The sequence below is a fragment of the Lolium rigidum genome, chromosome 1 (assembly GCF_022539505.1).
Source record: "Lolium rigidum isolate FL_2022 chromosome 1, APGP_CSIRO_Lrig_0.1, whole genome shotgun sequence".
NCBI classification, from domain to species: Eukaryota; Viridiplantae; Streptophyta; class Magnoliopsida; order Poales; family Poaceae; genus Lolium; species Lolium rigidum.
In genome coordinates this window covers 307,273,466-307,343,349 of record NC_061508.1, presented here as the reverse complement: position 1 = coordinate 307,343,349, position 69,884 = coordinate 307,273,466, and the positions used below count along the sequence as shown (strand labels likewise).

General features: G+C 47.8%; 6 protein-coding genes across 7 annotated transcripts; 1 reads left to right on the top strand and 5 right to left on the bottom strand.

Annotated features, from left to right (window-relative positions):
- Window positions 1–17,911: 17,911 nt before the first annotated feature.
- LOC124684086 (protein CHLOROPLAST IMPORT APPARATUS 2-like) lies at window positions 17,912–21,117 on the bottom strand. Its single transcript, XM_047218487.1, has 3 exons — window positions 19,934–21,117; window positions 18,455–18,625; window positions 17,912–18,303 (listed from the first exon to the last, which is right to left on the bottom strand). The coding sequence occupies exons 1-3, from the start codon at window positions 21,062–21,064 to the stop codon at window positions 18,247–18,249; spliced, it is 1,359 nt and encodes a 452-aa protein (XP_047074443.1). The 5' UTR covers window positions 21,065–21,117; the 3' UTR covers window positions 17,912–18,246.
- A 6,630-nt stretch (window positions 21,118–27,747) lies between these two features.
- LOC124684085 (macrophage migration inhibitory factor homolog) lies at window positions 27,748–28,633 on the top strand. Of its 2 annotated transcripts, XM_047218486.1 has the most exons (4): window positions 27,748–27,932; window positions 28,038–28,238; window positions 28,336–28,381; window positions 28,464–28,633. In XM_047218486.1, the coding sequence occupies exons 1-3, from the start codon at window positions 27,822–27,824 to the stop codon at window positions 28,369–28,371; spliced, it is 348 nt and encodes a 115-aa protein (XP_047074442.1). In that variant the 5' UTR covers window positions 27,748–27,821; the 3' UTR covers window positions 28,372–28,381; window positions 28,464–28,633. The 2 variants fall into 2 exon arrangements, with proteins under 2 accessions (XP_047074442.1, XP_047074441.1); XM_047218485.1 differs by having other exon boundaries at window positions 27,761–27,932; window positions 28,336–28,633.
- A 272-nt stretch (window positions 28,634–28,905) lies between these two features.
- LOC124697396 (mitogen-activated protein kinase 4-like) lies at window positions 28,906–32,176 on the bottom strand. Its single transcript, XM_047229998.1, has 3 exons — window positions 32,046–32,176; window positions 30,988–31,413; window positions 28,906–29,954 (listed from the first exon to the last, which is right to left on the bottom strand). Exons 2-3 carry the CDS (start codon window positions 31,408–31,410, stop codon window positions 29,268–29,270), a joined length of 1,110 nt encoding a protein of 369 aa, XP_047085954.1. The 5' UTR covers window positions 31,411–31,413; window positions 32,046–32,176; the 3' UTR covers window positions 28,906–29,267.
- A 10,838-nt stretch (window positions 32,177–43,014) lies between these two features.
- On the bottom strand, window positions 43,015–44,793 carry LOC124684084 (mitogen-activated protein kinase 4-like). Its single transcript, XM_047218484.1, has 2 exons — window positions 44,371–44,793; window positions 43,015–43,728 (listed from the first exon to the last, which is right to left on the bottom strand). Exons 1-2 carry the CDS (start codon window positions 44,791–44,793, stop codon window positions 43,036–43,038), a joined length of 1,116 nt encoding a protein of 371 aa, XP_047074440.1. The 3' UTR covers window positions 43,015–43,035.
- A 5,829-nt stretch (window positions 44,794–50,622) lies between these two features.
- LOC124661096 (disease resistance protein PIK6-NP-like) lies at window positions 50,623–52,905 on the bottom strand. Its single transcript, XM_047198956.1, has one exon. It carries the CDS (start codon window positions 52,903–52,905, stop codon window positions 50,623–50,625), a length of 2,283 nt encoding a protein of 760 aa, XP_047054912.1.
- A 7,196-nt stretch (window positions 52,906–60,101) lies between these two features.
- Window positions 60,102–67,150, bottom strand: LOC124661085. The gene is made up of 4 exons (XM_047198946.1): window positions 66,110–67,150; window positions 61,547–62,140; window positions 60,707–61,285; window positions 60,102–60,590 (listed from the first exon to the last, which is right to left on the bottom strand). The coding sequence occupies exons 1-4, from the start codon at window positions 67,148–67,150 to the stop codon at window positions 60,102–60,104; spliced, it is 2,703 nt and encodes a 900-aa protein (XP_047054902.1).
- Window positions 67,151–69,884: the final 2,734 nt, after the last annotated feature.

Genomic DNA, 69,884 nt, shown 5'->3' with positions numbered 1-69,884 from the left:
GGGCAAGGTCTTCATCAATCTCAACAATGATGTCACCGAACCCAACATAGATCCGAGTACAAAATATCATCGATTTATGCTATCGAAGATCAAGAGGAAACATCGGAGGCCTTCGACGAGTTGGGAAATCCTTTTGTCGATCCCTCAGATCTAAGGAGAGGTATGGGCACTAAATACGTCGGGCCCACACCACGCGTCAGAGTCCAACTTCCACAGGCAGCCTGGGATAGAGCGGCAAAAGCCATAGATGGTTCAGAACCAATGACGACAACAGCTACAGCTCAAGAACTGCAAGCTTATCAATATATGCTCGCACGAACTGCCGAGAAATAGAAAAACAGACAGTCTGAGTTGAACGGGAGAAAGGAGGCAGCTACGCATCCAGGCGGGAGAAGGGCGGATCTAAGTGGACAATCTAGAGTTTCGGGTGATAGCCACAGGGAGGCTCGGAACAGAGGAAGATCAAGGTTACAACACATACCCGAAGCAGAAAGAGAGTTCTTGGTTCAAAATCTCGACATGTCTTTTATGTCGATAGATACAAGGGGAAATATTATCCCTAAGACACCAGAAGCTGGGTATATGGCGACACAAGCTTACATCCTCGCATCCAGGCCACCCCCGGAGATCCAAGGGAAACATTATACAACATGGCATTGGCAGGAGTTGGAGCTATGGGGACAGCGTTCGTAGCAACGCCTCCCGAAGGAGCAGCAGGGCAAAATAGTCCACGACCTGCGGCAGCAACGGCGGCAGCTCCCGAAGGACCAAGTGGAGCAAGAGACACGGGAGTACAAGCGAGGGTCGATAGAGCAAGGCAAAGCAGAAGAGATCATCGGCAGTCCCCGGAGCTTAATGATGAGGATATGTGCGGTCTACCGTGCTTCACGAGAAGAGTCCGAAAAACTCGAGTCCCCTCGGGATTCAAGTTACCCGATCACTTCAAAAAGTTCGACGGCCTGCAAGATCCGGAGGACTGGTTAATTGATTACCTCGAAACGGTGAAGCTAACTGGAGGAACTAGAGCAACCGCGATGCAAAGTATTCAGGTGCACTTAAGTGGAGCGGCACGATCTTGGATCAAAAAACTCCCGCCGGGATCCATCGACAACTCGGGAAAGTTTCGAGGACGTATTCGTCAAGAACTTCAGGTCCACATGCAAGAAGCCTGCATCGTTGGAAGAGCTGAGGGCGTGTCGACAAAAGCCAGATGAGTCAATGAGAAAATACATCCAAAGGTGGAACATCATAAAAAACTCGGCAGAAAATATATCCGACGAGAGAGCAATAGATGCGTTTGTCGCAGGAATCAGGCGCGGAGATTTTGTCGAGGACTTGGGAAGGACCAACCCAAAAACAGTATCCGCGTTGATGGAGATAGCAAATAGATGGGCAGACGGAGAAGACGCTGTCCACAATAAACGACACAGGTCGCCAGAGGAGGACCGTGGTCGAAATTATCAGACAAGGCGACGATTTCCTCGGCAGTATCCGAATTATGACGCCCCAGGGCAAATTTCGGCAGGATTTCGGTCAAATACAGGAGGAAGCAACAGAGACGATTATCAGAGAAGCAATGAGCAGCGAGGCGATAATAGGGACGACTCCCGCAACAGGCAAAATAGTGGGTCAAAGTTTCCACGACCTTTTGTGTCTCCCGAAGAAATGCTGAACGGACCGTGCCAGATGCACTTCTTCCTCGACAGCAATGGGAAAAGACAGTCAGGACACCTGCAGAAAGATTGTCGAAATTTTCAAGCAATGTTCGGATGTGCGTAAAACGCTCACGCACGAGCAGCACGGAGAAACCCTCGGGAGCCTAGGAGCGAAGTTCATCTACCGCCACCTCCCGCGATTACAGAAGGCAATCAACACCAGCTCGGAATAGCGGCAGCACTCGCACCACCACCCTATGTTGATCCTAACTCCAACGGAGCAGGTGTCGATGATTCGAAGGGAAGGCCATCTAATAGAGCTCAAAAAGTAATCTCACGACAGGTGTTTATGGCGAGAAAATGCCTCCACCAACGATTGAGTACCTTAATTGGTCGGGACAAGATATCGGTTTCACAATAGCGAGATCATCCGCGGCAAGTTCCTCGACCAGGGCAGTCAGCACTTATACTGCCAGCAGTTATCGCAGGATTTGACGTTTCTCGAGTATTCATAGATGGTGGCAGCAGCTTAAACCTTATATATGCAGATACATTGAGAAAGATGAACATATCCTTAGCAAACTTGAAGCCAACGGACACAAGGTTTCACGGCATCACACCAGAGAAACCAAGTTACCCATTGGGGAAGATCAACCTCGACGTTCGGCTTTGGAACCCGAGAAAATTATAGAATCGAGAACCGGAGTTCGAAGTCGTGGATTTTCCATCGCAGTACCACGCTTTGTCGGGACGACCAGCATACGCTAGATTTATGGCAGTACCACACTATACCTACCTGTTATGGAGATTGCCTGGACCCAAGGGACCAATCACGGTCAAAGGGAGTTTCGCCTTAGGCGATAAGTGCGACAAGGATTTCCATCGGTTATCGAAACCTTCGGGATGCAAGCTGAATACTTGGCGTCGAAAAGCATGACCGATTACGACGTACTGCCGGACGTCGGAAGGCCAAACAAAGAATCAACTTTCAACGCGAGAGAAAAATTCTAAGGAGGTGCAGATTCACCCGACGGATCCAAAAAAGACGACATCCATTGCAAACAACATGGATATCGCATAGGAAAGCGCGCTCGTCGAGTTCCTCCGTGAGAACTGGAAAATCTTCGCATGGTGTCCAGCTGACATGCCAGGAGTACCCGGGGAACTTGCCGAGCACCACCTAAATTTGGATCCAACAGCGAAACCAATCAGACAACCTTTGCGGCGTTTTTCGGAACCAAACCGCAAATCCATGCTATCCGAAATAAATCGACTAGAGGAAGCTGGTTTTATCAGAGAGATATCTACAGAAGCCACATGGGTAGCTAACCCAGTGATGGTGCCAAAGAAAAACACGACAGTCCTTCGCATGTGCGTCGACTTCACGTGTCTCAACAAACATTGCCCTAAGGATCACTTTCCCTCCCAAGGATCGATCAAATCATCGACTCCACGGCAGGTTGTGAACGTCTTTCCTTTTTGGATGCATACTGCGGTTATAACCAGATCAGATTAAAAGAAGAGGATGAAGCCAAAACAGCGTTTATTACACCTTACGGCGTGTTTTGTTACAAGACAATGCCCTTTGGTCTAAAAAATGCGGGAGCAACATATCAAAGGATGATGCAGAAGTGTTTAGCAACACAGATCGGGAAAAACGTGCAAGTGTACATTGATGATGTCGTCATAACATCAAAAAAGGGGACAACGCTGATCGAGGATCTCAAAGAAACTTTTGACAACCTCGACAAATTCTGCCTCAAGCCGAACCCGACGAAGTGTTCTTTTGGCGTCCCAGCAGGAGAACTTCTGGGGTTTCTAGTTTCAGCAAGAGGGATTGAAGCAAATCCCGACAAAATACAAGCCATAGTAACAATGAGGAAGCCAACGAAGTTGAAAGAAATACAACAGCTAACTGGGCGAGTCGCAGCTTTGAGCGGATTCGTCGCCGAGGTTAGGAGAAAAAGCGTTACCATTTTATGCGCCGATCAAACAAGGAGATAAATTCCAGTGGAACGAAGAAGCCGATAGAGCTTTCGAGGATCCGAAGCGAAAAATATCGACACCACCAATCCTGGTGGCTCCAAAGGAAAAAGAACCTCTCTTGCTGTATATTGCAGCCACACCCCAAGTGGTTAGCACGGTGTTAGTTGTCGAAAGAGAAGAAGAAGGGAAAATCCATGGAGTACAGCGACCAGTATACTTCGTGAGCGAAGTCTTGTCTCCCTCAAAACAAAGGTACCCTCGTACCAAAAGCTAGCATATGGAGTGTTCACGACAAAGCACGAAAATTGCGCCACTATTTTTCAGCACACCCGATCATAGTGGTCAATGAAGCTCCCTTGTCAAATATACTGAACAATCCAGAAGCTACGGGTCGTGTCTCCCTTTGGGGAATAGAACTTTCCCCTCGGGACATCACGTCGCAAATACTACCGGACTTCATCGCAGAGTGGATGGAGTTGCAAAATACAGGACCCCCAGATTTATCGAGAACCTGGACTATGAATTTTGATGGGTCCAAGAGACTAGAAGGGGCTGGCGCAGGAGTAGTACTCATATCACCTGAAGGCGACAAGCTGAAATACATCCTTCGGATGACGTTCCCTAACGCGTCTAACAATGAAGCAGAATATGAGGCTCTCATACACGGGATGAAGATGGCGAAAGCCCGTGAGCAACTCGATTAAAAATCTTTGGCGATTCACAGCTTGGTAGCTCAGCAAGTTATGAACCAATGTGACGCTAGTCAATGACAAGCATGATGGCATACAAGGAGGTGTACAATGAGCTCGAGAAGTTGTTCGATGGATGCGAAGTAAATCATATTAGTAGATTGAGCAACGACGAAGCCGACGTTCCGGCAAACATCGGGTCGCAGGTGCCTGGCAGTCCCGCCGGGTGTATTTTGGGAAGAGATAACAGAGAGATCCACTGAGTCGACAAAATCAAAAAAGAAGGAGAAGAAACCCTCGGGGGCTACCAAGGAGAAGCAAGAGGAAGAAGAAGAAGAGCAAGACCTGGTCATGGTAATACAGATACCATGGATGCAGCCATACATATCATATATACTCAAGAAAGAAATACCCGACGATCCAGTCGAGGCAAGGCGAGTAATTCGACGCTCCAAAGCTTTCACAGTGGTTAAGGGAGAATTATATAAGAGAAGTATCTCAGGCGTCTTGCAAAGGTGCGTCACACCCGAAGAAGGAAGAATAATTCTGAAGGATGTACACGAAGGAATATGTGGCCACCACGCAAGTAGTCGAGCTATCGCAGCCAAGGTTTTTCGGGCAGGATTCTACTGGTTAACAGCAATTGAGGATGCTAAGGACATAGTACGAACTTGCGATGCGTGTCAAAGGTTCGCCGCAAAACCTCACTCTCCGACGAGCGAGCTAGCACCAATACCTTTGTCGTGGCCCTTTGCACAATGGGGACTCGATATGGTGGGCAAGTTACACAAATCATGGCCGGGAGGAAAGGAGTACATGCTAGTAGGCATGTCGACAAATTTACAAAGTGGATAGAAGCGAAGCCGATAAATTCACCAGACGGAGCATCTCGCAGTAAAATTCATACAAGGCCTCGTCTTCAGGTTTGGAGTGCCCCACAAGCATCGTCACGGACAACGGCAAGCAACTTCACATCCAATGAATTCAAAGACTATTGCAAAGAGGTGGGTATCAAGCTGAATTTTGCGTCAGTTGCACATCCTCAAACCAATGGGCAAGTCGAGAAAGCCAATGGCATCATCTGCAATGGCATCAAGAAACGTCTGTTGGGACCTTTAGAAAAAGCTCGACATACCTGGCCTGAAGAATTACCAAGTGTGCTGTGGAGCATCCGAACAACACCAAATACGGCGACACAGGAAACCCCGTTTTTTCTGGTTCATGGCGCGGAGGCAGTACTTCCAATAGAAATAGAGCACGACTCCCCTAGAGTGACAGCATATGATGAAGAAGCTTCAAAGATAGCATTGGAAGACGATGTGGACGCACTCGACGAAGCTCGAGACGAAGTACTATCTCGCGTAACCAAATATCAACAGGACTTGAAGAATTACCACAGTCGACGTCTGCGGCCAAGATCTTTTCAGGTGGGCGACCTAGTTCTTCGGCTCACGCAAAAAGTCATGAAAAACTCGAGTCACCATGGCTTGGTCCTTACATCGTCACGGAAGTAATCGGAGGAGCATACAGGATAAAGGACAAGAAGACAGGGGTGGAGGAGCCAAACCCCTGGAACGTGGCGCAACTCAGGCGGTTCTACGCCTAGAGTCGAAATATAGTCCTTGTAAAACTTCAATGTACTCGAAACGCCCACGAGTTTTCGGACGCACTCTTTTCCTTTTCGGGGCACCGAGTGGGGCCGGGAAAGGTTTTTAATGAGGCGGGCTCGTGGTGCTACAATATAATAAAGATAGTGGAGATATACTTCTTATTTTTCGACACGCTCGGGGGCTCAAACGCCCAAGCCTCAAAATACATACAATATAGATTCACTGAAATATTTCGCCTTGGTACATTAATACCTCGCCAAATATAAAAAAATCGGGAGACAACAATCATAAATATAGTGTACACATCAAAAAACATAAGTGCCTTGGTTTAAAAACCTCGCCATGCAAACATAGAACTTCGACATCAACGATATTCAAAAATGGGCAATCTACCCAAAGAACAAACAAAGAGGTTTTATTCCAGCAGGAAAAATAGATTTCAAGGAAGGAAAAATAGTGTAATCTTCAGGCTCGGGGGCTTCAACAACATAGAGAACCTCAAGCAACACACAATGAGTTCCTTCGGAAATATGAGATACAAGGTGTCTAACATGATACAAGTCAATGAAATCCCAAGATAGTATCTACCGATAAACCCCTGGTTGTTTTGTGTTCAAGCATAAGAACCCTTGGTAAAGAATTCGGAGTCCATCCGAAGAAGTTCATCTATCATCGACTCGGCCACAGGAGCTACCATGGCATCGATTGAGTCAATATCATTCTTTCGACGCGTCTTCTTGGCAGTACAACCAGCAACAATCTTCGTCGGGTCCAACTTTGGGTAACAAATGTTTATCATAATCATGGCAAATCTCGCTCCAAAGAAGTGAGTTGAGCCCGCACAAAGTTATGGATGCGAGGAGCATCTCTGAATACTTCCAATAGTTCGGGAAGAGTTTTTGGAACCTCGTTTCGCGGAAACAGCATTCCTATAGACAAGGGTTAATGTCGACGTGCAAAAGCTGAGAAAATCGCGCACCCGGCAAGCACGATCTTGGAACCTAACAATTTGTTGGGTTCGTTCGAGAGTGGTCCGGAACAAACACCCATGATTAAGGGAGAGATTAACAAGAAGATTTGTCCTCTCATTTACTCTCTGATCTTCGGCAGCAGAATCAAGAACTGAGCCTGATAAAAGCGACAGAGCAAGAAATTGGAAGAAAGGCACAGCAAGATAAAGAAGAGGCATCAAAAGAAAGCAAAAACGTACCTAGCATATCTGTGCTAGCTTCTAGCATTAGCTCAAGCATACTATTTTCTCGGGTTGTGGCTCCCTTTGCTTCCAAGATACAGACAGCATCCCTAGCAGCCCACGGCTTCTTCGGCTTGGTGAAGAGCAAGTTTTTCTCCTTCAGAGGCTTTTCGAGATTGTTCCATCATGGCCAAAGTTTGTTTCTTCATAAACTGAAGTTGTTGTCGAAGTTCTTGCAAATCTTCCGACAAACGTCCGCTCGATGAACTCTCGAGGAAATTGTGGTCGACTAGTATTTTCTTCGAGAAGGAAGATGCAGTGAAGCAACGGCGTGAACAAGGAGGAGTCGAGTAGTTATCAAATATTAACCGGAAAAGAAAGGCCCAGGATCAATGAAAAGCACGAAGGGAAATTTCATTACTTGCTAGAAAATTTACATGGGTATTACAAAAGAAAGTTCTCCAGGAGGACTAAGTGAGTAATTGTCGCCAAAGCTAAAATGGCGACAAGAGCAAAAGAAATAGAAACAAGGAGGCATGCAACTAGACCTCCGGCCTCGAGGAGCTGGGAGTCGATGTTGGCTTAATCCCGAGATACGCCAAGATTTTCTTCGTATTGGGCTTGGCCGCCTTCATCAGGGACTTCCACCTCGACTGCTCTATCTGATCGGTGTCGCCAACCTTCATCCGAGCCGAGAGTCCGTCGGCTGTCGGCAACCGGAGCAACAAGTATTTTCAACAGCCACCTTCATATTTTCATGGCGCATCTTCAGCCCAAGATCTTCTGATGTATTGAAAAGCTTGGCAAGGTCAAGGAAAGTCGAAGGTTCCTCTTTCTTCGGGAAGAAGTAGGGGAACAACGCCGACAAAGCCCCACCGGCATTGGCCACGCCTTCACGAATTTCGCGTCCATGGAACTCTAGAAGAGAAAGTGCGTCAAGGAGAGGGTCATTGACAGGTTTCTCCAGATCAAAATCTTGGTTGGTTTGGGCTGCCACATAAGACAGAACGTTAGTCGAAAACCAAGAAACAAGAAGTACAAACAAAACAGAAGGGACAAGTGATATTACTCAGCGTACGTCGACTTTGCGAATTCAAACGCTTGATGATCCCTTGTTCTCGTGCAACCTGTGCAGATTTTTGCTCGTGCAAGGCAGATTCAGCATCTTTGAGCCTTTGCTGCAATTCTTCGACACTAGCAGCCTTTGCTTTGGCATCATCAGCTTCAGCTCTGGCTTCGCTAGCGGCAAGCTCAGCTTTCTTGCGAGCCGTTTCACTTTTCTCAAGATTCCGAGAAAGTGTCTCGGCACGTTCGTTAGCCTCTGCAAGTTTTTCTGTCGAGATGCGGAAAAGAAAAAGAAGAAAGATCAGAAATAGCGACAAGCAGTTGGCGTAAAATACCAAGGAAAAACAGCAAATGAAAAGTCGTACCTTCGGCTCGTCGGCATACTCGCGGTACCCAATAAATTGGGACCCGATGCGGATAAGATCCTTGATCATAGGCTGTCAAAGAAGAAGAAAAGAAGGGGAAAAAACTTCGGCATTACAAAAAGTAAGGGTCCATAAAAGCAAAATAGAGAAAAGATAGATCTCGATAAACTTACATCATCCAAGAGCTGCGACGAAGAGCTGCTCAATTGAGGAGGAGGCTCAACGATCATTTCAACCCTTGCCCTTTTTGGCGAAGGGACAAGGGGGCTCGATGGTGGAGTAGTGGTGACGACGTTTTGTTGGGGAGGCGATGTTTCATCTCCTTCAACTAACGTGTCTGAAACAAGCACGACACGTGACGTGCTGGTCCGAGGAGCTACGTCGATGAATCGGAACTTCTTCTTCCTCATCACTAGTGAACAAAAATCGACAGTACAAAAAGCAAGACAAGTTAAATCTTTCGAGTACATAAAAAGGGGAGGAGAGATAAAGTTGACTTACGAGCTGATGAGGGACTCAACATAAGGATCATAAGCTGTCCTCGGATGAGAAGGAACAACTTCTTCAGCCTTAGAAATGCCAGAATCCTCGGCTTCAGTCCTTTTCCTTTTGTTCTTTGGAGAAACAGCAGGAGGAAGGGATTCGGTCGATTCACTGGCCTCAGACTCAGCCTCTTTTTCATGAGAAGCCGCAGATTTGTGAGAACCCGCGACTTCACTTTCAGGAACATAAGAGCCTTGAGCATCTTCGGCAACTATACCCATTTCTTCGACTTCTCCATCCTCAGGAAGAGGAGGAAGGGAAGCCATAGTAGGGTGATCCTATAAAAAATAGCGACAAAGGGAAAAATAGCGAGATATTAATACAATGAGATGCAGGAAAAATTCGGAACAAGATAAAAATTCGAAGAAGACAAAATACCTCGGGAAGAGGATTGGTGGAGTTGTAGGGTGCCACGCGACAGGAGGAAGGAATAGGATCCTTCTTACTCAGCGAGGTAATTCTTCGGATAAGCTTCTCCAAGTCCTTCACAGAAAGATCACCGGAGAGCCTATTGGCGTCATTGGCACCCGGAGTATGTCCAAAGGGGATTTTTGCGAGCCCGAAGAGGCTGCACTCTAATTCTAAGAAAATAGGCTGTGATTTGGACACCGAGATAACTCTTTGCCTCGAGTATTTTGGAGCTGATGAATACGAGACATAAGAGCTTCTGTCGCCTTCTTCTCTTCTTCGGAAGCTTCGGCGTCCCAGGAGTGGCGACGTTGAATCTTCGCGTTTCCGTCGAAAGGAACTATGTTGTGTTCCACGGAGTTGGCGCTTTCTTCGTGTATATAGAGCCACCTCTTGCGCCATCCTTGGACGGAGTCGGGAAATTTGACGTCGAAATAATCGACATCGGTTCGGACACGAGATAACTACGCCACCTATGTTGTAGGTGGCGTTGTGCGCGCCATTGCGGCGAAGGCGAGAAAATGCGCTTCCAAAGAGCCCAATTGGGAGCGACTCCAAGGAAGCATTCACAAAGAGTGATAAAAATAGAAATATGGAGGATCGAATTAGGAGTCAGCTGGTGCAACTGAATCCCGTAAACAAAGAGCAGACCGCGGAGGAAATCATGGATTGGGGGAGAGAGGCCACGGATGAGATGATCAACAAAACTAACCCGATACTCCATTGGAGGTTTGGGATAGCTTTCTTCGCCGGGAAAGCGGATGGCGTCTTCCTTCTTCATAAGGCCAAGCCTTTTCATCAGGTTGGCGTCTTGATTGGAGATTTTAGATCTCTCCCACTCAAGATCTTCAGCAGCCATCGCGGACTCTGGAGTGCTGTGGCGAGTCAGGCGCGCGCGCGGTGGCATCAACGGCAATGGGCAGCGCGATGTATGCAAGTGCGGGAAATCAGAGAGAGTTGGGCGCAGGGAAAGTTTTGTGAAGAGGAACAGGTGAGCGGCGCAAGCGAGGGGATGAACGGAGGTTGAAGACAGGTTTATATAAGAATTGGGTGAAGCAGTGTGCCGTTGGATGAGGAGATCGTGTGGTGATAATAGATCTTCTAGACACAAGGGCAAAAAGTATTTTTATCGGGATAGGCGTTACAGTACGTGCGCCAGAAAAAGCGGAGGACGTGTGTCCCCCACTTGCACGACGTGTCAACATGGTAGAAATAATGGACCCACAAAACAGAAAAATCTCGGCAATTGATGGAGTTGAAGAAAATTTGCCAAGGGAAAATGTGTCGACAATACAAATAAAAGAAGAATGGCGACAGGATGACTTATTTGCATACTTCGGGAGCCTTTGGTCAGAAACAAGTTTTTGCCCAAATGCTCGGGGGCTACTTCGAATAAAGTACAGTTTCGACTATGGAAAATATAGAAAATGTTGAGCCTACAGTCAAGCACAAGTTCTTGGCTGTAGCCTCGGGGGCTACTCCCATCGGGAGCGCTGTTCGCGCACCCGAGAAATATAAAAAAAAAAAAAAAAAAGAGAGAAAAAGAAAGAGAAAAGAAGAAGGAGGAAAGAATATCAGGAGATAATGGCAATATAGCGACAAGGTGGACTAAAATGTTGAGCCTACAACCCAGCACAAGTTCTTGGCTGTAGCCTCGGGGGCTACTCCCATCGGGAACGCTGTTCGCGTGCCCGATGAAGTTAACAAAGGAAAAATAGAAAAAGCAAGAGAGTATATTTCGAGTTATAATTAACTCTACATATACTCCCATCGGGAGAGCAACATAAGTCATATTTGACTCGATAAAATGTGCCATTCCAACAGCCGGAAAAGCACTCGACAATATATTCTCGTAACGCCAAAGTTGCGATCAATTTCCGAATGCCGCAAATTTGCGAAGGTAAGACCCCGTAACTATTCTCGCTGGGCGTGGCATCGCCAAAGACTGCGCTCCGCTACTTTTATCCGTATCAACAGATGCGAAGAAAAATCCTAACGGACGCGTTAGGTACTCGATAAATTCGACCGGGACTCGACGGAATGGTAAGACCTTAAGCGGCACTCGTCGAAGTTTACACCAGTATCCCGAGATCATGTCCAGGGACGTGATTTTGAAGTAGGTTGTTGCGGATTGCCACTAGAGCAGTTAACTAGTACCTGATCCGTCAGATGAACTAGCCCCAACTACCAATATCCCTGTACAATATAGAATTTTATGAGAAAAAGTACGAAAGTTAGAGCTTTCGAGTAAAAATAAACAATGAGAGATTTTCCTTGATTCTATGATTCAAGCAAAATCTCGGGGGCTACCGACATAGGCATCCCAAATGGGCCTGCCGAATATAGTACCCGGGGTTTATTGAAGGCCCACTACCCGAAGAATAAGAAGACTCGAGAGCCCAAGATGTATTTAAGGAAAAGATAGAGTTGTAATAGGAAGTGTTATTTGTAATCTGGCGGGATGAGTTAGAAACCATCCCGGACTCCGTAATCCTTGTATAGCACGAATCCCTCGGCTCCACCTATATAAAGGGGGGTCGAGGGACGAGAAGATCATCGAATCATTGTCCGCAAACCCTAGTTTTCATATTCGTCGAGTACTTTTCGGCTGAAACCTTCGAGATCTACTTGCCCTCTACTTCTAACTAAACCCTAGCCTACAATCCATAGGCATTGACAAGTTAATCCCTTGTCAGAGGGTGCCGGGGAAGACGCCGACGCAGCTCGCGTCGCCATCACCTATTGGCCGATGCGCTCGCGGTAGATCTCGTGCCACGCCCGTGCCAACGGGTCCATCTTCTCCATGTCGGCAATCAAGATCTTAGATTCTTGAGACATGTTGGCCAACAAAAGCTGCGTCGCTTCGTTGGTGGCCTTCATGGCAGCGGCGTGAGCTTCCATCTTCGCTGCCTCCACCTTCTCCCTCTCCAACTAGATCTTCATGTCTTGCTTGTCGAGGATTGCCTTCCACACGACGGCGGCCCTATCCGCCGCTTCCTTGTTCTCCACCGAGAATGAGGTGATCATCTTCTCAAGGGAGGCGTCCATGGCTGCCAATACCGGCGCCACATTCCTCTCGGCCTTGTCCTTCTTGTTGACAATGGGGCGCCCGGTGGAGGCGCCGGCTGGATCAACCGGCCTATCTTCCCTGTCCTTCATTAGAGTGTGGAGGAGGTCATCCCATTTCTTGCAACCTTGTAGCTTGTTGAAGCAATGCATGAAGGGGAAGTCTTTGTCATCGTGGTTGAACTTGTACATGTCGAGGGAAGATGGATCATATAATAGATACAATATAATGCATTATGAACAAGATGGGCGTAGATCATACCCAATCCACCATCGTCTTGCCGCTCTCCTTCCGGTTCTTAATCTTCTCATAGTAGCCATGGAACTTGCTACACGCCGCCTTGATCATGTTCCAACGGTGGGAGAGGGCACCCTTGTTCCGGTTCATGTTGATGGTGACGTAGTCACCATAGTTCTTCTTCTCGTTGAAGTGTAAGGGTATTTTACCCTTATCCATTATTTTGGTAACAATGACACCGTTGCTAGAGTAATCGGACTAATACATGTCTATAAGATTATTATCAGGTATTAGCCAAATAGGCATAATGGTGTATCAATAGAACAAGAAGGTAAAGGGAGATCCCCCCCCCCACTTCGACAAAAATGAAGAAGGGTTGTTCTGCCTCTGGTCGGCCTGAGGCCCGGTTGGACCGGCCGTGGCGCCAGATGGCTCGGCGCCGACCGGCCCCTGGACCGGTGCCATCCGGGCACGATCCATTAACGAAGACATCTTCGTCCGGTGCTGGACCGGCGCACGGTCCGGTTTGGACCGGACGGTCCGCCTCACGCCTGGCCACGCTGGCCTGTGGACAGGCCTGCCCGGCACGCACCGGCTCCTGCTCCGGTGACATCCGAGGGCATGTACTGTAAGCCCTCGATCCGCCCCGGTCACTGCCCGGCGCCCAGTCCGGTTCCGACCGGATGGTCCGGCCTATGGCCCGGTTGGACCGGCCCCAGGCCCGGCTGTCCGACTCCCTCGACAAAAAGTTGAGCTGGATAAGTTGTCAACGGTCTGCAACGGCTGGATTTCAAGTGGACATATAAATACCCCTTCACCTAGCTCAGAACACTTAGGCACTACATTACAAACTGTTCTTGAGCTCTCTCTCTCATACTCCATTGATAGAAACACCAAAAGCCTCAGATCTCCCTCCTCCTCCACCCAAACTCAAATCCCTCCGGGGAAAGATAGAGGAGGTCTTGATCTATACTTCCACCGAGCCAAATCATGTTCCCCTTGTATTCATCGAGATACCTGCTCTCTAGGGTTCCTTTGAAACCCTAGGTGGGCAAAAGAAGTCTGAAAGCATCCGGGTTGTGGATTTGCTCCTGACAAGATTGTGAAGGTTTGGAGGCTACCTTAAAGTCTACCACAGGTGAGAAGAGCTATTCCTTCGTGGGATAGGCTCAGGAGAAGAAGGTGAGCCTTCATGGCGCTGGGGAATCCTTCGTGGGACCCCCACCTCTCCAAACGTGACGTACCTTCTTGCAAAGGAAGAGAACACGGGAATAAACCTTCGTCTCCGCGTGCTATTGGTTATTTCTAACCGAACTCTTACTTGTGATATATCTGTGTGTGAGAGCCTTCGTGCTCGAGTTAGTTGTATCATCAGATAGGGTGCCTCCTAGTTTGCATTAGGCTCATCTTTATATTCCGGAAAGCTTAATATTGCAAAGAAACAATTAAAATTTATAGAAACCTATTCACCCTCCCCCTCTAGGTTTACCATATCTGAACTTTCATGAAGGAATCACGGATGCGCATGTAGTACTTGCCTCCGGTTTGGTTGGCACTGGTGATGGGGCAAAAACTCACTTGCTTCCACGCCTCGATGAGACATTCATCCTCCAAAGACCTCCACCTCTGACCACGAGTGCCGTCGGAACGCCTGCGCGTCGTCGTCGTGGTCACGTCGGTGTCAGCGTCGATCAGCTCCTCCTGGAACTCCTCCTCACCTTCGTCCTCCTCCGCATCTTCTTCATACTCGTCGAAAGGGGGTTCATAGGCATGGGCGTGTATGAATCCGTTGAGGATCTCCTCCCCGGCAGCAATCTACGCAACAAGTTACCTACTTTCAGTCGGCGCCGGTGTCTACGATGCACATAACACATAAAAGGTAAGGAAACGCACCTCGTCCTCGCCCATGGACACGTCGGACGCGCTGCCGAACACCTGGTGGGTGCTCCTGCCCTCGTCGGGGAAGAGGTGGCGGGGAAGGCCGGTGTCGTCTGTCACGTGGCCCTCGGTGCGGCGCAGGTCAGGCGACGAGTTCAGGTCGGGGAAGCGAAAGGCGCCGTTGCCCCTTGATACGTCTCCGACGTATCGATAATTTCTTATGTTCCATGCCACATTATTGATGATATCTACATGTTTTATACACATTATATGTCGTATTTATGCATTTTCCGGCACTAACCTACTAACGAGATGCCGAAGAGCCGCTTGCTTGTTTTCTACTCGTTTTTGGTTTCGAAATCCTACAAAGGAAATATTCTCGGAATTGGACGAAATCAACGCCCGGGGTCCTATTTTTGCACGAAGCTTCCGGAAGACCGAGGGGAAAGGAAGTGGGGCCACGAGGCGCCGACACAACGAGGCGGCGCGGCCTGGCCCTTGGCCGCGCCGGCTCTGGCGTGTGGGGCCCTCGTGTGGCCCCCGCGTTGCCCTTCCGCCTACTTAAAGCCTTCGTCGCGAAACCCCCAGCACCGAGAGCCACGATACGGAAAACCTTACCGAGACGCCGCCGCGCAATCCCATCTCGGGGGATTCTGGAGATCACCACCGGCACCCTGCCGGAGAGGGGAATCATCTCCCGGAGGACTCTTCACCGCCATGGTCGCCTCCGGAGTGATGAGTGAGTAGTTCACCCCTAGACTATGGGTCCATAGCAGTAGCTAGATGGTCGTCTTCTCCTCATGTGCTTCATTGTCGGATCTTGTGAGCTGCCTAACATGATCAAGATCATCTATCTGTAATTCTATATGTTGTGTTTGTCGGGATCCGATGGATAGAGAATATTATGTTATGTTGATTATCAATCTATTACCTATGTGTTGTTTATGATCTTGCATGCTCTTCGTTATTAGTAGAGGCTCGGCCAAGTTTTTACTCTTAACTCCAAGAGGGAGTATTTATGCTCGATAGTGGATTCATGCCTCCATTAAATCCGGGACGAGTGACGGAAAGTTCTAAGATTGTGGATGTGCTTGTTGCCACTAGGGATAAAACATTGATGCTATGTCCGAGGATGTAGTTATTGATTACATTACGCACCATACTTAATGCAATTGTCTCGTTGTTTTGCAACTTAATACTGGAAGGGGTTCGGATGATAACTCTGAAGGTGGACTTTTTAGGCATAGATGCATGCTTGGATAGCGGTCTATGTACTTTGTCGTAATGCCCAATTAAATCTCACAGTATTCATCATATCATGTATGTGCATTGTCATGCTCTCTTTATTTGTCAATTGCCCGACTGTAATTTGTTCACCCAACATGCTATTTATCTTATGGGAGAGACACCTCTAGTGAACTGTGGACCCCGGTCCATTCTTTTATATCGAATACAAATCTGCTGTTATTGTTCTTTACTGTTCTTTAGAAACAATCATCATCCACACTATACATCTAATCCTTTGTTACAGCAAGCCGGTGAGATTGACAACCTCACTGTTTCGTTGGGGCAAAGTACTTTGGTTGTGTTGTGCAGGTTCCACGTTGGCGCCGGAATCCCTGGTGTTGCGCCGCACTACATCTCGCCGCCATCAACCTTCAACGTGCTTCTTGGCTCCTCCTGGTTCGATAAACCTTGGTTTCTTTCTGAGGGAAAACTTGCCGCTGTGCGTATCACACCTTCCTCTTGGGGTTCCCAACGGACGCGTGTTGTACGCGTATCACCCCTCGCCGCTGAATCCGGCATGAACGGCGTGTTGTGGTCAACGGTCATGTCGTTGTCCCCGTACTCGGGGGATTAGCGGGCGCGGCCGTCCATCTGCGGTAGCCGCATCTGCGAGATCGATATACGGTCCGCTATGTACCCCGCGTAGTAACCCGGCGACGACCGTGAGCTCGAGATGTTGTTGAGGCCGCCGCCCAAGGTGACGCCGCTTTCGCTGCTCGATAGCGGCGATGCGGCGCCTTCTGCGGTCGGCCGTTATGAAGGAGCGGCGTTCCATCTCCTTGTCCCACTCCTCCTGCGACATGTTCGCCGGCTTCTCTTTCGGCGCGACGATGCGCGGCTTTGGCGGCGCCTTCGTTGGAGCCTTTCTCTTCGGTGGCATGGTGGCGGCGAGGGTTTTTCGGGTTGGAGGCTGGATGGGAGATGGAGCGGCAGGCGGGAGAAATGAGCGGCGGAGGGGATGGGGTTTTGGTGGATAAGATGTATAATTTGGAGATGTGTGGCTGACAGGCGGCTTCCACACCCAAAAAATTCCAGTCTCGTGAGGCGTCGGCGCGCCCGATTCGCGCCCTTGGCCAAGGGGCCGGCAACGGGGTTGCCGGCGCTTCCATCTGTTCTCGGAAAACTGCCGGCGCTATTTATGGCGCGTCGGTGTAAGCCCATTTCGCTCCCGGCCCCCAAATCGCTATTGGGGCCGCTATGTGGCGCGCCGGTGAAGATGCTCTTATAGTGTGCTTTTCACAAAAGTTGGAAGGGAAAATCTATTGAGTTCAACCTCATGAAATTATTTCTATATTTCAGGCTTTCGGCAACAACTATGAGATATGCTAGGTTTTTTCCTCCATCTAATTGAAATCAATGTTGAGTCAAAGTTGTACATTATAATTTGGTTATAGAGAATCCAAAGACTTGCTTCTCAGGCCTTTAACTATTTCTTCTGAAATATATATTTGACTGTATACGTTCGTTAGGATCAGCTCTGCCAATTTCTTGGGTAGAAGATGACACCATTGTGGTACCCCAGACAAAAAAAAAATCTAGCTTCATCCATGATTAGATGATGTATATCCAAATCACAATTATCTTTTTATAATTTATCTAGATAAATTCGTTCTAAAGGACTTTTACATCCTTCGAACGATTTCAAAAGAAATTTATAGAATTATAATCCATAAGAATTATACTAGAGATCCATTGTGATAGAAAAACAAAGTGACCATGAAATTCGCTTGGATCGCTTTTATATAGACCTGATCACATAGGATACCTAGCAAAATGTGAGATTTGGTGAAAAACAAGCAAACAAACTTGTTTTCCCTTGAATTCTTGTGGAGCATCCAGACGACTTTCTTGGAGGAATCGACAGGCCCTTGCATCTCAATCCTAGTTTTTCCCTGAATCTCGAAGAACCCTGCGCAAACCAAAGGCCTCTAGAATCCGGAAAAGTCATCGTTCCCTTTTTTGTTTCTCTGTACATAATTTGACATAATATGATGAAAGCATAGTAACAGGAGCATTTCGTCATTATCTTAACACTCTACCACTGCTAATAAGTTTTTGGCTTATGGCATCCTTTACCCTAGCATCTGGACAGGGAAAGTTGGCAGCAACTATCTCATCCCCATGGCAACAAGCCACTCTAAAGGCATCTCTACCCTCTGCATGCTAACAAAAGCGCAGAACTGAAAAGACAGAAGCTCTCATTTGCTTTAGTTAGAGGGAGAGTGAAATCCAAAAAATGTCCATGGGTGCAAGACCGCCCTCCGCTAGCTCTCTTTCTTCACGGCATTCTGCAGAAGAGAAGCCTGGCTGGCAAACCTCCCCTGCAAGAACCAAAACAGAACATGAGAACAAGTTCTTCTTCAAGCTTTAGCAAAGTATACTTGGGAGCCTCAATATTTTGTGTTTGGGTTGGAATAGTGATCTTCAGCCTGGCAAATATACATCTGCTCAAGAATTAGTTTCCGTGCTTGCCTTGACCCGAGGGCGACACTCGGCGTTCACCTTCCGTGCTTGGTACCGGGTCTTATTTGAGAGGAGGGGAGTGCACTGCTTCTGCTTGTGCTGCATTTTTTTTATGCCTCCCTCCCGAATAGCACCAGCAGCACCATTCTCTAGAAAGAGTTCCATGGCGGAACTCTTAGCCTGTAACCAAAAGTTATACACTAATCAGTTAGATCATCCTTTGCTTAAGTAACAAGCCTACATATGAGACAAATAAATAAGATGTTTCTAATGTTATAGGATCATAATTATAGCTCACATGGTCATGAACACTTTCTAATGTAGTTTACGGCTGTGTAGAACATTTAGCCAGCAACAATAATTTCTATTACGAAACAAAGCAAGCGTCAAATCATCTAAATTTGATCAGCTTTCAGCAGATGAGATAAAAAGAAGTAGAAAAATATATTTGCCAGATGCTAAGGAAAATTACAGTGACAAAAGGTTTGATACTGGAATATAATATCTTACGGTAGAATTTTAAACATAAAATAATAATGAAAGCATAATATACAATTGACAGTTTAAAAATCATCTGAAAATTCTCAGTTTTGAGAGATGCAGCCCCAGAAAGTAGAAAACACATTTTCCAGTTTCGAAGGAAATTATCAGGAAGAAAAAGTTGAACACGGAATTTAATATCTTATGGTAGACATGTCTATCGATCCAAAAGCACCAGTTTGAGCCCAACCACTCTCTAACAAGAAGAAAGGCATGGGTTGCTTGGCTTCAGGTGTCTACTGGTTGTGGCACAGCTGGGGTAAGCTATCAATCAATGAAAAGGTTCAGCGTCAAGTGTCTACCGGTTGTGGCACAACTGAGGTAAGCTATCAATCAATGAAAGGATTCAGCTTACCTGTAATTGTTATAAAGCTCATTTGTGTCTTAAGTTTACTACTGTTAAGAATATGGCAATGAAATGGCACGAACAAGGTACCAAAAATAGTTGTTGGATGAACAGTCTGTCTTTGGTGCTCATGCTAGTGAAAAAGATCTATTCTTTTGCTGTACTTTCCTTACCCTGATTAAATTGATGTAAACATGAATTCATTATGCAAAGGATGTATTAATAATAATTTGTTGCAGCAAATGAGCCTGAAAATTCAGACTCACCAAACGAAGCATTTCCTGAAAATTATGGCTCAAGCAAGATATATATAAGACCAGAATAAGATATCAGAGTTAGGAATTACAATGGGTTATTGCTCGCTGAATTTTCCATGGAAAAAGAAACAATTGTGAAGGGTCACCGTTATGTAGATTAAAATTAGGTACTACAATAGGGATTATGTCGACTGAAAAATGTTTCGCTTCTTCCATCTACACACTGCAATGTTCAAAGTTTGAACATTCAGATATCACCGCCCTTTTCCTAGGCAATTAAGTTTCTGCTGGGCATATACATGAACTCCTTTTATCTAATAATGAAATGAAACTAGAGATTCATACCAGCCCATCAGTGGAGGACGATTCAGGTGCGTTGCCGTCAGCGAACACGGAGCCTCGGTCATACCACGCCTTGAGCACCTCCTCGGTGTTGAGGCTGAGGCCCAGCCCTGTCTTGGGCGCCTTGAGCGCTAAAATTCCGTCATCCCCGTAAACAGAGTCAGGGATCTCCTCCTCACATTTCATGCATGGCCCAACCGCAATGTCCTTGAGCGCCTTCTTCTTGGTCTTCTTCTTCTTCTTCTCCACCACCAGCGGCGGTGCCAGAGGCGCCGGGGTGATGTCCTTGAGCGGTATGGCGGGGCACATCCACCACTCGCTGTCATCGTCGTGCCGCTTGAGCGCCTGCTTGATGTTTGGCCGGGAGCGCTGGAACCCGAGCCCGAGCACCATCAGGCTCCTGATGAAGGGGTCCACGGCGGAGCTGGACAGGGCGGAGGCTGACATGCCTTCCATGGTTAGTTTGCCCATGATGCCGTCGATGCCCTCGGCGGCGGCGCCCTCGTCAACGCCGGTGAGGAGGAATGAATCGGCGTCGAAGCCGTCGTCGGAGTCGAAGTCGAGCTCCCCCGGCTCGTCCGCGGCGGCGCTGTCGGGGGTGCCGGGGGAGGGCGCAGGGTCGCGGAACTCCGTGAAGAAGGCGCTGCTGACGGCCGCCGGGGAGAGGCAGGTCTTGGAGAGGACGGGGCTCCGTGGGGAGGGCGGCGGCGGGGCGTCGCGGAGGAGGCATGCGGCGTTCCCGAGGACGGGGAACGGCGGGAGGAGGTCGGCGCAGGCGGCGTCGTCGGCGAGCGCGGACGCGAGGCCGAGGAGCCGCGTTGTGTGGCCGCCGCCGACGCCGCCGGGGGAGGCGGGGAAGACGGAGGGGTACATGGATGCGAGCAGCGCCGCCGCCTCGTTGTAGGTCTGGTTGGGGCGCTTCCGCGGCGTGCGCGCCCGCTTGAGGGAGAGCGAGGAGGTGGAGGAGTTGGAGTGGGAGGCCTCGGAGAGCGTGGAGGAGGCCGAGGAGTGCGAGGCCTGGCGCAGCGGCGCTCCCGGGGCCGCCGCTCCGGCGGCCGCCGCCGCCGCCGCCTTGACCATGTCCAGGTCCGGCAGGCGCAGGCCGCCGCCGGTGGGGATGCAGGAGGACGCCATCGATCGATCGGGACCAAAATCGCGACTTTTTCGGCCCGCTGCAGAAGATCGCGATTTGGGTTTGGTTGGATTAAAGCTGGGTGGATGGAAATCAATCTGGACCCGAGATCAAAGGGAAAGGAGTTGGAAATCGCCAAAGCGGAAGGGAACCCCCCAAACCCCCACCAAACCCCCCAAACGCCGCCGCCTCGTATGGCCCCAAGCAGAAACAGGGGAAAAAGGGCAAAGTCCAAAGGGCGCGTGGAAACCGAGGAATTTCTTGTCTCGAAAGAAAGCCGCCACCGAGACCGAGAGAAGAGGGAGAGGGAGCAGCGGTGCTGCCGCCGCCGACGCCGACGCCGACGCCTGGCAGACGGCGAGAGAAAACAAAGGCGGCCCCTTTGGGAAGGAGAAAAAAAGGCGATCACCACCGCACCGGCAGGGTTAAATACGAACCCGAGACGGCAGAGCACTGCGGCCGGCCGCGGCAGAGCAGGGCCTCACGGGTTCGCCACTAGGGGCCTCGGGGAACGCGCGCAGCTCATGAAAAGATAATCAAGAGCCCACACGCTCCCGCTGCCATTAGATTGATTTTGCTCTATCTGGATCCAGTCACAAGGAACAAGAGGAGCGGCACAAAATCTGCGCTGGATTGTTGCTCCAGCCTACAGGGAGGGGGGAGCCAAGAACGGGCCAGGGGTGGGCGGAGAGAACATAGCCATTGCTAGCACGGAGCACTGTTACTAGTCAAGAGCAGCTGCAGATTAATCATCATCGTGCTGGACTCAATCAGAGGATGTGTTAAGACGTGCGACAGGATTAGTCGCCGGCGGCAACAGGGCAGCTCGCTTGGATCCTAGCAGCATGGAATTCTAGCCGGTGATTCCTCGAAATTAAACTCTAATTAAACGGCATAAAAAAATAATGACAAGAAAAATGAGGTTAACTACTACCAGTCGCTCGGTGGGAGGAGGAAGAGACAGACAGCTGAGCTGAGGTCGGTTTCAGTTGTCACTGTCACTGGCTCACACTCTTCCGCTCTCGCGGGGCCCACACACGCGCGCCGCGACACTTCCCGTGCGAAGCAGCAGGCCACCACACCTCGCTAGGATAGCAAGCTCCTCTGCCCATGTATCATGTGAGGTTTTCGTGGAGCCTGTGTATGTGGGGACTGGACTGGAGCTACACTCTCGCGCGTACGTACACGTGTGGGCGCACCAACCGGTCGAGTCCAAGAAGACCGATGGGCCTCGCTGCTGCTCTCGCACGTACACGTGTGACCTAGTACTACCACGGGCATCAACCATTCAGATTAGGGTTTGGAGCCTTGGGTCGCGGCGTGAAATTGGCTTTATTACACCATTCCCGCAACTTTCTATTAATAAAACAATTTACATAGTGCGAACAAAACATGAAAATATAAGAAGGTCAAGGCCTCCTAAGCACTAGCCTACTTCTCGCCGTCTCTAGGCACCTGGGTCAGGCGACGAGGTCTGGGATCGTCCATGGCCAGTTGAAAACCGGCGGAGCAAATGTCGGGCGGCCGGTTGTGGAGGTGGAGGTGGAGCAGCCACTGGTGCCCACGAGGGCTGATCATGGACACATAGTCATTGACAATGAAATCATATCATTGAGTGAATGATATGATGGATATTCCCATATATAAGTATTGTAACGCGATCAAAGTCATATCAAGTTCAACGTTACGATATTTATGAAAGCGAAGTAACCTAATCCTTGGACCGTGAGATCATATCTAATCTTAACCTTATGATATTTATGAAAGCGAAGTTCAACTTTATGACTAGGTCATGAGGATAAAATCAAACGGAACAGGTTGAATAGCCTTGTCAGTAACCAGATCGAACTAGGTATGATGTTTTTTTTTATGATCAAGTTTCGGACGAGTGCTGGTATCGAAGTAACAAAGGGAATGTGATACAACATAATGGTTCAAATGACGATCACATCTTCGTAGAATCCACGAGGGGTCACTATTGTTCTCCAGAACACCCTGGTGATCATTGATCGAAGAGTGCCTTGATCATGTTTGCATCATTCTTGAACCGTAGGGAAACACACTTAAGTGTTAAATAAAACTTAAGATTATTTTAGATTCAAAGGAAACACCGGAGAATAGAGAAGAGAGAACCGAAAACGGTTCAGGGAGAATCTGAAGTTGTTTGGGAGGTGTCTCGGAGAAATGGCAATTAAAGAATATGTTTACTATGTTGATTAAATGAATTAATATATTAAAATATATTTAATTTGATGACATATGATTTTTATTTAATTAAAAGGGCATCCCTACCTTATTTGGCCCATATGGAAGGGGCCCATAAAAGAAAAGGAAAAGGGAAGACGGCGTTGCCTGCCAGTACTCCCATGTGCCCAGAATGCGGAGCGGGCCATTGATGGCCGCACCAATGAGCACTGGAAGTAGAACGCAGTAGAACGCTTCCAGGCAGGCTTGGGGCGGAAGTGGGAGGACACATGCGGTCCATGACGCATCCGCGCAGATGCATTTCCAGCCTAAATTTGGGTTTTGAATGGATATGTTTGCAAGCGTTGCTCTGTTTGCGTCAGGCACTAGATTAGGTTTTCCATGTCCTTGTGTCCATGTAGACCAAAATGAACCTCCTCGAAGTTTCTAGGTGTTCGAGATGCCCTAATAATGTCATCAACAGAGAACGACTTTGCTCGTTAGTAAGACTATGAGAGTGAATGTACATCGAGCAACCGGGAATCAAAATCTCTAGGCTGATTCGATAATTTAGCTTGCTAAAACGACTTTGCGTCTAGGTGCTGGAGATGCCCTAATAATGTCATCAATATCAGAAGTACTTACGAAGAACATCAAGCATTTGAATTTTGCTAGCTCTAGGTCGATCAAGAATTAAGTTAGTCGTAGATAAACTCTGAATTATTAGATTTGCTGAATTATTATATTTGTATACTGATTCGTGTACATAAGAATTACACGTGGTATGCAATTACACATATTTCCCCCCAATTACACAGATATTACACATGAAAATGGGTGACCGAGAAGTTAATTCTACATGGACTAAAACTAGCCATGTTTTGTCTTGATAAATTGGTCAAAACAGGGCTGCTTTTATGGTCTACCAGGAATCAACTCTGGCCATTTTTCGTCAGGGAAACGAATGTTCAGATGAGCTGAAAGATACTTCGTTGTGTACCACTATGAAAAGAAGCACAGGGTACGCACTGCGTTGCGTACTTGCTTAAGCTTCTACTATTGTTATTTTTGGTTGGAGCTAAATACACCAGCAGCCCCAATACTTGTACTTTAGGTGCAGTTTAGTCTCAATAGTTGTAAAATTGGGTTAGATAGTCCCAAAAGTTGTTCCAATGTGCAAAACCAGTCCTATTGATCTGTGGTGCGGACACGTGGCTTCGGACTTCTTTCAAAATGCCCCTGCATATTTTCTATACCACGTTTGACCATGCTGACGCTGACAAAAGCGGATCCCGCCTGTCAGGTGAGAGGAAAGAAATACAAAACGAACGTGCCAGCACAGAGATTCGAACCGGCGACCTGTAAGGCCTTCCACAATGTTGCAATTTATCGGTGCCCAGTTCATTTGGGGCTTCAATCATCGGTGCCCACACGCTGTGGAGCCGGTGCCCGGATTGAAATTTCAAGGCATCGGAGCTTCTTCGTGCTCCGATTCCCACTTCCAAGTGCCACTAAAATAAGCATATTATAAGCTGCCAACAGCAACTTCTCCTCTACTCAAAATCTGGGCGTTGGCATAAGTGGGTCCAGCATTTCCTGTAGAGGCATCGACTACACTGTGAGCATCGGTGCCACATCTTTCTTTCACGGAATCGCTGCCGAGGTGGCACTGTTGTCAGGTCGTGGGCATCGACCACGCTGTGGAGGGCCTAAGACCGCACGGACGCTGGTACCACAAGCTCTTGTGATTTTTTATGTTCTAATAATGATCTTATATTTATTATCCATTATGCACAAGATGAAAGCCAACAAATCTTATCTCGTTGTTTTTAAAATGTACAAGAGCTAAAGACACTTTTCACTAAGACATCTGCTAATGTTGTTCGCCGGCCACTGTTTGGACGTGGTATTTTTTAAATGATTTTTAAATATATTTTAAAGTGTTGGAAAAATTCGACAAAAAATGTCGCACGTACATCTTAATATTCAATTTTCTCGCAAATTTGTTTCAATAAAAATAACTTTTTTGTGCCATGTGTAAAAAATACAAATTTTAGTGCTAAAAAGATCTTCTCAATGATATTTTTCTATATTTTTAGATAACACATAAATAATGTTATTTTCCCGTGAAACTTAGCGTGCGTATATGGAATATCGAAATGTACGCGTGAAATTTTTGTTTAGACTTATTTTAACATTTCAAAATATGTTTTTTGATAGCGTAAGCATATGCACCATAGATCAAAATTAAAAATAAACCGGATAATGTTCGTAACATCAAGCTCACCAGCGGACCCGCATCATGTACAAGACTGGGCAAACATGCTTAAAATGCTTGTTTTTCGAACAAAACCGTTGTACAAAGTAACAAACACAAGTAGGGCCGCCAAGCCTAGGCGACTGCCCAGGCAAGAGGGATGCTAATCCGCCTCTAATCAAGCTTGACAGGTAAGAGAATCAGCGAGGAAGTAGAACTAGCTCATGGAGCGGCTCACAATGACACTAACATATAGAATGACAGTGTATCAGGTAGTATTATTGATCTCATTACGAGAAAATAAGGTACAGCCTCCCAAAACTCCTACCATAAGTAAGAGCATTTCTAGCAGATCCCGTGAACCGGGCCAAAACTGTTCCGCTGCGGGAGGGCACTGTTCATCGTGTCTATATCTTTTTGATTTTAGCCCCAAAATCAAAAGTCAGTACTCGGCGTCAAATAAGAGCTATATGTGAGAAAATAACAAGTAAGGTTTGTTGACTGTTTGACTGAATAAAAACAACGAGATAAGATTTGTTTGGCTTTGATCTTGTGCATAATTGATAATAATAAGTTCAATACCTGGACATAAAAAATCTCAAGTGCTTTTGGTAGCAGTGTTCTTTCTGTCTTACAGGTCCCCGGTTCGAATCTCTGTATCAGCACGTTTGTGTCCGCACCACATACCATTAGGACTGGTTTTGCACATTGAAACAACTTTTGGGACTATCTAACCCCATTTTACAACTATTAGGACTAAACTGCACCTAAAGTACAAATATTAGGACTACTGGTGTATTTAACTCTTTTGGTTGCTGTCCCGTTCCTTATAAAGTAATGAAGACTCGACTGACCGTACTCGGTGACGGCACGCACCGGCAAATCGTCGTGCAAACCCTCATGAACCGATGCCATTTTCTAGGTTATTTAGTTTTGTTTTCTGATCGGCAACGGCTGTCGTACGTGGGCTGCTTGTGAGTTGTGATTAACAAATTCAGAGCACGGAACCACGAACGGAGTTTTTTTTTTGGCGGGTACACGACGGAGGTTTTGACCATTCCTCTGTGGTTGGCGCCGGATACTGTACCGGCGGTCGAGAGCATCTCCACCGGGGATTTGCCTTTTTTATCTGAGGAAGATTCCCCATACCGCTGCGCCATAGACTATTTTATGGATCGATTGAATTTAAACAAATACATAAATAATTGGACCACAAGTATATAAAGGAGTTAACCTCACTCCCTTGAAGCTGACCAAAATGATTATACGAGGGTGTGGATACCTATTCTTCACGGTTCCCTTACGAGTTTCAATGCAAAAGAGTTTGTCCTTCTTTCTAACAAACAATACGGACGTGAAGACCAACTTAGACGAATTCACCCAGAAGTTTTTGTAATTGCTTATTAAACTCTTCCATTTTTATTGTCGCCATCCAATGCTTAGAGATTGGAGTCGGTAGCAAATCTATGGTGAATGATAATTTTCATCAAACTTATGTCTATATTACAAATTTGAACAAAATTTGCTAAAAACTAAGTCTAATCTAATTGGAGTCGAAGAAGTCGGCTAGGTCAATGACCATGCCTAGGTCTGCAGCCGACCAAGCCTTGTCGAAGCCCTGCATCGCCGTCGGAGCCATGTTGTACAACTCGTGGTACGCGTGGGTCAGGCTAGTGCCCTTCGTCAGATCGTTGGGGTCGCGGAACAACAACTGCGCCTGCCGATACTCGTCACCCGCCTCTGGCTCCGACTCCTCCTTCTTCACCTTCTTCAACAGTGGTGGTGGCGGCGACTGTTTCTTCTTGGGACGGAGGAAGAGGCGGCCCTTTGGTGAGCGCGGTTCTAGCTTCGGGTTGCCGGAAAGGAAACCACGCTTCCATGGCGCGTCGACGAGCGCAGATCTGCCGTATAGTAGTTACCGTTTTCTTGATTAAATAAACATGAATAAATTATAATACGCTCTCCGTTCCATTAAACATATCAAAAGTTTATCTAAATTTAAATGTATCCAGTCACTAGGTAATCTCAAATTTCTGACATCTTTAATGGGACGGGCGGACGTACTTGTATTATGAGTCAGAGGGACTGAGGGAGTACTATGTCACTTCTGGATGATCGATGATCTGAACAGAGGTCAATACTGTGCCAAAAAGAAATTCAGAAAACGATGGAAAACTGAGCGAGAGATGAGAATCACATATTTGAACCTGGGTGGGCTCCCTCTCTCCCATAGCGTGGGCTCTCTCTACTGCTAAAACCTTCCGCCTCGCTATCGCCGTAATCCTCTCCCTGTCCACAGATTCCACCCGCCACCAGCGATGCCGCATCTGAGCCTGAGCACCAACGTGCCGGTGGACGCCGTCGTCGCCGCCGACATCATCAGGGACTGCTCCAGGGCGCTCGCCAGGATCATCGGCAAGCCAGAATCCGTAATTCCTCTTTTGTCCCTTCTCAGCGCGCACTCCATCTGTTCGACGGAATGCCTCCGCATCATGTGCTTACACGAACCTGTGCTGTCTTTCACCTCGGCGCAGTACGTGATGGTGTCGATCGACGGGTCGACGCCAATGTCATTTGCCAGGAGCGAGGAGCCCGCGGCGTACGGCGAGATCATGTCTCTCGGCGGCCTCGGCCCCGGCGTCAACGGGAAGCTCAGCGCCGCCCTCGCCGAGATTCTCGAAGCCAAGCTCTCCATCAGCGGCAGCAGGTTCTACGTCAAGTTCGACGATGTGCAGGTCCGTCCGACACATCCCTCTCCGCTCTGCCCTCTACTGACATCTTCTGATAGCTGATAGCAAGTAATGCAATTTGTGCCTCGTTCTGGTGCTGCAGGGATACAATTTGGGCTTCAACGGATCCACCTTCTGAGCTGAGACAAGTCCATCACATGGAAGATGTTGGAATGTCCAGGGACAGTAGTAATTTGGGCTTCAACGGATCCACCTTCTGAGCTGAGACAATTCCATCGCATGGAAGATGTTGGAATGTCCAGGGACAGTAGTGAAACTGGCAGTACATGCTTTACAGTCGCCTTTGTGTATCTTCTGCATCTTCCATCAGTTAACATTTCGCACATATCTGAAATTCTGATGTACCTTCGCTCCAATTCAACCGAATGTTGTTCTGAGAAGTTGTGACGCCGCAGGAGAAACATAGTTCGAAAATACTCCAGTAGAAAGATTGAGAGTTTACACTTCTTTGCTGAATTTCTTTTACCAAGAAGTGGACTAAAATTTGACCACCATAGTGCATCGTCAAATTCAGCCTATACATAAATTTTCTGGTACTGCATTTTTGCAGTAAACTTCAGAATTTATACCATTCTATCCAAACAGAGAACACCATACAAACTACAATTTCTACTGCTCTTGAAGAAACACGACAGATCTGGTTAAACCACCATAAAGCAAAACAGATGGAACTAAGGTCACTCGAAAGTTGACACCTCCATATATAGAGGAGCAGTCTAAGATTACAACTTACACTCAGGTTAAAAAGAAAAGATTACAACTTACACAAGCCTCTGATAACCGAGTTCTTCATAACTGAATTCTGCTTCTACAACACAGTACAACATATATACTACAAGTAGTAATCCATAGCCAGAAAAATCCATACGCTGGCTTATTGTGCAAATATTTACAGAACAGATCACCGGCCGTGACATCTTGATAGGTGTGATAGTCGATGTAAGATTTATACAAAAAACGAACATGCGAAGAACCTGGTGCGCCATACTGCTCTCACATGTTCATTCCTGCTTGTCACATATTCACCATTGTGGCGGCCTCAGGGTGGTACTGGAGCATCTCCTGCCACAACATTTCTCGGATCGTCTCTACGCCGATGTTTTCATCAATATCAAGATCAATGGGTACCTGGGCAGGAGGGTTTGCGGCTGGATCATACAGTGCAGACATGTAGGGGTGTGCCAGAGCCTCAAGGACACTAATCCTTTTGGAAGGATCAAAGACAAGCATCTTCTGCAACAGATCAATGGCAAGAGGGTGTGCCTGTGGGTACATGTTAGAGAGGGGAATCCCTGGGGTGTATGGAAGGGATTTGATGTAGTTGCGAGCTTTCCGGTTGTCGATGAACTCAAGGTCACTGTCACTCATGGTGCCAAGAACATTGACTATAAGCTTAAGCTGATTTAGGCACTCGGTTCCTGGAAAGATCGGCTTGCGGCCAAGTAGCTCAGCAAATATGCAGCCAACAGACCAGACATCTATGGAGGTGCCATAGTTGTCGCAGCAGAGCAGCAGCTCAGGAGCTCTATACCAGCGGGTGACAACATATTCAGTCATAAACTGACCTTTAGTGTTGTTTGTGCGAGCCAGGCCAAAGTCACAGATCTTCAGATCACAGTTTGCATTAACCAGAAGGTTCCCTGGTTTAAGGTCCCTATGGAGAATCCCTGCTGAATGAAGGTACTTCAGCCCTCGGAGTAGCTGCAGTAAACAAAAAGGCTGCATCTTAAGACTATTGTTTGGTTGACAAAATATTTACTGAAATTGTAAATCAATCAGCACAAAATCCAAAGATATCACAGTAACAAACTAACATTATTGTATTTGTTCACTACAATATGCCCAATTCTGGCGTCTGTGCATTGCTTTTGTTTAGAAAAGTTACAGAAAGGCTTAAGCTCTATATGTTCATGCAAATAGCCTGTGCAAATCTAGATGTGTATTAAGTTGCTTTTAAGAAATATACAATTTGTAAGGGCAAGCACCGTTTGGGAGCAGCTATAGAAGCTCTACTATAGACATACTGAGAAAACTGTGCTTCCTCCATTACTTCGCAGATATTTCTTTTGGTAACTTAACTACTCCCTGTGTACTGGTTTATTAGGTCGACACGTAGTTCAAGAAAAAAGTTTTACCATAAATTTGGGCAAGAAAACATAAATTATATGTCACAAAGATCATACCATTGGAAATGTCTTTAGAATGTGAATCCAACGGTTTAGTTTTCGTGACATAAGATTCATATTTTGTTAACCAAATTTACAGTCAAACATTTTTCTTAAACTACGTGTAGGCTTAGCAAACCAGTATGGAGGGAGAGTTGGAAATCAATAACTTAAGATAGACCACGAAGTTAATGTAAATTTGTACAGGACTAAAACAGCATTGTATCGCCACACAAGAACCTTTTCTGAAACTGACAAATAGATTAAACAAGATTTTGGCAACCACAAACCTAGGCATCAGACATGAATTATACTTCTAGTTAGGTAATTTGGCATCGCTTAGATGAAGGCTAAAAGTATAATCAGCTCTATTTTGATTTGTATCGGAAGTAAAAACTGCAGACAGGTCATGGGAGACTAACTATGGCTAGCAACACATAACAGTGACTTTGAGGTGAATGCTGCGGTCTTAAAGAACTAACTTATGACAGAATGGTGAACAAATGGAAGACTATGTACTCAGGCGGAAAGCAAGTGCAAGAATGAAAAAACAGTGCAAACCCTTATACCTGAAAAAGGAAATACTGGCAGTGGTCATTGGAAAGCGGCTGCGACGACTTGACAATCTGATGCAGATCGGTGTCCATGAGCTCGGAGACGAGGTACACATCCTTGAAGCTCCTCCTATGTATGGGCATCATTATATCCTTCAAACAGATCACATTTTCATGACGCAGGTGACGCAGGAGCTTGAGCTCGCGCAGCGTCCTGAGCGCGTCGACGCGGTTGTCGAAGACGTTGTTGATCTTCTTGATGGCGACCTTCTCGTTGGTCTCCTGGTTGATGGAGGAGCAGACGATCCCGTAGGCGCCCCGCCCGATGGGCTTGATGGGCACGTACTTGGTGTCGATCTCGAACATGGTCTGCCACATGGTGTAGTAGTGCTTGCCGTGGTTGCCCATGCCGTTGGGAGGATCCACCATCATCGCCATTTTCTGCCGAGGGGAAGGAAACTTTTGAGATACAAGTCTACAAGGAAAACACTGGAAGCATAGCAAGGAAAACACTGGAAGCATAGCAAGGAAAAATGTTCACTAATTTACTGTTGACAGGCATGCAGTGTGAGTGACGATCTTAGGCTACACCGATTTGCAGTAGTTTCGCACAGATGACGCTTGTGAACTTGACTTCTTCCATGGTATTGTAGCAGCCTCTGCTTCCATCCCACAGTTTGTTTGACTTTTTTTTTCGATAAAGACATTCTGTTTGACTAACAGAACACAGAGATTTTTTACTACAGTGCCTAACACAATTTGTTTGACTGAGCCGGTGATTCTTTTGTGAATCAGAGCCACCCTCCCCTACCAAATCCCAGACGTAGAGCACCGCAATTCAAAGCTCAATCGGATCAAAATTGCCGCATTTAGACGCAAATCCTCCCGCCCTGCTACCTAACACGAGCATACATCCTAGCCGCAGCGGCCGGAAGCAGCCCAATTCGCCGGCGGCAAGCAAGCGGCGCCGCCTAAGCTCAGTAAGATGCCTCAGGAAAGAAAGAAAGAACTCGTGCAAGAAATGGAGGGAGAGAGACGCTGCTCGCATCTCCCAGGGGGAATCGATCGCTCACCTCAGGACGCAGGAACAGCAGCAGCAGCCGATCTGAAGGTCTGTCCACCGGGAGAGGACTTCCGGGAGCTGGGGAGGAATGGAGGGGAACGCGCGCGCGCACGCGGAGGGCAGGAGGCGGAGAGCGACCGAGCAGACGGGCGCACTCGCTATTTTTTAATTGCTGGGGACTACTATACCACTAGCACTGGAGCTGGAGGAGTGGGAATTGGAAGATGGCGACGGGGCGGTGCCGCTCGGAAACAGCGAGGGGGCGGCTACACGCGGCGGGATAGGTAGAGAGCTCGTCCAAGCCGCCGCCATATATACCCACGCCGCGCCCACATGGCCAGGAGACACATGGCCGGCCCTCCTCCCTCCTTCCATTCCCGGTAAGCCGCCCGCCGGCTTTCCGGCCGAGGCCGGAGGCCGCGGCCGCATGCGCCCACGTCCGCGTAGCGTGCGCCTCCGTCCCGACGGCCGTGCGTGCGTGTCCGGCGCCGGGCGGGGCCACGAAGGCGCGTCGACTTCTGGGAGGCCGATCTGGGCAGCGGTTTCGTGGCCTTTTCGTCCCGGTGTTTTGTCCGCCTCGTGAACCCTGCGATACACGGAGCAGCGATGCGCGCGCGCACGCCAGGGCAATGATGTGAGTCACTGGCTGGTGGCTGCCCAACTTTTTGGAGAGAACCTTCATTCACAGGAAAGGTATGACGTAGAAGTAGGATAGATAAGGGCGTGACGATAGAAGCGCACTGTCCAACTGAATCTGGATAAAACTTTCGACATATGCATGCCAGTGCTATGGTCCCATTAATATGTCTTTCTCTCAAAAGCTCGATTTGGGTTTTCTCTTTCTCTCACATTTTCACTTTATGGCTGAAGAAGCTGCCTCCTGATGAAGAGGCTGCCTCCTCATCCGAACCTAATTTGGACCACCCGAACCAAGATAAAGTTGTGAGGCAGCACCCCTGGGGCTATGCATTAGGCATGCCCTAAGTCATCACCTACGTCCACGACGAAGAGATGCATAGCGCACCTCCAGCCATCTTCCTGACGAGGCAGCTCGTAGGCTTTTTTTCATCCGGACGATGAAAAATGGTTCAATCGCGTCCTCGGATTCTCGCTTTCGTTCGGCTTTCATCCATCCGGCGAGTCCATGTCAACCCGGCCCCCCGGGCGCGCTCGGGAAGTCCGGAGGAAACAAAAGCGTGGGAAACGTCGAGGAAGGTTCCCGCGCGCCTAGTGGACCCGACTTGTCGACGAGAGAGGTCGGTCGTCGTCCTCATCGCATCGTCTTCCGCGCGCTGTAAAAGCCTGCCGCCGATCAGTCGTCGCCGCGGCGAGTTAATGCCATCTCCTCGAATTCACGCGTTGCTCCCCTCTATTTATCACGCGTCTGGCAGCATTCACCACCACCGTCCCCCTTCTCTCTCCACTCTTCTGTCGCCGAAAAAAACCTCGGCTCCTCTCCTCCAAAGGCGAACCGTTTCCCCGACGACGGCGCAGCGAACAACGGCTTTGGCTGGCTTCCCTGCAGCAGTGGGAGGGCCGGCTCTTCTACATGGCGGGCTACCCGGCGCCGTCGGACTTCCGCGCGCCTAGAGGCTGGCGTCTGAGCGCGGGAGGTGTCCCGATTCCGCCGCCGCAAGGTGACGCCCTCGTGCCGGAGATCGAGGCGGTGCTCGCCACCATGAGCGACGAGCAGCGCGCCGAGCCGCGCTTCTTCCTAGAGAACTACAAGGCCTGGACGCAGTTCTTTCGCGACTGGTACGACTGCGAGCTGGCAGCCTATGGCGGCCCTCCCCCACCTCCCGCACGCAACAATGTCGCCGGCCGCCGCCGCTGGTGGAGCGCGCCGGGACGCACCCTCAAGAACGTGCTCGCGCACATCGAGGGCGACAACTTCCCCGTGCTGGGGATGCCGCCGCCGACGGCGGTGCCTTTCGTGTCGCGCCGACACGGGAGCTCTTGGATGACGCGGCGAATTGCGTCTTCCCCGTCGTCGGGATCGGCGTCAAGGTCGGCATCCCGTTCGTGCGGAACGGTGCCTCCTGTGACGCTGACGACCTCCCTGTGCGCCGTCAAGAAGGAGCCGCCCTCCCCACCGCCAACCAGAGGGTGCATCAGCCATCCGCGAGGGGGGCGCCTCCTCTCCGTCACACGGCCGAAAGAGGAAGACGAAGAAGGAGGACGCATCGGCCGCAGCGGCTTCCGACCTCGCTGCCGAGGAGGCCGCGCAGGCCGAGGCCGCCGCCATCCGCGAGACCATCGCGAGGTCGATCGACGACCTCGTCCCCGCCGACAACGCCCTCCCCATGGACGCGGCGCTCGCCTGGTCCTGGAAGTACTAGGAGAGGGAGAAGGCAGAGCAGCAGCGGCGTCTTCTAGACCTGGCGGCTGCGCGGCTCCACGCCGCCTGCGTCGCACCCGCCCGTGGAGCGCCGCTCATCAAGTTGGAGGATCCATCAAGGATGAGTGGTACCGGCTGACGCCGTCACCGCCACGCCACGGCGACCCTGGGCCGGGTTCCAGCCGTTGGGGAGCCCCCGGCCAGAACAACAGCCAGCAGGCGCCGCCACCCGAGGACGCCGGCGACTCCAACGACGACACCGACTACACGGCGTTCTACCGCCATTTCAGCATGTAGAATGACGTGTTTTTACGTTTAGTTCATATTCGCTCTAGCCGAATTCAAATATATTACGAATTCGGTCTATATGTACGGAACTCGTCTATATAATATCTCTAAATTTATCCTAAGTTTGAACGTATTTCTTCTTGTTCTGTTGAATTAGCCATTTCACCTTAATTTCCTTGGGCTCGCCGCTAAAAAAATGAACCTTCCAAGCCGAAATGTACATTTTCTGATTTGTCTTTTTGTGACACTAGGTAGCACTATTCATGCTGATTTTCTCTTTTTTGTTTCTCAGTGTCCATGTCGATTTTGGATATGAAATTTTGAGATGTTGTAGGGACATGCTTCATGAGTACTCACATTTTTTCGTATAATTTTTTAACACGTATAAAATATGTTTTTTTATACGGTAGCACGGTAGCATGCAAAGAGGTGGTAGCACTAGATATGCTCTCGTATGCAGGAAGCAAATTAAGACATCTATCCCTAGAGTAAACTTTTAGATTTTACGGGCTAAACCGTTCCCGCCAATCCTCAATATCTTTAGAGAGTAAATAAAATCATAAGAGTTGAACTGTTAAAAATGATATGTCGATCTTTTTTCTCCAGAACGCACTTTGATGCTATTGTATACTGCTTATGGGCGCGTTTGGTGGCCTGCATGCTCTGTGGCTCGCATCGGGTCAGTAATTTTCGGCCCGTTTGGTTGTTGGTTTATTCACGTTGTTGCATCATACGGTTCTCAAAGCAGTGTTTTGCCTGCATCTAGAGGAACGCTTGAATCACTAGTTTCTCCAGGCCTGTTCTCGCGCTACTTTGGCTCCACTAATGCAACGGTTGCATGAGTTGTTGCTTACCCTCACTCTCCCTTATACTATTCCATACACTCTCTCCCAAATCAACACAAATATAGTCCGAATTGAAATAAGTTGTGCACGAAAAAGATGTGTGTCGATGATAAAAATCAATTTCCACAATCGGTTTCGAGTTTCATCGGTCGTAAATCATCAATTTTGTGTATGAAGTTTTAAGTGAATTTTGCCAAATTCGTTACACACGTTCAACCGTTTAAAATTTTCTTTGAGGAGTAGGTTCACCTCACCATTACGCATGATTTTCATGTTGACAGGTTTTTGTTTCGGTGTACATACACTGATACATAAATGACTCACATGTATACTGTAATCTGTACATATGTGTGAGTAAGGTTTGGACTACTTTTGATCAACTTCTGACTCGCCATCTTCATGGACGGCGACGTGGTGATGATAGGTGAGAAGTGAAAGGTGATAATCCATGGTGGTGGAGTCATGGTGGTGTTCGTCTTCGTGGTCGGCGACGTGCTGTGACCGACGATGTCATGGTGGTGTTCGTCTTCGTGGTCGTCGATGTGCCCATGCTTGTGACTGCCGTGACCGACGGTGTCCTGGTAGTGTTCGTCTTCATGGTCGCCGACATCGTGATGCTTGTGACCGGCGTCACCGACGGTGTTATGGTGGTGTTCGTCTTCGTGGTCGGTGAGGTGCCCATACTTGTGACCGCGTGACCGGCGGTGTCCTGGTGGTGTTTGTCTTCGTGGTCGGCGACATGGTGATGCTTGTGACCGGCGTGACCAACGGTGTCATGGTGGTGTTCGTCTTCGTGGTCAGCGACGTGCCCATGCTTGTGACTAACGTCACCGGCGGTGTCATGGTGGTCTTCATCTTCGTGATCGGCGACATGGTGATGCTTTTGACCGGCGGTGCCATCGCCGACGTGCCGAAGCTTGTGAATGGCAGTGCCATGGTGGTCTTGTGATATGTGAGGTAAGGTCACCATGTTGCCATGTAGGTGAGGCTACGAAATCATGCGACCAACCAATCAAAGTGTCACTTGGGTGCCACCCGATGCAACCCAGCCTATTAAATGATGTACGATTTGTGAAACGGAGCTCATCCGGAACGAGATGGGAGTCCCATCTCACTGGCTTAGTGAGCCATAAATCTTATGCAGCCTACCAAACTCCCCCTATGTGTTGGAGTATCTCCTTTAAACAACGGGAAAAATCACATTTTCCATTAAGTAAGGAGAAGAGAGTTGTTCTAGGTGGCTTCAGTGTATCATCCGTGTCACTTGTTGTACTCCCTCTCTCATAGTTTATAGGCGTGCGCGTATCCTTATATCGCAAATTTGATCAAGTTAGCATTAGTTATATTATAAAAATTATATCATTAGAAAGTTTAAATGTTTTATTTTCTAATGATATAATTTTTTGCATTATATAATTTCAATTATATAGATTAAATTGGCGACCTAGGGATACGAAAAAGACTAGTAAATCGAGACGGAGGAAGTACTTGTTTAGTAACCAACACGGTGACTGGTTAGTTAGTGGTTACGCTTACACAACTCAAGAGTGACTAGCTTGCCAACCTTTTGGATCTCTAGTGGGCAAAATGGTATGGTACGCCGTAGGTTCACCCTTTCCTACCGCCACACTTAATGTGCTAGTGGAGGAACGCTATCCATGGAAATTACTAACAAATCTTAGTCTACTCTTTTATCGACAAATAAATTAGGCAAAAAGCTTTACATTTTCCCATAATTAAGAAGAAGAGAGTTGTTCTAGGTGACTTCAATGATATCATTTGTGTCACTTGCTATACTTGTTCAGTAACTAATTCGTGGCAAGCGATTGGTTATGCTTACACAACTCATGAGTGAGTAGGATGCACAACTTTTTGGAACTATTGTGGCCAAAAGGTACACCGGGGTTAGCCTTTCCTACTGCCCCGCGTAATATCTAATTATAATGCTTGAAGGGTTACTTACTACTCTTTCATCGGAAACAAATTAGGTGATACTTTATCCATTTTATCTTATATTGATGACATTCCCATCAAATTCATAGTACTTAATATAAATTGAAAATCGTTTTGATTCTTTTGTTCTTATGTAAACAAGTGGCATAAGAAAGAGAGGTGATGCGTGCCAGGTGAGGGGAGGGAGGAGGAGGGTATGACTTCCCATGTGGTGGCTAGGTTTGAAAACGTAGGGTAATCGATGTAGGGGTATTTCCTTAGCACCGTACAAGGGCCAGCATATCACACATATATATATATAGGGGTAGATTACAGAGTTGTATATGGTTGGTTTATATACGATACCATGCCGATACGTGTAAAATATACACTTTATCACCCTCCCTCAATTTTAGCCAGGAGTAGCAAGGTTGAGATTGTGTCTACAAAACCGAAACAATGGCAAAGGGAGAGGTTTAGTGAATATATCAGCTAGCTGATTCTTGGAGGAGATAAACCGAATCTGTAGAAACTTCTAGGCAACCCTTTCTCGAACAGAATGAAAATCCACCTCTATGTGCTTAGTACGAGCATGAAACACATGATTGGACGAGAGAAAAGTTGCTCCAACATTGTCACACCATAAGACTGGCGAACTTCTTTGAGACACCCCAAGTTCAGCCAGTAGAGCATGTACCCAAATCAACTCTCCAGTAGCATTAGCAAGTGCTTTATACTCAGACTCTGTACTGGAACAAGATACAGTGGCCTGTTTACGAGCACTCCAAGAAACCAGGTTACCACCATAAAAGACGGCATATCCCCCGGTTGATCGTCGATCATCAGTCCGCATCAGAAAAAGCAGACAGGAGATCAGGAGACGAGGTAGGATGTCTCAATAACATACCATAAGACAAGGTGCCCTGAACATAGTGCAAAATACGTTTAAATGCTGCCCAATGAGAACATCGCGGTGCAGATAGATATTGACACACCTTGTTCAGCAAATGATAAGTCAAGTCTCGTCATAGTAAGGTACTGTAAACCGCCAACAATGCTGTGATAGCGTGTAGACTCCTCAACTGAAAGTAGTGTGCCATCTGTAGAGCTAAGCTTATCAGTAGAACACATAGGTGTAGATACCGGAGTGGACTTAAGAAGACCATCCCGTCACAAAAGCTCCAATGCATACTTATGCTGACTCAGATGGAGACGACCAGGGGAGCGCTGCACTTCAATACCAAGGAAGTAGTGTAATTCTCCAAGATCTTTGAGTGCAAACGAAGTACCAAGCTGATGGAGGAGACGATCAATAGCGGTAGATGAAGAGCTTACTACAATAATATCATCAACATAGACCAATAAATAGATGGTAAGGGCCGATTTCCGAAGAATGAAGAGAGATGTGTCATCCGTAGACGCCGCAAATCCAAGACCATGGAGAAAAGAGCTAAGACGGGCATGGCAAGCGCGAGGAGCCTGTTTAAGTCCATAAAGAGCACTGTCAAGACGACACATGTACTGAGGGTGTGAATGATCCTCAAAGCCAGGAGGTTGACGCATATAGACCTCTTCTTCAAGAACTCCATGTAAAAAGGCATTCTGAATATCCAACTGCCGAAGATGCCACCCCTGAGTAAGAGCCATGGATAGAAGAAGACGAATAATAGTCGGTTTAACAACCGGACTGAAGGTATCTTCATAGTCAAGGCCATAGCGCTGCTTCAAGCCTTTAGCAACCAGTTGGGCCTTATATCTCTCTATAGTACCATCTGACTTCTGCTTAATCTTAAACACCCACTTGCAGTCAATGATGTTGACACCAGGCCGAGGAGGAACTAGCCGCCAAGTATTGTTGGTCTGTAGTGCTGAGCATTCAGCTTCCATAGATGCACGCCAGTGAGCACATGACATGGCATCTTGATGACCACGAGGCTCATTGTGAACAAGATCATCCGTACGAGCAGTATGCCACGCAATGGTTCCATCAGTGCATGTCTTGGGATGACGGACACCACACATTAGGCGCGTGGTAACGCCTGGGCGAGGAGCAGGGCGGGCGACGAAGAGCTCTCAGGAGGCGACGTGGTTGACGTAGCCGAACCAGGCGATGGCGCAGATGGGCCGTCGGGCGGAGGTGGTCCGGACGATGCAGAGGGCGTAGACGGGCCGTCGTCGGCCTGAGGTGCATGGCTAGACGAGGAGAGCACGTGATCGACGTGCATGCGATCGACGTGCATGCGATCGACGTCGTTGTGCGCCTTATCGCTATCAGGATGAGCGCCCTCCATGTGATCATCAAGTAACTCCAGGCGAGCGCCACACCCCAAACCTGCACCAATGGTCTTAAGTTTTCACCCTGAAGATAGTCCCCACTCTTAAAATATTGCCTCCAACAAGGTCATTGCTAGGCACAACCAATTAAGGCCAGATCTTGGGTTTTCACCCTGAAAGGTAGGACTCTGAATTTCACCTGTGCTGTCGTCCCCACTTTCATACCACTTTTGGGGAGCCCAGAAAGCCAAGCAAGTCCCTCAACATCGCGGGGACTTGAACCTCCATTAGCTAGTCCACCAATCCGGCCTTCATGATATTCCTTCTTCTGACTTCACCATGGACCAAAAAGTCATTTGATGTGAACACGGAATAGAGCTTCGCGCCGCTCCCTCTGGAACCAAACGGTAGGAACAAAAGCATGGGTGCGCGCGACCGAATACCACCGATCCAACAAACTCCAGGCAAAAGATGCACTGGTCCATTCGCCGACGGAGCTTTCCGAAACTCATCACTCCAGCCATATCAAAGCAGACTGACCTCCGGTAGGTCTTCATCTTCGCATGCGAGAAACCCGAGGACCGCCACCAAAACAAAGCTAGACTAGCAGCCCCCACGCTGCCAGTCACTCCTGCCGGATCACCAGAGAAGAAGAGGCGGCGCAAAGCACCGACGATGGATTTGCCGAAGCCCTGGATCCTGCGACGATTGGGACCTAGAGGACCCAAATCATGCGTAGATCACCGCCACCGCCGAACCGCCGGCCGCCACGCTCCATCCACTCCTCCATGCGGATCGGCGAAGTGCATCAGGCAACGGTCAAGCAGCCGCGCCGCCCGACATTCTCAGCCTTCGCCTCACCGCCTCCCATGATGTGCCGCCGCGGAAGTCCTCTCCACCCCATCGCCCTTTGACGAGAGGGGCGCCGCCACCATCACCGGAGACGGAAGCAGCGGCGGCCTGAGGGACGGCTGCTGGGGCTTGGGGACGGGGCCCTCCGCCGCCGCTTGGGAGGGGGGCGGCAAGGGAGGTAGTGTTTTGCGAGGGGAGTTGATCTGCAAAAAGCCTATATTTGAAAAGTTAGTTTCGGACATCATAGCTTAGAATGGATAAACGTCAGTATTTTAAGATTTTAAAAAGGACACGCATAAAGTAGTCATCAATTTGGCGAAAACGATAATTCTTACACCAAAGATCTGAACCAAGATGTAAAATAATGCAGTTCTGATTCCCTCCTCCCCCTCTCGTCCAGCTATAGTAGTTGAGAGTCGCTTTTCGTTGGCTGGGCCGCTCCGAGGCCTCCTCCTCCGGATTAGCCAGCCGGAGATGGTCAAGGATGGACGCCGGATTAGATAGGTTTAGTATTAGGTGTAGATCTAGCTACTTTACCCATGTGGAGAATGGCTTTATGCCCATGGGGATATGGTCACGGTGGAGATGGAGAGGCTCCCGGTGGCCTGTGGCCATCTGGCTGCTCGACGCGGCGCTCCGATGGTCGGAGCCGGAGCCGGAGGGCGGCGGCGCTTCCACAATCCCTGCAATAATCCTATCTGCTTTCTCTCTCTATCTGGACAGATTCGTCCTGGATCTTGCTCTTCCTGGCCACCATGGTGGTGGAGAAGGCGGAGCAATCCTTGATGGCTCGGTCCTTTGCAGATCGACGGAGTGGCGGTGGCGGTGGTTCTACTTCTTCACGGAGCTTCACAGCTAGAGGTCTTCTTGCCTCTCGCTATCCATGGCCGGCATGGCGGCCTCGAATCATCACCCTCCGATCTGGAGGCCCTGCAGCTTCCTTCCTGCTGGAGCTCGGTGCGTTGCTGCTGCCAAGTGGTGCGTCCCCGGTGGCTCCAAGGATTCCAACAGCGACAGATCTTCGCCGGACTTGGGCGTTCGGTCATCTGCGCCCTGTTTCTCGGCGGCAACGCTTGGAGGACGCCGGCGACTCGTGGTGGTGACGCCCATGGACTCGATTGCGTTTTCATCTTTAGTCCTAGGGTGTTTTCTGTAATATGGCAGGCCTTATCTTCAAATATCTGGTTCTTTAGGGCGAGTGATATAAAAAAGCCTGCTTGTAATTCTGTACCACCACTTATGATATTCTTCTGGGTCTACTAGACCCCTTCTTGGTGCACAAAAAAAAAACACCAAAGATCTACTAGTAATATAGGGTACATCGTTGTCAATGTCAGTCAGATACCAGTAGTAGAGTATAATATAGGCCTGCAACTACCCTAGGGCTCTAGGCTGTACCCAGACATTTGCTATTTCCGTCTAATTTTTTTACGGCAAACACATCCAAATCCAGCAGGTTCGTTCAATACATGCAGAACACTGATCAGTGAGACACTGAGACACACATGAATCACAACAGCGTCCAATAAACAACTATTTATTGCTATGAGAAAATTAAAATCTTTCGATGTTTACTTTCCGCTTCTTCTACACTTAATTTGATAATTTCATGTTTGTGTTTAAAAACTAATGATTAAGAGATTCAGTTTTTCATTGATGATTATTGGGGGTATATATACCCACCATACAGACGTCTATATGACGGTTACAAAGGTATCCCTTAGAGATTGTAATGTTTGGACAAAATTAACTGCCTACGTACTTAGCTTAAGACCTAGCTATAATAACTACCTCGTTAGCTTAGTATCAAAGCTATTTTATTTCTAACAGTTTGTCATCTCAATCCCAGCTAGCTAATGCGAGAGCTACCTCGTTTTTGAAAGTGATGCTGCTACCAGTGATCCATGTACAACGTCTCCTTGCAAAGATGGACGTCCATTGCTGCTGCCGGTCAATTTGGGCAGTCTCCGGCAGTGATCTTGGTGCGACTGCAATACTATATCCTGCTGCCGTGCACGGGCAGGAGCTCTAAGAAGTCGTTTGGTATCTATCATTTGCCATTTGAATCTGAAATTTTGGAATTCATTTTGAAATTCCATAGGTAGGTTGTTTGGTTGCCACAGAATTGGGCCGTCATTTTATTTAGAAAATCCAGCAAACTGACACCATTGATAAACTCAATTCCACAATTCCAAGCTGAGACCTGTCATTCACGTTTCTCCATGGAAGACATTTACAAATTCAATATTGAATTCTACTATCATTTGCAATTCCTGTGGCAACCAAACAAGTGTCCATTTCTAGAATTACAATGTAAATAAAATAAATATATGTATTCATTTCAAGATGATACAAATGAAATAAAAGCCTGACTTCCAAACGACTTCTAACAGGAATCCGATGTAACACGGACGACACAAGCACACAACATCGGAACAAGCCGTCGCCTCTCCAGGCGTACCTGAGCATATCTACTTGTTAAATATTTTCCATTTTGACGGCCTCCGGTGGTACTGGAGCATCTCCTGCCACAACATTTCTCGGATCATATCTAAGCCGAGGTTCTCATCTATATCAAGATCGATGGGCACCTGACCAGGAGGGTTTGCACTTGGATCATACAACGCCGCCATGTAGGGGTGCTCCAAAGCCTCAATGACACTAATCCTTTTGGAAGGATCGAAGATAAGCATCTTCTGCAACAGATCAATGGCAAGAGGGTGCGCTTGTGGGTACATGTTATAGAGGGGAATCCCGGGGGTGTATGGAAGGGATTTGATGTAGTTGCGACCCCTTTGGTTGTCAATGAACTCAAGGTCACCATCATTCATGGTGCCAAGAACGTTGACTATAAGCTTGAGCTGAGTTAGGCAATCAGCTCCTGGAAAGATAGTCTTGCGGCCAAGTAGCTCAGCAAATATACAGCCAACTGACCAGACATCTATGGCGGTGCCATAGTTGTCGCAACCGAGCAGCAGCTCGGGAGCTCTATACGGACGAGTGACAACATACTGAGTCATCAATTGGCCTTCACTATTATCTGTGCGAGCAAGACCAAAGTCACAGATCTTCAGATCAGAGTTTCCATTAATCAGAAGGTTCCCTGGTTTCAGATCCCTATGGAGTATCCCTGCTGAATGAAGACATTTCAACCCTCGGAGGAGCTGCAGTCAAGAAAAGGCGGCATCTTAGATTATTGATTGGCCAAATGAGTCGAAAGTGTGAAACAATCAGTACAAAATCCAAATACACAGCAGTATAACATACTAAAATAATTAGCAAGTCGAGCAGGTAAATATTGGTCCTCTACAAGATGCTCAAGTTTGGTATCTATGCATAGCTTCCCAAGTAATGTAATTTATGGAGAGGCTTAAGTTGTATATGTTTATGCAAATCTGACATGTATTTAGAGCAGCCGTAGAAGCTCCTACATACTAGACATACTGAAGTTAACCGGTGCTTCCATGAATAAGCAGATCAATATTTGGTAACTTAACTAGTTGGAAGTCAACAACTTTAAATTGACCATGTACTAATGCAAGTTGGCATAGGAGCACAAACAAACCATTCTATCTCATAATTTGAAGGTTGTGAAAATTATCAGACCTACATTGATTCGTATCGCAAGGAAAAAAATCACATAAACTCATGGCACTGCTATGCCTAGCAACCCATAACCATGACTCCCAAATAAAGATTGAGGTGTGAATAATAAACTACCTTATGAAAATATGGCAGAATGGCAAACAGAGCAAGTGGCTAGGCGGTAAGCAAAGGTAAGAATGAAAAACAGAGCCCACGCTTACCTGAAAAAGGAAATATTGGCAGTGCTCGTTGGAAAGCGGCTGTGACGACATGATTACCTTATCCAGATCCGTGTCCATGAGTTCGGAGACCAGATACACATCCTTGAAGCTCCTCCTACGTAGGGGCATCATTATATCCTTCAAAGAAATAACATTCTCGTGACGCAAGTGCCGAAGGAGCTTCATCTCGCGGAGCGTCCTGAGCGCATCCATCCGGTTGTTGAAGACATTGTTTATCTTTTTTATCGCGACCTTCTCGTTGGTCTCCTGGTTTATCGACGAGCATACGGTACCGTAGGATCCTCTCCCGATGGGCATGATCGGCACGTACTTGGTGTCGATCTCGAACATGGTCTGACACATCGTGTAGTAGTGCTTGCCATTGTTTCTCATGCCGTTCGGAGCATCCACCTTCGTCGCCATTTCCTGTTTAGAAAATGAAACATGTGAGTGACATTATACAAGAGAAAATAATCAAAGCCCAACAAATACTGGTTTTGGCTCTAGTATGAGTGCCGTTCTTAAGTTCCCAGGTAGGCGCCTCTGCTTTCCATCCAGCAATGTTATTCTCGCCCTCTAGGAGTGCAACACCAAAACAATGTGTTCTAGAGATTTGCTATTTCTAAGTCTGTTAATGGGAAGCAGTTATCTCCAAGCCAACCAAATCGTACAGGGCTTGTGAAAATGTGCAATTGTACTGTTGTACCTAGAGTAGTTTCGATGTACAAGCTCTCTCTAACCCAACCAAATGGTACTACCTTATACCAATGTGCAATTACTCAGGTTTTAACTTTAATTGGACATCGAATCAACACTCGGTGCACTTCGAAATAAGAAAGAATTTCAAAGTCTGACTCAGAGATTGACGCTCCCATATAGCATCCTACCAGCGGCCGGCCAATTCGACAGCGGCGAGCGGGCGACCGCCTAAGCTATTTACTATTTAGTACGGAGTACCTCGTCACGAAATAAAAGAGAAAAAAAAATGGAGCAGGAGAGAGCTGCCGCTTGGAGATTCATCACTCACCTCAGGGCGCAGACGAAGCAGGAGCAGGAGCAGCAGATCTGAAGAGGCAGAGCAAAGTCCGGGAGCGGGGCAGGCAGAGGCGGAGGCTGGGGAACACCGGAGGAATGGCCGAATGGGAATTGGAGCAGTGAGAAGCTCTCCGTCGATCCGCCGCTATATATACGCACGCCGAGCACGCATGGCAGCCATGGCTACAGCGACAGATGGCCGCCCCTCCTCCCCCCTTCCCTTCCGGGTAAGCCGCCCGCCGGCTTTCCGGCCGCCCGCGAACGGCAACGCCTCGCTCGTAATCCATGGGTGCGTGGCGTTGCCTGGCCAGGGCCACGAGCGCGCGCGCGCGGTGGAGAGAACGCAGCTCTCGTGTTTCCCCGATCTGGGGAGTGGTTCCGTCGCCTTTTAGCTCGCCGGTGTGATATTTTCCGTCTCCGGCGCACGCGATGGTACGGTATTGCCTGCCGTACGCAGCTCACGAGCGGATCGTCAACGGAGTACGACGAAGGTACCTTTACAGCTCTCCAACTGCCACGCGCGATATCCTAACGACCTCCACGAAGAAATCTGTATTGCTCGATTTCTTCTGGTCTGCGTCAGATGTTAATTCGAGTGTCTTCTGGGAGAAGCTCTGTAACATCTCCAACAGACGCGCTATATAGGCCGCGCGGCAAAAAAAAAAACGTTCGATATAGCGCGTGCGGAGGGAATGAGGCGGCGCGGCGCTGTAAAATTTTTAGCACGCGCGGCGTTTTGCACAAACCGGAGAGGCATATCTGACGCGTCGGCTACAGCGCGCAGCATCGCTCGTCCAAGCGCGAAAAAACCCCCGCGCTGAAACTTCCTCTTCCGCGTCGCCGCCCGAGCGCCCAATCCGTCGTCTCCGCGCGCCGCCGGCGAAATCCCGACGATGGACGACCCTCCGGCAACCCACCGACCCCTCCCTGCTCGTCCCGCCCTCCGCCGCCGCCACCGCTCGCCGCGCGCCGCCAAACCCTAGCGGCGGCGCCGACGGCGGCAATGCAGCCGGCTCGCTGCGCGCGCGCTCTTCGTCCCGCCGCGCGGCGGCCGTCGCACACAGCGCGCCGCCGCGCAGATGGCCGCGCAGGGCGCCGGCAACGCGCGGCCCACGCCGAGGAGGGGGAAGGCACCGTCGACCAAACGGCCGCACATCGGTCCCGCCTCCGTCGCGCCGCCGAAGAAAGCGAAGGCGCCCGTCACCCGCCGACCGCAGCATCCTCCTCCGACGACGAACCAGGCGCCTCCTCCTCCTCCGACGACGACGAACCAGCCGGCGCCTCCGTCCTTCATATGAGAAGAATACGGTTCTACTTCATATAGCTCATCTATTTTCTTTTCCGCATATGTGTAGAACTCCATGTCTCAAGGATTGTTTAGGGATGTGGGAAAGAAGAACAAGAAAGGCAACAAGATTCTTGGCAAGCCATTCACCTTGCATCATTGCTATGAAGTGCTAGGGAATGAAGAGAAGTGGAAGACGCGCGACAAGTTGGATGCGGCAACTATGGCGACCAATGCTACCGGTGATGCAACAATCATCGATGATGATGATTCAAGTGATGAAGGGAAGAAGAGAAGCTCCACTCCTCACTCCGTCAACAATGGGCGGAGGAATGTGCATGGTAGGAAGACCGCCAAAGAAATGAAGGGAAAGAAGGCCGGAGATGATGACATTGCCATGGCTATGGAAAGGATTACAAATGCAAGGTTGCAAGAAAATGAAGATAGAAAGATGCAACGAAACTTGGAGAAAGAGGCTATGGATGCTATTGAAGCTAGGAGAGACGCTTTGGAGGAGAGGATTGCCGCCAACAAGGAGAGGAAGTTGGATTTGGAGGAGAAGAGGCAAGCCACCGAGGAGCATGCACGCCTAGCGGAGGAGGAGAGAAAGCTTTTCTTGATGGATACTTCCCATATGGATGAGAGGCAAAAGGAATACATCAACCTTCTTCGCGATGAAGTGTTGGCCAAAAAGAGATTGTTGGTAGCCAACATGAAAACTTCCACTACCGGCATGTTTGGAGGAGGCATGTTTGGAGGAGGCATGGGAGGCATGACCGGCATGGGAGGCATGTCCGACATGGGAAGCATGGCCATGCCCACCATGGGAGGCATGGCCGGCATGGGAAGCATGCCCATGGCCGGCATGGGAGGCATGGCCGGCATGGGAGGCTACGGAGGCATGACTGGCATGGGAGGACCAAGCTATGGAGGAGTGTTTGGAGGGACTATGGAGTGTTTGGAGGGACTATGGGAGGCTCGGTGAGTGGTGTGTATGGGAGTATGGGAGCACCACCGGGAGGCTTCGTGTCTTCCATGAATGCTACTATTCCTCCTTCAACCCAAGATGACGAGGAACAAGAAGAAGGTGTTGACTTGGAAAATGCGGAAGTGTGATATGCATTTGTGATATGCATTATGTGTTCCACTTTGTCCATTTGAACCATATGTCGTGTGTCATTGTTGAACTACGTCATTTTATGTGTCGTTGTTGAACTATGTGATGTATGTTGCACTTTGTGTCATTTGTTTCATGAATTATGTGTGATTATTTGATCTTTGTGAATGCAAAATAGTCTAGAAAGCTGTTTTCCGCGCCCGCACGCGCTGTATTTTGCCGCGCCCAGCGGAGGACCATTTTTTCAGCCCGCGCACGCGCTGCATATTAGCGCGTCCGGCGGGGGAAAATCAGCACAGCGCACGCTAGCTGTTTACCGCGCGCAGATTCTTAGTTTTAGCGCGCCTGTTGGAGATGCTCTAAGTTGAAAGTTCCACTGAAAGTCTGCACATTCTGATAGAAGCGTTTAATCTCCACTAATATCTCTACTAATCTCCATCTCCACTAATATAAGAGCACCTCCAGTCGAGTCGCCAAACCGTCCCCAAACGACGGCGGATCGAGCATTTTAGGGGACGTGTTTTGTTCGTGCCGCGTTTGGGGGACGTCGCTCCCCAGCCGCGTCCTCCAAACAAAATTTTAGAAATTTAAAACTTGAGCGAATTCATCCAAACTTGATTACATAGATTCGAACGAAATTCGATTAAATTTAAACTAAACCCTAATCTTGAAGTACTTGCGGCGGCCAGCCGTAGTACTGATGGAAGTTGTACATGTCGTCGGTGACGACCTCCTGCTTGACGCGCTCGTCGGGCTCGTCGACGGGCTCGTCCTTCACCAGGCCGCTTAGTCCAACCTCACCGTCGTCGGTGAGGTCCACGAGCGGCTTCCCGGAGTCGCGGATGGACATGGCGATCGCCGTGTCGAGGTCGCCCCTCTAGGCGTCCTTATCGTTGAGCGACGCCAAGCACGCCGCTCGTAGCCCTGGGCGGTCCTCGGGGTTGTCACTGCTCGCGATGAGCCGCTGCTGCCGCTCGTATTCCGCCAGCAGTGCCGCCTTCGCCGTTGCCTCATCGTCCTACTCCTCCTTTACCTCCGGCTTCGGGATGAGGAGGGCGGCGCCGCGCGCCTTTGCTGCTGCCACCGCGCCTTGGATTGACGAGCGTCGCCGCGAACTCCGGCTCCTCCTTCACCTCGCGCTTGGGGACGGTGTAGGGCGCGGAGCGGTGCGACGAGGATGGCGTCGATCGAGCCGGCCTTGACGAGGAAGAGTTGGAGGAGGACGAGTACGTCCTCCTCGGCTGCCAGCGCGCTGCGGGAGACGGTGGCGGTGAGGACGGCGCCTCTAACCTTGGAGCGCCATTGTGGATGCCGTCAATGACGTTCTCCAGGGTGCGCTCCGGAACGCCCCAGAACAGGACGCACCCGTCCTTGTTCCAGCTGTTCGGCCGGCCGACGAGGCCGGTGGTGTTGTTCATCTCCATGTCGTACTGCGCGCCTGGAAGTAGGCGACCCACCAGGCGTTGTTGCCGGTGGCCGCCCACGTCGGATCCCGCTCGTCGGCAGTGAGTGCAGACCGGCGGGCCCTGATGGAGTCCCTCCAACGCTCCATGCCAGGCGGCGGCGGCGGTGAGACGCCTATGCCGTTGACGGCCATCCTCCACCCGCCGCTGCTTGGCAGGCGCATGTCCGGCGGGACGGGATATCCCGCGCGCTACAGCGCCCACGCCTCCGGCACGGTGAGGCTGTCGCGGCCGAAGCCGTTCGCCGCGGCAATCTTGCGGGAGGACGACAACATTGCGTAGCGGTTGGAGCGGTGAGGAGAAGATTTGGAAGCGGCGAGAGATTAGGATGAACAAGAACCGCAGGGGCGCTCTTAATGTACAACGGCGGTAGGCGAAGCGGCAGCGGGTCGTTGGACGCAATAAACGTCGGCGCGGACGGCCACGCGGCCATGCACGACGAGACACGTCCCTGCGTCGCCTAGAAAATCTGAGACGCCATTAACGTCGCTTGATCAAATGTAGGCGACGGGGTTTTAGGCTTCCGAGCCACTGACGCGTCGGGCCCGCGTCTCTTCGCCTCGCTTTTTGTTGTGTTCGACGTGCCCGGAGCATCCTCCTGTGTAGCGGGTACTGGCTCGGGGCGCCGGACACCATATCGAGCCGCGCCGGACAAAAAGAGACTTTGGACGCGCGGCTGTGAACTTTTTTTGTCCGAGGCGCCCCAAATCTCTTTTGGGACGCTTTGGAGATGCTCTAAAAGTCCCAGAAGGGGACAGATCCATAAAATCTGAACCATCCAAATCACATAAATTCGCTAAGGGCATCTCCAACGCGGTGATCCAAACGGACACGTTGGGCAGTCCGTTTTGGGCCGTCCTGTCCACGGTCGCCGCCGGAAGGCGGCGGGACGCGCCTTCCATGGTCGCCGCCGGGTGAAGGCCCTGCGCCTTCCATGGTTCTCCGGCCTCTCTATGCTCGCGACGAGTGAGACGAATGGGACGAAGTGAAAAAACTGTGGTTGAGTGGATTGACCGAGCCGGTTCGTTCCAGCTGCCTTGTTCTGGCTTCAGCCAAAGTTTTACAAGTTTGCCACAGGGGTAGGAAGGTCTATTGACAATTAATTGTTGAGTTAATTAAATTAGAAAATCTGCAAACGGGAGAAAGGGCAAATCAGCAAGGATTCCATCTAATGTGTGGCAAATATGCAAAGGCAAACTAATATGTGGCAAATATGCAAAGCCCGAAGTAATACGTGGCAAATAAGCAAATCTCCCGTGTTATGTGGCCTGCTGATTCGGGAATACAGGGGCCATGAGTATTACCGGCCATGTTTCGAGTACAATGTATTCTCGTGCTCGATCACTACACATTCATAAGGAGGAAGGCGGTTTCTCCAGTATCAACACGGCTTTCGTACATTCCGGGTCCCGCCCATCGATTTGGCGCTGCAAGTCTTGCTTGGTTACATCGTCATACCAACCCTTTAGCCACACTTCCTTGAGTCGAGGCAGATAATCAAGCCCAGAGATGCGCACACATGACCCACGAGAGCAGTGAACTATCAGAAGCTCAACAGAACATGTTATCCACCTATCAAAAATGATATGTATACTGGAGCTGCAATCAAGCTTGAGGACCCATAAGTTGAAGGTACAGCCATAATGAGTTGGAGACTCATGCCAAATGTTAAAAGGGAGTCCATCTTGAATTGCAGGCTTGAGACAAAGACGATGCAAGATATCTTTATAAGTCAATTCATCAATGACAGATAAGTCATCTTGCGGTAGTATGGTCATCTCAAGATCCAACTTTCTGAGATTGTCCAACTGCTTCATCCACACGGGCAATCCATGTACATGTCCGTACAGCTTGAGGCTCCTTAGTGTCTTGGGTGGCTGGGAGAGGTCATCCAAACAAAGGAATCTGCCATCCTTACCCTTGTCAATTCGGAGTGACAAGGACTCCAGATGGCGGTGACCTGATATGACAGAACACAACTCCTTCATGTTCCCGCTGTTTATGCCCGACAACCTGAGCTTGCGCAACTGAGTAAGCATCTTGAGCTCATTTAGGATGGCCTTCCCACCTGCACCACTCACATTTACAACACCGAGGGTATGTAAGGCCTTTAGCTTTCCAATCCCTGCAGAAATCTCAACACTGCTATCAATTTGGCGCCCACCACGGAACTTGGACAATAAGGATACAAAAGCACTCGCCGGGCTGCACGTTGATGTCAGGACCTCATGTGATCTTATTGGCATACTTGTGGTCGTGACATCATGGCCTTCCAGCTGTGTAGATGCTTGGATCTCATCTGCGTTTGGCAGGCTTATGGTCATGCCATCACGGCCTTCAAGTGGTGTTGACATTTGTTGATCTCTGTCTGTTACCAGGTCTGCTGTCATGCCTTCTAGCGGTGTGGACGCTTGGATCTCATCTGCGGCTGCTAGCAGGCTTATGGTCATGCCATCACGGCTTTCAAATGGTGTTGATGTTTGTAGCTCATCTGTGCCTGCTGGCAGCTCGGCCGTCATGCGTTCTAGCGGTGTTGATGCTTGGATCTCATATGCGGCTGCTGACAGGCTTATGGTCATGCCATCATGGCTTTCATTTAGTGTTGACGTTTGTAGCTCATCTGTGCCTGCTGGCAGCTCTGTTGTCATGTCTTCTAGTTGTGTTGATGTGCCATCAATGTTACCGTGTTGTGCTGATGTCCATTCATGTGATGGTACAATGGTACCGGCACGAATGTATTGCAGCTTCTCTAGCTTCATGATAACAGATGGCAGTGTAACCACGGAGGTGCCTCTAACATCCAGAGTCTGAAGCTGCCTCAAGCCACCCAATGATTTTGGGACACGCCTTATCTCTTTACATCCTCGTACGGATAGAAATTTAAGCCGAGAAAAGGCCTTCCCAATCTTCTCAAGGTCACTATCTGTCACACCTGTTGTGTCCTCCAGATCCAGCACTCGAATCAGTCTCATATCGACACTGGGAGAGATGATGAATGGCATCCACTCTCCAAACACCGTGAGAGACCGTAAGCGTGAGAAGTCAATGTTCTCAAATAAATTCTTGTCTCTAACCCAATTGCTCCTTACGGTGAGGTGTTGTCCTGCAAGTTGCGAGTTCAAGGTGCAACAATCTTCTAGTGCAAACACAAGATTATCTTCCATTCTCCGTGAGATGATGTATTCAAGGAAGAAACCATTTACTTGGCACACCTTGTTTACTCGAGATTGCAGCTGGATTATGCTCAACTTGACAAGCTCAGAGAAGAGCGTTTCCCCATTCTCCTCCGCGGTACTACCAGATCTGTATCTAGAGTAACCCTCTGCAATCCACCGCCTCAGCAAACGCTGCCACCTAATGTTGTGGCCTAGAGGGAAGACTGAAAGATAGAATATACATGGCTTGAGAAAATCCGAGCAAGCATCGAAGTATGACTCCATCCAAGAAAAGAGACCCCTTAAACAAAGGAATTGTTCGTCAGTCTCCAACTTGACCATAAAGTCAGTATCAAGATACTGCAACCTTCGCATAGTCTTGTCAATATCACAAACTCTATAGGACACATATTTTTTTATAGCAGCTATTACTTTGGGAAGCCCGCCACACTTTGCCAAAATTAGCTTTGAGAGTACCATCTCATTGTCTTCTAATTTCTTGGACCCCCAAGCTATCTGTAATCAAGAAATAAATTAAATTCTGAACATTATAGAAAATTATTTTGGAGACAGCACTAATTTGATATTTTAATGTCAATCTATTATAATATTAAATTTATATGATGAAGTGAACCGACGGTTTAGATTTTAAATATATGTCTATTAAAATTTTAAATAACGATCTGAAAATAAAAAGGAATTGAGATACTAATGAAGAGATATAAAACATAAAGCCATATGTAAAGAAAAATAAGAAGTTCGAAAAGACACTTGTGCAGATCGAAGTTATTAAGGACTCTCGTGGCACACGTAAAGACCTTTTCGTGTGCTATGCGGCCGAACGCCGACACCATCAAACACGAACTGTGCGCTTGGTCTCCAGTCAGTCCCATACGAAGGCATAAAGCACATGAAAGTTATTCTCGGACCATCAGGAAAAGTTCACAAACATGTTGTTTAGAAATAAGGGTCAGTATATAGGGCCTTCATCGCACAAGACTATGACTACCGTTATCAGGTGTGAACATTTTGCGATGAGTTTTTAATCTTGCCCGTCTCTTCTGCTCTGCGGCACTCAAACGGTACAATATGTAAAAGTTGTGTGTCTAACTTTCAGTCAACGTCTGGTCTCTACGCCTTCCTCATGCATGTCACCATTACGGTACACACGCAGTCCACTTCGTCATGGTTCGCACCAAGAAAAACACTCGCCTCTCGTGCGTCGCGTAGTATCTGCATGAGCAGCATCGTCGTTTAGAGCCAGCCCCTCTGGTGGCGGAGAAGGCCCCTCCAGTGACGGAGCAAGCCACTCAGGTGGTGGAGGAGGCGCCTCGCGTGGTGGAGCAGACGCCTCCAGTGGCCGAGGAGGAGTAGTCCGTCCAACTGACTAACAACCAAGACAATGAAGAAGGCGAAATGAATTCGGAGGACATGGAAGAGCCCACGGAGATGGGCGGCAATGTTGCGGCTGCCGAATACGTGCACAATGAAATATCACAAACGGTTAGTTCAAAGAGAATCGTATGCGGAGGAAGGTAACGCAAACGGTGTCAGCTGTACTGTGCAAACGGTTTTTGTCTGCAAAATCGTTTGCAAATATTTTGGTCTCGCAGGTTCACCGATTTCATTCGAAATGCGAAATCAAAATTTCTGCGTTGTTTACTTCCTCGTCTATGAAATGTGTCGCTCACTCTTCCCTTCGGCGGCCTACCCATCTCTGCACCATGCCTACCAATGAATCCACTGTAGGTTGCACCAACCTTGGATGCACAGATGCGGAGGAGGAGCATTCCTCACAGCACAGAAGTGTTGGGGGAAGCAAAATCGACCTCACGGGGTCTGACTCAGAGGAGGAGCACACTCAAGAGCACGACGGAGGATGATTTGGAGGAGCATATGGTGCTAGAGCAGTACATCGAGTCGGCACAGCGTGAGGAAGAAGTTGTGCATCGTGTGGTGGAGGACTTCTTCGAGGCTCTGCGTGAGGACCGGCTGCGTGCATGGCTGCACGCTAAAAATAAAGGTACAAAGGTTCTGAAATTTCCCGCCGACAAGCTTGGTGTGCTATGGATGACCATGCTAGTAAGGCGTTAGGCCGCCTTCGAACAGGCACTAGCAACCAGTGCGCCGAGGATGCCGAAGCATCAGGCTCCAGAGAGGGTGTAGGAGTCGACGATAGAGATGCATCAAACACCGTCGTCGTCTACGTCTCCTCTGGTGACGAGGAGGACGTTTAGTACATGACATAGATATTACTAGCTTTATTAGTCCCTATATATGGATGTAATGTGAAGTTAACCACGGTCTTTTTGTAATAGGACGGGCAACCATATTTGATTGGTGCTCTTCTCACCGATGCCCAAATATTATTGATGGAATTTGTAAAAGAAATGAAACCATGTTTCGTTAATTATTAACCCTCCGATCTAAGCCCAAATATATTATGAACTCTTCTTCAGAGACGAACTTTGTGCGATTTAAATTTATGTAGGTGCAAAACGTAGAGGAAACAGCTCAGTTTAAATAAATTATGCATGAAGCATGTGGAGGTGCACGTATAAAGTAATTGTGTGGCAATATGGCCGTATGCGAAGGTACATAGCGAAAACAGATTTCCTTTCTTAAACCGTGTGCAATTAGGGTCCTATTTGGGCCCCCTACCATTTTTTGGGATATATAAGGACCACCAGGGTCCTTGTCCGGACTCACTGCACGACATCCACCCCTCTAGATTCAGGAAAACACAGGCCACATTGCTCCCCTTGAGCACCTGATTGGCATGGCGGAACTGCTACCTAGCTTATGCAGTCTTGCCTCCCCGGAATGGAGAGGACGTCGTTGGGGACTTCTTGATCGATTGTGCCGGCCGAACCTCGTTGTCGAACTCCTATACCGCCAGTCAAGTTGTCTCGTCCTCGCCAGGTTCACCGTCTCCCAGAGGTATAGGTCCTTTCTCATGCTATTTTGTTTAATTTGACCACGGATCTGTTGTGTAACACAGTCAGCAAGGCCGGATCCATTATAAGGGACTTTTTGGTGCTCCCGAGGAAGGTAATTTCTCGTTTGATGAGACTAGAATGGATGATATTCCTCAAGTCTCTCAAGCAGAGAATAATTTTCTTACTTCTCCTTACACGGAGGAGGAAGTAAGAAAAGCTGTCTTTCAAATGGAGCATAATAAAGCCCCTGGTCCTGATGGTTTTCCAGCAGAATTTTATCAGCATTTCTGGGATGTCATCAATTCTGACCTGCTGGCTCTTTTTGCGGATCTTCATGCCGGCTAGTTGGAGCGCTTTAGGCTTAACTTTGGTGAAATTATTTTATTGCTGAAGGTTAATGAAGTAGAAAGGATACAACAATATCGTCCTATTTGCCTTCGTAACGTTAGCTTTAAAATATTTACGAAGGTGGCCACGATACGGCTCAACACGGTGGCTGATCATGTGATCAGACCTTCGCAAACTGCTTTTATGCAAGGACGAAACATCCTCGATGGGGTGGTAGTCCTCCATGAAAATGTTCATGAATTGCAAAGAAAGAAGTTGAATGGAGTGATCTTAAAAGATTGATTTCTAAAAAGCCTATGATAAAGTTAAGTGGTCTTTCTGTCAACAAACTCTCAGAATGAAAGGTTTCTTTGATGTGCGGTGTGCGTTGATCAATAGTTTCGTCTCTGGTGGGAGTGTTGCCATTAAAGTCAATGACGATGTGGGCAATTACTTTCAAACCAAGAAGGGGCTAAGATAGTGGCCGATATGCTCGCTGTTATGATCGAACGTGCAAAATCAGAGGGCTAAATTGAAGGGGTCATTCCTTATCTTGTTGATGGAGGATTGTCTATTCTTCAATATGTTGACGATACAATCCATTTTATGGAACATGACATCGAAAAGGCTCAAAATCTGAAGTTAATTCTTTCAGTTTTTGAGCAACTTTCGGGTCTAAAAATCAATTTCCATAAAAGCGAGTTGTTTTGTTTCGGTGAGGCCCAAGATAACATTGCAGAATATGCTGAGTTGTTCGGCTGTGGGAAGGTCAATTTCCGATTAGGTATTTGGTTATTCCGATTCATTATCGGCGACTAACCAATGCCGAATAGAAAATGGTCGAGGAAAGACTGCAGATTAGATTAAGTAGTTGGAAAGGCAAATTACTATCCTTGGGTGGAAGATTAGTTCTCATAAACACGGTACTAAATAATATGGTACTATATATGATTTCTTTCTTTCAACTTTCTAAAGGAGTCTTAAAAAGATTGGATTATTTCCGATCTAGATTCTTTTGGCAAGGGGATAGTGAGAAGCGTAAATATCGATTGGCTAAGTGGAGTGTGCTTTGCCGTCCCAAAGACCATGGAGGACTTGGCATCCAAGATCTCCAGGTCAGGAACATGGCCTTACTTGGTAAGTGGCTTTCTAAGCTACTAACCGAGGAGGGAGTTTGGCAAACACTTCTCAAAAGAAAGTATATTGGTTCAAAGGCATAATCTTACGTTTTTTTGGAAACCAGGAGATTCTCACTTTTGGGCAGGTCTTATGGATACAAAGAAATTTTTCTTTCCATATGGATCTTTCTCTATTAAGGATGGGTCGGAGATTCGTTTCTGGGAGGATAAATGGCTTGGTAATGCCACGCTCCAAGAACAATACCCGGCATTGTACAATATTGTGCGACACAAAAGTGATACTATCGCTAAGGTGTTGGAAACTTTTCCACCGAATGTGTCTTTCAGAAGAAGTCTCATCGGTCCTAGACAAACCTCCTGGCATGAATTGCTACAGCGTCTTGAGATAGTTCAATTGACGCAGGTGTCAGATGAGTTTCGTTGGAATCTCACCGGGAATGGTGCATTTTCGGTGGCTTCCATGTACAATGCTTTGATTCAGCCTGATATTCCAGTCGATAATAATTCAAAGATTTGGAAGATGAGGAAACCACTCAAAACAAAGGTTTTTTGCTTGGTATCTTCGCCATGGGGTCATACTCACTAAAGATAATCTTGCCAAACGCAACTGGCATGGAAGTAAGAAGTGTGTCTTCTGTCACCAAGACGAGACTATTAAACACTTGTTCTTTCAGTGTAAGTTTTTTGATATATATGGTCAGCTGTCCAAATAGGGTCTACCTTATACCCTCCGTGTAGTGTTGCCAATATATTTGGTAATTGGCTCTATGGTGTGGCGGTTAGGTTTAAGCGTCTTATTAGGATGGGAGCGATTGCCATTATTTGGTCGCTATGGCTATGTAGAAATGACAAGGTTTTCAATAATATTTCTTCTTCTCTTATGCAGGTCATATACTGGTGCACAGCTACGCCGCGCTCATGGGTGCCACTTCAGCAGTTGGACCATCGAGACCTCTTTACGGAGGTGTCTTCATAGTTGAGGATGCGGCGAGGGATATTTTTCCCAACATGGGTGGCAGCGTGATGTTTGCCTGGGTCCACCTACCTAGTTTTGCTTTTTTGATCTTGGAACTCTTGTAGTTGGATTTTTTGGTGTTTGTAACAGATTTTTGTGCGGCTGTGTGCATCCTAGCTATGCAGAGGCCGGATCTATTGCTTAAAGTAATAAAGTGTCTATTTTCGAAAGAAATATGATGTATGAAGTGTACAATCAAATATAAATGAGATTTTCTACTTTGAATCTAATGTTGAGTTATGGGCTACTGGGAACAGCTGAGCATTGGTTGTTGCATATATGAAACACTAGCGATGTTGGTAGAAACCAAACGGCTGGTTAAAACAAGTGTGTGCCATCTCTGTGAAACACATATATCTACATTAACAATAGTGTTTGCAATCTTCCAATTTGTTGATGGTCGAATAGGTAGCACCGTGTTACGAACCACTCTATCGCACACAATTTCACGTAATGAACCGTGTGCGATATTGGACCCATCGCACACCGTTTTAGAAACCGTGTGCTTTGTTTTGACATATCGTCAACCCTTGCCTTGTGAAGGTTAGGTTTACCGTGTGTAAGCATCTTGCCTATGGTACCAAATAAGCATTTTGCCTATGATACCGTGCTAAGAACCTCCCTTTCTGAAGCCTCAGTGTAGTTGTATCAACTTGACCTAACTGTATGAGTTCAATGAATCTTCTTTTATGTTCAAGAAAAGGTGGTTCTCATCGGGACAAATGAGAGTTAACTATAAGTTTTGTTAGGTAAGCTTGCTTCTAAATAAGTTTTCATTGCCGGATACCTCCCCCATGCACTCCACCTCTCTCGCTGACCTAGTGTCGAAGCCGGGTAGACGCGGAAGCGACCCTACAAGATATGGTTGCGGCAGGAACCCAGTCAATTCCGTTACTATCGCGGATATGCATGTGTAGGGTGCTGGCGCGACAGGGCTTGTGGTCCGTGATTCCACGGGAGCTCTTAACAGGACGCAAGCGTTGTGGTATGCGAATGCGGCTAGTCCGCTCATCATGGAAGTGCTAGCTATTAGAGATGGAATACGACTAGCTATTGAACGTGGATTCTAAGATATCGAGATAGAAACTGACACACAAGAGGTCATCAAACTGATTGAAGACCTGGGTGAGGAAGATCAATTATTGCGAGTGTCCGTTAGGAAATCATGGAGCTTAGAGAGGTTTTTGCTAGCTTTAAATTATTGTTTGTTGGTAGACTTGCCAATGAGGCTGCTCATTGTTGTGCTAGGAAAGATAGTAGTGTTAAAAGAAGGTGTTTGTGGGTGAATTATATACAACATTTTCTAGCTGATATCCTGTCAAAGGATTGTAACTCTGTTACTTGATTAATGAAGCTCCATAATTCGTAAAAAAAAAGATTTTGGCGGTAGATGCCCCAACACTCATGGTCATACCGACAGCTCGGCCCGTGGCCTCGTGCTGACAGCCGCTTAACCCCACCGGTGCAGTAGAAGGAAAGTTGAAGCTCCAACAGCTGACCCCCAGCCTGGATCCCATCCCCACTACTCTCCCGGCCGCCACCCTTCTGGAGGAGTCAATGTTGATGATTTACAACAAAGGGATGAATTTGTTTATAATGGGAAAAATAATAAGGGGAGACGAAGCTACTAACTCGGCTGATGAGGATGATGATTTGGTGGCATGGAAGGCCATTAATCTCGATGCCATTTGTGGATTTGAATAAACCAGCTCCACATAATACCAACACGCCCATGATCAATTTCATCGGATAAAGAGCAGAGAAGATCAAAATTGAATTTCCTCACATCATTCCGCATCCGTCGTCGATACTCTGCAACACCATGCCACCGAAACTCAGCGCCAACAATGTGGTAGATGAACACCACTACACCAACATTCGCCACCATCCAGCCGCTGCTCCAAAAACGATGCTCCAAGAGGTAGAACGACGCAGGTAGCGCCGCCATCGTCCGATCCGGAGACCCGGATCTAGGGTTCCCCCCAGAACACCACGAGTGGGTAGATGCAGGTTGCGACGCCGATGCCTTCAAGAAGATAACGACGCGTAACGTCTCCATCGTCCGCCATGACCAGGGTCGGAGCACGATTTTCACCGGCAACCGCACATCTCCAATTCACCGAGTGTAGTGACGAGACAAGCAAAGGCGATGCCTTCGACAAGGTAATGACGCCAAGCGACGCCGCCATCGTCCGCCAAGCCCAAGAGCAAAGCACGGTTTTCACCGGCTGCCCGTCACCCGAAACTCGTCGTCGACTAGATCTTCACTGCCGGAGATCTATGTGGGATCCCAAGATCCCCCACCCAGATCCCAACGAGGCCGTCCACCTCCGGGGAGAAGGTCGCCGCCGCCATGCCAGGGCCTCCGCCATGGCTCCCATGTGATGTATACGGAGCATCCCGTCGCGCGGAGGAGAAGGCGCAGCAGCCGGCCGCCTCCAGGCCCAAGGGCCAAGATCTGGCCACTCCAGCACCGCCGCCGCCTCGCCGTCCGGCCGTTGACGACGCGCACCACCACCACCACCACAAGAAGGATCCGGATCGCCGCCCGCACCCCCCATGATCGCGACCACCTGAAACCCCCGCCGCCTCCATGTCACGCGGGCTTTGCCCGGCGACACCTCCGGTGGCGGCGACGACGGGAGGGAGGGGCTGGGGAGCCGGGGGCCGGGGAGGAGGGAGGGACTCCCCGGAGTGGCGCGGCGCTGCCACCCGGGGGAGGGTTATGTCGGGGGAGGGCGCCACCTGCTATATGTGTATTTTTATTTTTGGAATTTTTGTAAACGCTGAAATACAGATTTCAAGTTTTCTAAAAACGGGCAGGCTAGTGCCCAGAAACAGTTAAATACATAAAAAGGTACTTCTTCAGAGTAAATTACACACACCTTTGTTAATAGAGTAAGGGCTTCGTCAGGTTCCAGCCCTTTAATGTTGACCATGTTGTCTTCCTTATCAACACAATGCTTGGCGATCTTTGCTTCATTTGTAATAACAATGATACAGGACTTAGAAGACCCTGGTAGCAAGTTGGCTTTTATTAGGTCCCACTCATAGGTGGAGCGTAGGCCATCAACAACCACGAGGCACGCGCGTTCACGCAAAAGCCTACAACACCCCTGGATTGGGTCATGGCCTTCCATTAGACGAACTGCTACAACTTCTTTAACTTGAAGATCGTCGGAATAGAAATCCAGGAGTAAGCGCTGAGAGAAGTCCGTTAAATTGAATGGATGGATCACATTCACCCAGCTGTACTCCATAAATGTCTTTTCATCAATATATTCCATGATGTAATCTTGCAACGTATAAGATGTGCCTAAACAGAGCATGTTGTTGCAATAAATATGTTTGATGACAGCTGATTTCCCGACACCAGCAATACCACACACTGACACCACACCAGGCTCAAATGTAAGCTTTGTAAGGCGATCTCCTTCTTCCTGATGCCCAATAAGTTCAAAATTATTGATAAATTCAGAAGCCTCTTCCCTTCCACTGGAGGAAACGCAACCCTGCAAGTAAGGAGAATTATTAAATTGCCCCGCGATTTTTTTTATACAGGAGAATTTGACATTTTGTGAACTTTATCAAAACGCCAAACAATTACAACGCAATCGAGAAGTGATCTACAGCAGCAGTGTGGTTAATTATGTTCTACAGAAAAAAGTAATTCATAAACTTATTTGAGATGTTACCCATACCTCCACAACAGCGTCGGCTTCCAGATCATTGATCAGGAGTATTCGGCCTTCCTTATTCTCCACACAATGTTTGGCCACTTTCTCTTCTTCTGTAAGAACAACGATACATCCTTTAACGGTGTCCAACAAGAAGGTAGAATTTATCAAGTCCCAGTCATCTTCGGACTTCACACAATTAATAGCTACGAGGCAGTCGTCTTCACACATAAGTTTCCGACACCCCTCAATTAGGTCTTTGTCTTCCATCTTCAAAAATGCTTCCACCCTAGCTTCAACATCACCCAGATTATGCTTCCACTTATAATCGTGATCAAAATCTCTATTATCAAAATAATCAAATTCTAAATCCCACAAAGAAAGATCCAGTAATAAGCGCCGAGAGAAGTCTCTCAAATTGAACGGGTGGAGCATACGGACCCATCTGTACGTTTGAAATACCAGTCCGTTGAATTCTTCCTTCTTTTGCACTATGCTGCGGAATAGCTTTCTGACCATAACTGGTGTTCTCTGTTTGCTACCACACACAGAGTACACACCACGACGTTCTCTTAGATGCCATTTGAGTTCACCCATATCAATGCAGCACCCAGAGATCTGAGTGACAAAAAACAGCTGTTAAATTAGGGAAAAGGAACTCAGAGAGAGTGATAGCTAGGGAATATCAAGGACAGGGAAGAGGCGTAGACATCGATTGATGCAGAGGATGAAATGACCCATTTTTTTTTTTAAAAAAAGGAAGAGGCGTAGATATGGCAACCCGCGAGGAGCAGCTAGTTTGCATTTTCTTTTGGTCAAAAGCAATGTTTTGCGTACCCTCCCATGGGCGCAACTGGACAAAATTCCAGTGAATTGGTAAATAAGTAAGGACGAGACTGAATTTGAAGGTTCTTCTTTCCGGAAACCATTAATTAATTATCCTTGCTTCGTTCAGATTAAAAGTATAATTGTAAGCACAAGTATAATAAGCATAACTATTGAGGCAAACAATATTTTTAGGGTAGATAAACAAGTTAAATTAAGCGTCCCGAAGATTAGTAATTGTTTTTGCTGGTAGATTAACAATAGTTTCAGCACCAAAACTATGTTAAAGGGTAATCCACCTGTATTATTAACACCAAAATTACAGAAACGCTATTTGACCCCCAGGGTGTAGAAAAATTATTTTGCACCCAACATAATTTTACGTTGTTACATTCATAAAATTATGTTTTGTTTACATATAATTACGTTCATATTTACTTACCACAAAAAAATCGAGATAAAAAAGCATCGTGTGAATAATTGTAGTGTAAAAAATGGCGATAATACTTATTTTATGTCATATTTTTTTACGTCACATAAAAAATATATTTTTGCAAGGTCTATTTTTTCTTATGTTCTACTCGACTAATGAAGTAAGAAAAAATTTACGTGACATAAAAATCATTTACGGTTGCAAAGATAGAGGGTGGGCGTAGAATAACTATTCTACTCCCTGGGAGTCAAATAGCGCATCCCTATATATGTACCGAAAACTACAAATAGAGGCCGAGCTATATATAGCTCTTTATTTTCAACAAATCGGAAGTTACGTTTAAGGATTCAAAAAAGAAATCTGAAAATTACTAGATCTAACCAATGATGTATGCTGCAAACGTGAAAAATCTTAATGTAAAATTCTTTGTATTCTAGACTACATAAAAATAACCAAAATCTAAAAAGTTTTATAGTTTGGAAAGGTGCAATGTTCAATATACTCAGTCCAATCATTTGTCATTTTGTGTAGCCTAACAATGAATATCACATTGAGAATTTGCACCCAACATATTTTTACATTGTACATTCATAAATCTATATTTTCTATACTAATAATTATTTAGTCATTCATATTGAACCACAACAAAAAATAAATTGACATAAGAAACCCAGTATATTGTCATTACAACATACAAAAACATAAAAAATAATTTTAGGTGCTATTTTTTAAGTCATGTAAACAAAAAGATTATGCCATGTCAATGTATTTTTATGTTCTCGACTTTCGAAGTACGATAAAAATTATGTACGGTGAAAAAAACATGGTGGGTGTAGAACAATTATTCTGCACACTGGGACTCAAATATTCTATTATATATTAAAAGCACAATACATGGATCTAAAATAGAGGCACCGCGTGCTTCCACGTAGACTAGATATATAGTTAACCATTGGTTACAAATTTTAGTGGTTGATATTTAAAAGTTATTGTGTAAAAAACATTTCGCTCAACAGGTACAATATAAGGCCAAGTCTCATGTACATGCTCATCTCTACTAATAAGTTACGAATCGGTGGTGTTAGTAGGTAAAAAAAACCGGAACAAATTTTCGTCCGTAAAAAAAACCGGGCCTTCCAGTGCCTTCCGATCTGCCTTCGGATGCTTCGTACGTACGCATATCCCGATCTCATGATGAAACACGCCAAGCTGAAAACCCGTGGAGGAAATAACCAATCCAGTCCGGGCAGGACTCCAATTCCCTTTCATCCTGATAGTGTCTGGACTACCAACGAGCCATGATTGATTTTCCTTTTTAGCTCCGTCAACGTATTGTACATGAGCTCGCGTGCAAGACAATGCCGAACGAGCGATCACCTACCCTTCCCAAGCTAGGAATTTTTCTTCAACACGAGACATGTACCTCAACTTCCCTGATCGTTTCCTCGCCACGGCCCAACGAAGCATCATGCAGTAGCACCTATCTATCCATCGTTATATATTGGCCTACATATGTTGATTGTCCGTAAAAAAGGCCCTTGCTCCCAAGCTTGCCGGATCGCCGCCCCCCTGGACTCTCTGATGTTGGTCGTCCGTCGTGGAAGTGGTGGCCAGACGTGAGTGATCCACGCCCTTGCTCCCAAGCTTGCCGGATCGCCGCCCCCCTGGACTCTCTGATGTTGGTCGTCCGTCGTGGAAGTGGTGGCCAGACGTGAGTGATCCACGCCCGAAAACTGATCTCGGTTTACCGCCCGTCGACGCTCCGCCATAGCTTTCCTACAGCTGTCGCTGCTCCGTAGTGTCCCGCCGTTCCGCCAAGGGCCAGCTGAGGATAGTGGTCGCGCGTCGAGGACGCATGCAAGGGCCAGAACCGTGGAGCTTTTCGGACACGGCAGCGTCCAGAGCCAAGCCGGCCACAATCATGCATGCCAAGGGCTGGAGCCGTGGCCACGATATCTCCGTCTTGATTGGTACCAGCGCACAGAGCCGGCAGGTTTTGGTGATCCAGTTTACAGCCATCTGATGGACAACACAATGCCATGCTAGATTAGCTTTGTATCGTCCATCGTTCTGCTCGAGGCCATGAAATTCCCTCGGCCAGTGGCTATTCACCAGATGGAGCCTTAAGAAGGCCGTCCTCAAGGGGATTCAGACAAGGTATTAGGTTTATTTATGCTTTTCTCATGCTCTCTGAAGAAAAAGGATTAATACACTTCAAGCTCTTGGACGTGAGTTTGCCTATGCTCCTTCCAATGAATAACCGCGGATTTCCTTTTGTAGATGGATTTTGTTTTCTATGCATCGGCAATATATTAGGTTTCAGATATTTGGGGCCAATGTGTTGTGTTCGGGTTCATGGATGGCAACAATTGAATTTCATGAAGAGCAACATCGTGATGCTTCCTCTAAGGAAATAAGCTCTGGTTGTCCGTTAACGATGTATTGGGAGAAATTCACACGCATTGGAATGAGCAACACCAATGATCGCTATCAAGCGCGCTAGAAGGAGGAAATTGTGTTCACACACTAGAGAAAAGCTGGGCCGTCGAGGTGAGGCGATGAAGGTGCAAAGAACTAGAATGGCATGTTTCATAGGGAGCTCCACTGAATATTTATGTGTATTTCATGCCTACAATACGACAAGCAATTTTTTCAAAGATCTCGTAGCAACGCACGGGTATTCAGCTAGTAGGACATAACGGAGTTGCGCAAGAAAACTCAACACAAAAAAAAAAGCAAGCTCAACATGGGCGTGTTTACTGGAGTCCAATGCAGCAACGAAAAGCCAATTAAGCCTTTTTACGATTAGGACTAACGTGTCAACGTATTTCCGTGCTGATCAATAGGAAATTACTTTTTCAATTTAAAATAGTACATAGTGTTGAAAATAGACTTATACATGTACGTGACAGTAACAGGTACATGTAACTGCATAATGAAATTGGAATGCAGAATAAAATAAATATAAGAGGAACTTCAGCCGCTTCTCCCAAACTGCGCCCGAATTGAGCGTTTCGGGGACGCCACCGCTAGTTAATTTGAAACAACAAATATTTGTCAATTTTGATAGTCAAATTATTACGCCTTGAAGTCTAGCAAAGTAAACGACAATACAGTGATGGTGGTGCACTGAGATTAAACCATACAGATATTCAGATCTATATATTCTATAATGGATCTACAATTAATAAACAATTCCATACTGAATTAATAACATCAAACTTTCAAGAATAAATCAAAGGTGTATGTGTAACAACTAACAATTTATGAATTAGACCATACTTGCATATATCAAGGTTTGGTATAAGGTAAGTTATTTGGCTTCTTACCTTCCTGAAAAAAGCACAAAGAGATTGACCATCGGAGAACCGCCTGAGCTCTGATACTAGGTTTGGCTCCCCCGTGCACAGAAGTGCAGTCCCTAACTGCTTTGTCGATACGATTATCCGACTTCCGTTCTTACAGTCCAGCAAGCACATTTTGATGGCTTCCCACTCTATCACAGTAGATACTTCTTCCAGGATGACGAGATACCTCCGCTTGTTCACATGCTGCTTAAGCTTGGCCTTCGTGAGATCGTCTGCACCTAGTTTCGCTCCATGATAGCTCGGGTAGAACTGAGTCAACAAGCTTTCAAAGAACTCATCGGGGTGAAAGGGATGCTTCAGCTTTACCCAGGCACGACAATCAAATTCTTCGCAGATTTTGGGGTCAGAGTACAACTCCTGGAACATGGATGTTATTCCAAGATCACCACCTCTGCTTCCCCATACTGAGAATACTTGAAGGTCCCTGGATTCACGAGCGATCAACTCTTGGAGCTGTATCATGCCACGTAGCTTCCCAGCAACCTCCCACACCTCGCGCAGGATGTGGAATGCTGATGGGCCAGTTGCGGTGGGTTCCTCCACCAGCGAGCTGTCCTTTGAGTCAGAGCCGGAGTCGCTGATGAGGTTGTAGCGTGTGTTCCTCAAGCTTACATCCTCGACCCTGGCCTTGAGCTGCTTGATCTCAGCGACCGCCACATCCAGGGGCAGCGGTGGTGCATGGCAGTACACCGAATGCCACAAGCGCCGGCACCACCCCCAAGCAGACTTTTTGTCGAGGTGGACGACAAATTCGACGCAGTCCTCGACGTCGAACGCCAGGTTGCGGACCTGCCTTACCCAGGTGCGCACCACTTCATTCTTGGCACGCTCCTTGCTGGCGACTTTGAGAAACGATTGCATCATTTCAAACTCGCCGGTGATGAACACCAGGTCGTTCTGCACCAGCACGTTCAACTTGGTCTCTTCCTCAATTGCCGACTTCACCCTGCTCAGGGTCCCCTCCACAGCCGTCTTGGTCAACCCAAGAGCAAACTCCGCCATGGCTTTGCTCTGTTAGCTTCACCCCCCGGCCACTTGAGTTTGTGCCTGTGGTTTATCTAGAAAGTGAAAGTGATGATGGCTAATGCTGCGAGTTGTACATCGACTAAACTTGTGGTTATAAATGGGATGTTGATCAGCTGCAAGAAAGAAAATTTAGACATTGTGAAACCAGACTTCGGAGAAGGCTTGCAGGTCTTCAAAAGAATACAATTTCCCAAATCTTTTCCCAAGAGCGCTCACGTTGGTGTAACGTGGATCAGCGTGAACACCAATAAGTGAATGTGCCAGCTCGATTAAACGCATCTAGCCTTAACTACATCACGTTCTCACATGGCGTTTCATGGATAATAGTATCAAGCAGCCCCATATTTTTTTCACAAGTTAGTAATCGCATGAGATTATCTCCACTCGCGTTCCCTAAAGCGTTTCTTAAAGAAACTTAGAGCATCTCCAGCCGCGTCCCCCAAACGCCATCCCAAACTTTTTATAACATTAAACACTATTTTTTGTTTTTTTTGCATTTTTATTTCAAATTTTTGTTGTGTCCGGCGTGCCCGGAACGTCCCCTGTGTAGCGCGGACGGGCTCGGGGCGCCGGACACCGTATTGGGCCGCGCCGGACAAAAAGAGGCTTTGGGGCATGGGGTTGGGAACATTTTTTTGTCCGGCGCGCCCAAATCCCTTTGGGGGACGCGGCTGGAGATGCTCTTAGGGTGCCTCAGACGCTTGACCACATTTTCGGTCCGGAGTGGCTCGATACATTGTCCGTTGCCCCGAAGCCATCCTACATAGGGGACGGTGTGGGGGCGCCGGACGTAACTAAAACCGACGTGGGTATCCACCTGCCAGCGACCACAACTGACATCGTTGCTTCCCATCTTTATTTCGCATCGTGCCCCCATCCCACGCTTCTCACCCCTCCACCGCTGATCAAATCACCAGCCTTTCGCCTGCGTTGGACTCCGATGCGACTCCTAACTCCCTCGCCACCCTTTTCGCCGCCGGTGGTTCGCAGATTCAGGCCATAACACGGCGGCCACTCCCCCCTCCACCGCGCACAGAAGGTGTTGAGTCGTTTGTCCGCTAGGCGTCGTCGGTCGTTGTTCGGTGCCTCCATTGCAGCCGCTGAATTCTAACTATTTGCTTTGCCTCTAGACATGGACATCGACGAAGAAATGTGTAACATTCCATGTTTGGAGGCTACAAAAAGAGAGAATACAGATGCGTGCATTGCATTCATGCATATAAATTATGACAAATTTTCGTGCTTTCAAATAAAACTTCTCACAGAAATTTCACTTGAGTTGTTGGAATTGAACTAGATCATCAAGTCAAGTGTTATAAACTTCAATGTAACCTTTACTAAAACCTTGTTGTGGGGAGAGGTGATTTGATCTATGGGCTAGATCAAATGGAACTATGTGGTGACCCTACATACCACTGCATGTTGTAGTATGCTAGTCGTTGATATAACATTCACGAAGTACCAATCCGCAAATATTACATCCCTCAGAGTAGTACAACAGAACATAGCTGGTCCATAACTTATTCATTTATTATTACAAACCATATATATACATCATCACGGAGTTCCTCCTGGGTATGGAGAGGAATACTCCTGGGTTCCAGGTGAACCCAACTTAGCTTACAATATACGAGTCTCAGCAGGTTATACATTTATTCTCAACGAGCAGTTAAGTACTAGGGTGTTCGTACTGCTCGGTTCTCACTACTACTACTCTACTCTAGGTTTGTTCCCCCTCGGTGTTGTCTCCGCCTCCGTAGACTATGAGGTAGTCTAATCCTTCTACACCTCCGGAGAGGTCTGGTTCTTCGTAGCAGATCCTATCTGCTCCTTCTGGGTCGCTGTTGTCCTCCTCAAGACGATTCAGGCAATCTAAGCAGGGGATTTAAGAGTGGTATGAGTACGAGCGTACTCAACAAGTTCATATTAGGAAAGAGGTGTTTAATGCACTATCTACGATACCAGACCAGAAAGTCTGATACCATGTAGGTTTTGATAACCATTTCTTCAAAAGGTTGCTTTTATTAATAAGAACTATGTCCGTCAGCCTTCACCGGTTGACTAGAACTTCATGGAGTTCCTTTTCGGCAGCGTTCGCAGTTCCAAAACCCGGAACAGGAAGTGACTGGTCACAGTTCGTTACACTCTGCAGAGGTGTGTTGCTTTACCCATAAGAGATCTTAACCTTGGTGCCAACCGGGCAGCTTTCCCGTCCACACTTCCTTTGGTGTGAGGCCCGGTTTAAGGTCCTAGTCAATCATATTCCTCCGCTACCTCGAACACCCACCCTTTGTTGCAATCCCCGACCCTGGATCCTCGTCGGTGTACTTACTCCAATTAAGGATGGCCCCCGACCGCGACAACAGTTCTGGGCTCTACCATAAACTCCTTCGTCGGTAGATGCAACCCATCATAGACCGCATTACCGTGGGGAAATTCGAACGGGTTCCCCACCCTACCGCTTGTCCCTCGGGATCAAGTGTCTACAGTAAGCGCATCCGTTGATGAACGAGAGGTGAAAATACAATTGACTACACCGTCCCACTCCAAATCTTATGGTTAACACGGGTATTACGACACAAGAATCACTAGACGACATTTGTTGTTAATCCTAGATGGATATAAACCCTTGCAATCGAACCTCCACCATATCAACACATACCATGGTTCCATTGCCACCACATAGTCATATTCATAGTTATGAAACTAG

Bases quoted from the DNA above. Each gene is read 5' to 3' on its own strand.
- LOC124684086 (XM_047218487.1), bottom strand. From the start codon at position 21,064: ATGGCGTCCTCCTGCATCCCCACCGGCGGCGGCCTGCGCCTGCCGGAC. The intron at 18,626-19,933 runs GTATGAATCTCT...TTTTGGTTACAG, and splicing joins CGTCCTCCACTGATGGGCTG to GCTAAGAGTTCCGCCATGGA. The intron at 18,304-18,454 runs GCAAGCACGGAA...TGGTTCTTGCAG, and splicing joins AGTGTCGCCCTCGGGTCAAG to GGGAGGTTTGCCAGCCAGGC.
- LOC124684085 (XM_047218486.1), top strand. From the start codon at position 27,822: ATGCCGCATCTGAGCCTGAGCACCAACGTGCCGGTGGACGCCGTCGTC. The intron at 27,933-28,037 runs GTAATTCCTCTT...ACCTCGGCGCAG, and splicing joins TCATCGGCAAGCCAGAATCC to TACGTGATGGTGTCGATCGA. The intron at 28,239-28,335 runs GTCCGTCCGACA...CTGGTGCTGCAG, and splicing joins TCAAGTTCGACGATGTGCAG to GGATACAATTTGGGCTTCAA.
- LOC124697396 (XM_047229998.1), bottom strand. From the start codon at position 31,410: ATGGCGATGATGGTGGATCCTCCCAACGGCATGGGCAACCACGGCAAG. The intron at 29,955-30,987 runs GTATAAGGGTTT...TGTTTACTGCAG, and splicing joins GCCAGTATTTCCTTTTTCAG to CTACTCCGAGGGCTGAAGTA.
- LOC124684084 (XM_047218484.1), bottom strand. From the start codon at position 44,793: ATGGCGACGAAGGTGGATGCTCCGAACGGCATGAGAAACAATGGCAAG. The intron at 43,729-44,370 runs GTAAGCGTGGGC...TCTTGACTGCAG, and splicing joins GCCAATATTTCCTTTTTCAG to CTCCTCCGAGGGTTGAAATG.
- LOC124661096 (XM_047198956.1), bottom strand. From the start codon at position 52,905: ATGGTACTCTCAAAGCTAATTTTGGCAAAGTGTGGCGGGCTTCCCAAA.
- LOC124661085 (XM_047198946.1), bottom strand. From the start codon at position 67,150: ATGGCGGAGTTTGCTCTTGGGTTGACCAAGACGGCTGTGGAGGGGACC. The intron at 62,141-66,109 runs GTAAGAAGCCAA...TTTGTCACTCAG, and splicing joins TTTGTGCTTTTTTCAGGAAG to ATCTCTGGGTGCTGCATTGA. The intron at 60,591-60,706 runs GTACCTTTTTAT...CACATATAGCAG, and splicing joins GTGTAATTTACTCTGAAGAA to GTGGCGCCCTCCCCCGACAT.